A 71,628-nucleotide genomic window follows, 5' to 3' on the forward strand; every position below is an offset into this window, starting at 1 on the left:
TTCCCTGCTGCCTCATGCCTCAGAGACCTGGGTGAGGCCAGACGGGGTGACCCCTCCTTCTGTTTGCTAATGGGGTGCCATACAGCATGGGGAAAGTCAGGACGTTTCAAAGGTCATTGCTCTGACTATGCCCTCAGACAACATAATGGCCACTGTTATTATCATTGAGGGGCACGGTCACACGGAAGCTACTTTGCTACACACGGTATCAGAAGCGAGATGAAATGACTGCTAGAGGCTTGCTGTGAACCATACAACGGAACCCCAAGAGTAAGTCGACCCATGTGTGAGGGATCCAAAGATGAATGAAACGCTATGAGCCACCCTGGAGAGATGAGTGGATGTGTGTATCCCTTGCTCATCTCAATGGGGGGGACTAGAGTGTAACCCGGTGGCGGTTTAGTATTCACTCTGCCTGCCACACCAAACCCCAGAAACATTTAAATTTGAAAACGGCCACAAATATATTGTACATGATGACAATAGGAAACATGGCACGAGGGAGAGAGAGAAGTGGGGGTATAGTATAAAGGATAAACTCACAGCCCCAAACCCCGGGTATCTCATAGGCAGAGCAAAGAGTACCCTGAGACAAGGTCAATTCATCTGATCATTCTGAACATCATGCTAGATTCTATATTCTCAGATTAATATATCACATGATCACTTCGTGCTCAGGCCGTGCGCTGACACCAGAAAACTATCCGCCTGTACTCAAACCACCATCACTATAAAAACGATGCCAGAGTGGCCCCCTGCTGTGCCAGAAGCACAGGGGTCCCAGTGCAGTGATGGCACTCCTCATTAAACCTTCACCATTACCCTCTGTTGTAACACTTAATGCAGCTGACCAAACTGCCATTGTTGTTAATGGAGCGGGAAGGCCTGGCAGGACTGTTCTATTTATCTGCATGCCCTACGCACCAATCACTGACTGCAAGTCTCAGAATAATATTAATGTAGAATGTAATGGGCCGGGGAACGAAAATCTCCATGGCACTATTCTATTGATTTGCTCATAGCGTTGCTGGTAATCATCTCAAGATAAAAAAAGATCACGTGGAATGTAATCAGAGTTGCCCTGTTTCTTCCCCTCTCTCTCTCTCTCTCTCTCTCTCTCTCTCTCTCTCTCTCTCTCTCTCTCTCTCTCTCTCTCTCTCTCTCTATCTATCTCTCTCTCTCTCTCTCATGCCATCACCACTAAGCCCCAACTCAACGCAATGACAAAGTTGTTTGAAGTGGACTAATTCATCTTGGTTCCTGTGCTTGATATTTTTAGTTCATGATAAAATAGGTACCGGTACTCATACAAACTTGTTATGAGACATAACAATGGGCGTGTAGTGTAGTGTAGGGTGATGTATAGTAGTGCAGGAATATTTTGTTCTCTGCACTGAAAACAAACAATCTATTGTACTGATTTTTTGAAATTTATTTGATCTCTTTTATGCAGTGCTGCTGAGCCACTGAATTGGGATGTTTGAAAGGCACGCGGGGTGGATATGTCCGACATCACAGACTTACTGTATGGCAGGGAAATATTCAGAACTCCTGCTTAGACTTTGAAGGCTGGTTGGCATCTTGAGGTTCGGACTCAAATGTCACCCTCACCTTGTTCTTTTCAGGAAAACACGTTTCGAACTGAAACGAAGAGAAGAAAAAGTAAGCAAAATATCAGCAATTTCATTTGGCCTCACAACTGGGATTCAGATCTGAGATTTCCTTTTTTCCCTCCATAACCCTTTATTAGCCTGTAGTTCCATGTGTTTCTCCTTACCATTTTCGTATTTACATTTTCTCAGTCTTTTTATTGTGTCTGATAACTGTGTCTGCTTTCAGGCCACAGCATGAAATATGTTTTTGTCATTCATGTCATTTTTTAATATGTCTCTTTTGATTATCCTCTCCTCTCCCCCAAATCCTATAGGACAAGTCTTGTAAAGTATACTTTACATGTGTATCATGCCATTGCCATTGCCAGTAGTTTCAAGGGGAAAATTAAATTGTGAAAAAATCATTAACAATATTTAATTGCTGTTGCGGTTGAAATACTCCGCAGCACACCTGTGCTGCTCCATCTACACCCCCCCCCCCCCCCCCCTCCCCCCAACACACACACACACACACACACACACCTTCATTTTCTCATGAGGTTCCACGTCGTGACTGTTTCTAATGAAGAAACGTTATGCTATCCATGAGTTGGTTGTGAATATATTTGTTTTCTTAGTTATTATTATGCTAATGATATAATTTCAGAAAAACAAAAGCTATATGCTGCCGGCAACTGGTTCAGTTGTTTGCTTTGTGCCTTTGGAACACTTTCCAACTGAGACAGTTTATTATTGAGTCAGTGGCTTTAACTCTTTTCAATTACATCCATTTCACACTTTGCAAGTCAAATGTATGATTTTATAGCTCCATATTAAATCTCATTCCCATCCACACAAATAAGAAGCATGTTTGTGTCAAACGTTCTTTGGCTTCTGTGTTTTTTTTATGCCTTGAAGGCTCTATATTATCAACACATAGATAATCCTGTGCCTGAGCTTTTCTTAGCAAATCATTACTCGCATGATCAAACTCATGGCGTGCGTGCTTGCAGGATTTCACTTCAGAGAAATAGAGAAATGCCATTTTCATCACATTAATTTCTGCCAGTAACGCAAGAAGCTAACTGGCAGGAAATAGAGAAATATTTCAGGGCACCGAAAGGCGCTACGCCTTCATGTTTATCCCATGAAGCTCTCGTTTGCTTAGGGTTATGAACACCACACATCACAAGAAATCACATATGCATGACACAGACGCTCACTCTGCCAACATATTCCTCTGGCCTAATTCTCTTCTCACTAACTGGCTGTTTTTTTCCCTATTAGTTATAACCTGGAATGACACAGATAGGCCTAGCTCTTTCAGATGTGACTTTGTAGGAACTTCTAGTTAAGGGCATGCCATGTCAAAAGCAAGGTATTACTAAGTATGTACTGTATGTGGTTGTGTTTCTGTTGATGTTACATTAATGGCAGCACTAACTCGGAATATGTCAAGAGGGTAGGCCACACTGTCTGCAAAAAACATCCCGGTGGGCATGTGTGTGCATGACGCGGGTGTGTGTCTCTCTCTCTCTGTGTGTGACACTGAGACCCTTCATTTAAATAAGGAAATTCAAAGTGGAAAGAATGCCAATGCTGAATGCCAGACAGGATCTGCATGTTGTCATGATAAGAGGCAGGAGCCAGTTGTATATGTTCCTTTTACTGTCTTCTAAATTCAGAATATTTACCAGGCAGTGCTGGCCCAGGTTGCTCTTTTGATTTTGACAGCTGACTGGGGCCTGGGCTTCATCACTAGCAGTGCCTGGCCAAGTCCAAGCCCATAAAGCCTGAGTGCACAGCACTGGTCGCTAATACAGACACAATATCTTTATAATTTTTTTAATATCAACTCTTGCCCTATTTTTGCTGTCTTATCATGAATTAACAACTTAGTGCGTGTGTGTATGTCCCTGTGTGTGTGTTTGTGTGAGAGAGAGAGTGTGTGTGTGTGTGTGTGTGTGTGTGTGTGTGTGTGTGTGTGTGTGTGTGTGTTTCTGTGGGAGTGTGTGTGTGTGTGTGTGTGTGTGTGTGTGTGTGTGTGTGTGTGTGTGTGTGTGTGTGTATGTGTGTGTGTGTGTGTGTGTGTGTGTGTGTTTGTGTGGGAGTGTGTGTGCCTGGAAGATAATTAATGGCTAACAGCTGGATCAGGAAAATTGGTGTTTATTGTTAATACTTAATTAATAACAGTTATCAGCTTATCAGCTCATCATAATTCATGGCATAGTGAGAACTAAATGAGGCAATTACATTCTGCCTCAACATTTATCTTGATATTTAAATAACATTTTGAATGCATCGTTAACCCTGAGTAATTTGAAGGGTTATATGCCAAAAAATACCGGTGACTAAGACAATAAAAATGCACAAAGTCTTTGTCACTTTATGGCAAGATTACTAATTAGATTTTGTGACATGCTTGTTAATTCTGTTCCGCCAATTATGAGAGGAAAATGAAAATGGCGTAACCACAGAGTGGACAGAGGAGACTATGGAAAGACCAAATGAGTCTCTGAATAGAGCAGCAAGTTGCTATTATTCACAAACAAGCAAACGAGTCCATAGGTGCGTCATGTCGGAATATAAGGGCCGTGGTGCTGCTGAATATTTCTGTCAGTATTCACTGAGAACAGCATAGTGGAGGGTTCTTCCCATTAGAATGCCTCTGTCAGAGACATGCATGTACTGAGGGGTTTTTCAAAGGAATTGTGCCAGGAATTGATCTATGGGAGCATTTTGCTTTTTGCAAATGTCCATGGGAAAGTGATTCACTGGCAGATTCAAGAGCGCTTTCAGATCTTGTGGGCTGTGTGTGTGTGTGTGTGCGTGTGTGTGTGTGTGTGTGTGTGTCTGTCTGTCTGTCTGTCTGTGTGTCTCTCTATCTGTGTCTGTGACAATGTTTAGTTGAGTCTTAAAAAGGTCTGACAAAATTAACTTTATATAACATCCATCAACCGTATTTATATGGTGTGTAGTGATGTTGAAATCAATCCAGGCAAGGCAAGATCAGAAAATCACCTGCACACTTACAGTAATATAGGACCTACTCACTTTATAAAAATGTGAAAATCCCTATGCACTGGCCGCTTTCAAATCCAATGCAGGAAGAACAGACTTGTTTGAGGTGTGTGTCATCCAAAATTTGAGAGAAAACCTGAGGAGGCCAAGGGCGAAACACTTTGTTCACTCCAAACAATTAATATTTAGGCCTTCATTGTGTTTCACATTTACAGCCAATCTGGATTGGTTTAAGTTTATATAAAATCAGGGTGACTATAGGGTGATGCAGTTCATTCAGTAATTCATGCATGGCTTATGGTCAAAAGTGTAAATTAGCTCAGAAAAGATGTTGAAATACGTCTGAGCGCTGTCCTTGAAACATAATAAATGCTATTATCATCATGTAAACGAGACCGACGTTTATACAAATCCCTCATTTCAAACAGATCATGTCTAATCAATTCTAAATGCTTGAGATTTTGTCAAAATACTCCAATCACTTTCTTCAAGTAGATGTAATGGCTCCGGCCATGACAAGATCACCTAACTGTTGAGTAGACAGGGGGCATCCTTGGTTGATTTTAATTCCAGGGGTCTCAGTCTCAAATGCTGCCCTTTTCCCTCTTGAATTGTGATAATAAGGTATACACCAACTGTCAGAGGGGAAATCTGCTCCCACAGTAGACATCTCTTTAGCAAAGAGGGAGATGAGAGCAGTCCTGGCGGTCAGCAGCACAGTTGGGTTGAAATCAAACCAAACCTTCAGCTAAATGCTCTGAACTCATAGGCTCCATCCCTAGACAAGATCTTTCGACACATAGCAGCATCAGGTGATACTGTAGGTCATCAGATTTAGTTTAGAGTGGAAAACAAACCTCTTTATAATCATACAACAGTCACTTGGGAGGTTGTGCAAAAGCAAAGGTGTTTGGGGCTACTGTGTGTGATACACAGAATATTTCAGATATCATTCCGAAGAGAAGTTTTTTTTAATAGCAGATGTGAATGTGTGGGAGATTATTGTGGATTAAAAGAGAGGGCTGCAGAGTTGAAGAGGGTCCTTGGAAGGATGGCTGAAGAGAGTAGATTACCATGGGGCTGGGTGGTGGTAGTGTAGTGGGCTGGCATGCAGTTGGCAAAAATGAGCAAGGTACTTAATGCCGAGTTGCTCTGGGGAGAATGCCCCCTGTAATAATTGACATATGAAAATTGCTTTGGATAAAAGCACCAGCCGAGTGAATAAGAATGGCTGAAGTGAACGAGGACAGTTATGTGATGCCAAAAAAATAAGTCACTGATTGTTTCAGCAAATGGCCATACTGTAAACGCAGAGGGGTTTTATTGACTACATGTTGATGTCAGTGAACCAGGGTTGGAGGAGTTTGCTTACTTATTTGCAGGCTGGATGCTGTAAAGATGAGGAGAGCATGGAGCATGGAGTGTCTGCAACCAATATGGAGAGTGTGCCATTGTAGGGGTAGAGTGGGGCCTCCCAGACAGAGATGCAAGTAGGTTTGAGAGGTTTTGTGAAGTGGTAGCTGGGAGACTATGGCAGCCGATTCACACAGTATGCATGGCAACTGTATGTCGCCTGCGATACCTGTCCGCTTTCATATCGCTGCCCATGTTAACAGGTTAGAGCGTGAACAGAGCGTGCACAAAGCCTGCGTGACACGCAGGTCTCAGGCGCAGATCGAGTGGCACTGACAAATGCGTGCATGCTAGGAACAGATCTATTTTTCACACGTGTTGGAAGCGTTTCCAGCCAAAAGGACAGTGAAAAGATGTTCAGCAGCAGCGCCACATCAGAAGCATTCCAGATATGAATGCTCACAACAACACCACACAGCAGCCACGGCACACAGACAAAATGCACATCGACATTTGAAGACCTCTGATGATTGAGATGCGATTAAGATCAAGCAGTGAGAGTCAGATGATGAAATCATCATTTGTGCATGAGGTCCATCCAACAGGTTGTTAATTATGCAAGCTGGTACAGTAGGCTACAGACCTGGTGAAAGGCTAAAATAAAGTGGGAAGCATTCAGAAAGACTGACTCATGAATGTTGAACTGGCGATCACAGACACACAAATGACCCTGTGTTCTACGAAATGAGGCCAGGATGATAACCATGATTACAGGGTATTCTAAAAAGATGTAAGGAGTGGACTCCCATTATTTGGAAAAACCTGCTCTGTCTCCATCCCAAGAAAAATTGAAATCGAAATTGAGGGCCCAGTGTGGTTGTATTCTCTGAAGTGACCCGATTGTCAGCAAGTGCTGGTGTCAGGGAAGATGATTGGATGGTGCAATCTGGGCTATAATGGTAGTTCTTGCATCTGTAGATAAGCAGTTCCAAAAGCCAAATGGCAAAGGAGCTTGACTTGAGGCAAGAGATCAGTTGAACAGATGACATGCTTCTTTGAATGGAATGGTTGCCTTGCTAAATTTGAATGGCAGGGATGTGTTGAAACCAAATCTTAAATATGAAAATAATAAGGAGGCAGATGTAAAAAAAAGAAAAGAAAGAAAGAAAGAAAGAAAGAAAAAGAAATAGGGTCATGCATAGAGAACCATGGAGGCAGACTTTAATCCATCTATTAACTATATAGCAACAGACATCTATAGCAATAGATTAGCTCAGACATGAACAACATTTTCATTATGAACAAAAGCCACGCCTCAAGCATGTGCATGAATAAGATATTACTTTTGTAATAGTACAACATGTGTGAGTGTTCATCTTGCTGGTGCCAGAATGGCTTTTGGCTGCTGGACCTTCTGATCTGCCAGTATTTCTTATTTAACTTTCTCTTTGTGGTTACTTAATACAGCTTGACCGCTTCAGATCAATTAACCACTTTCCATCTGTCCAATGGTAAGAACCTTGCTATAACTGCCACAAAGTGAATAAGGATTTTAGAGTACAATTAAATGTTTTTACCCAAATGTCAGACATCACTAGCCTGGGTGTTCCCATCCTGCCTTGCACAGTGATTTCATTCATGCTGCTAAGGCAGTCTGGAAACTACCGTCCTAATTTTTGACTGAGATAGGGGACCAATCACAGAACAAGGAGGAAAGCAAGACCATGATGAGCTATGCACATACGCATCTGATAGACATCCGTGGCGCCCAATGAACGGATCTGGGCTTTTTATCCAAATACGAAAAAATGAACGTCTGGATGTCAGCACGTCTCATTTGAGAAGTGGTAGGCTCTATCCAGGCTAAGACATCACTGCTTATTATAGATGAATGATTTTGATGTTATTGAAATTCACATTACAATATTCAATCCTGTCTAGACTGCTTCTTAATGAACATTATAGCTATAATAGCAACAGCCCCATTCCCCTAAACATGTCAACAAATGTATCTCAAGACTTTGACTCTGTTTAAAACAAATTGTATTATTCATGCAATATTGATACCTGGTAGACTGATGTTTTGATATTATTTTGTGCTACATTGCCATTGTAATATGAGTCTAAGAAAGTAGCCGGGGACATTTGGTCACCCTGTGCTAGCATTAATACCTATGACGGCACCAACATATTAGTGAGGATTTTTTTTATAGCCTACATATTTTTTTACGTTTATTTTATGAAATCAAGAAGGTCAGCACTTAACAGCTGAAGATACTGAGTACTTACATAAATAACATATTTTTTAAACTAAGTAAGGATTTAAAGGAAAACAAAATTGGAGAATTCTAATTCGGAGATGCAGCCTTGTTTTTTAAATAGCCATTGTTTGCATGTGGATATCACATCAATTGATTTGCAATAAATCCGTGCATGCATGCATAGCCCACTCCTGAGCTAATGCCATTGATTTCCCTGTAATGTGAAAGTGGATGAAATGTCCATTACCCTGACGGATAATGAAATGGGAGAGTGCTAATTGAGTGCTGTGGCCCCATCCTTCACACGGCTCTGATTGAACGTGCCCATTCTCTGAGCTCTTTGTCTGGTCTGCAGTGACCTGTACTAGCTCACTTTAATCATGTCTTTGTAATGAAATACCAGCATGAACCACTGGCATCTACCACTTCTGGTGCTGTAATGGTGTGTTCTACGTCTGTTCTTACACTTCCACACAGGTCTTGAATAGCCCACTCTTGAAATAATGTTGTCTGTCTCTCCCCCTTTTCAATTCCAACATGTATGGGGACAATTTTGAGGTCACTTTCAGTGATTTGTATAGTTTGATCATAAAAAATTGACAAACTATAAATCGGGAAGTGACCAAGATTACTGGAGGCTAAATAGATATTTCATGTGGACCAACAGGTATAGTCTGCTTTATAAGAAAGGGTGGGAAATGTTCCTCTTTGATATCCTTTAAGAGAACTGTAGTGCAGTGCATGGTGCCAATAATTATGACCCCTGTATTTTAAGGAAGAACGTTTATTTATTTATGATACATTATTCATTCATAAAGAAAATTGGTGTCCTTAAAGGTTGGATATTTCCTCATTTCTTTACTAGGCATTAAGATCAATTTCCAAAAGATGATTTTATATTCCTCTTTTCAGTCAACTTTAGCATGGGTGCAACACTTTTGACCATCACTATATCACTGTATTTGGATGTAAAGGTAATATTTTGAAACACTGTTCTGACATGTGCTGTCTGCCTCTCCCCTTTTTCAATTCCAACATTTATTCCTGTGACAATTTTGAGGTCACTTTCAGTGATTTGTATGGTTTGATCTTATAAAAATTGACAAATTAAATTGTGAAGGGACCAAGATTTCTGGAGGCTAAATAAAGATCTCCAAATGTAGCCCAAGTGTTAACATTTTATGTGGACCTGCAGATAGTCTGCTTTATACGAAAGGGTGGGAAATACTCCTCTTGACTGTATCTTTTAATGAAGAGTACTATAATGCAGGGGTTATCAAACATCTGAAATCCAGGCCTTGTCTGGCTATCACCAGACCAAGTTCAATCATTTGAGATTGAACATTAGTGTAGTCTGCACTGTATTATACTGCTCAAGAGACGTGATCAATGGGCATAATTCAAATGATTAAACGCTTGGATAGTCCTTCAACCAATCAGACCAACAATCCAGGTACAGTTAGTGAGTTTTGTTAACACCCTGATTTTCACTCTTATTTTGGTGACAAAATATTTTTAGTTACAAATGACCATGGGCCTACTTAGGAATGAAAGGGCACAAACAACCTGGAGACAATGGAAGTTGATGCAAGTGCGGTTCGCCTGTGCGGTAGGATATGGATCCCATTGGGGAGGTACTGTAGCTAACACAATGATAGGCTGCATTCAGTAGTGAGTGAGTGGACTCAAGTAGCCTACTCTGGCTAGTGGCATTGCAGACATATGGCCCCAGCAGATGCCACAAATATAAAATTCCCTCAGATGAAAATTCATCTTTCATAGAAAATCAAAAAGACACGCACGCACACACACACACACACACACACACACACACACACACACACACACACACACACACACACACACACACACACACACACACACACACACACACACACACACACACACACACACACACTAGGCTACTCATTCAATACACACACACGTTCTGAATATGCCATGAAATTAAAAAATAAATAAAAAATAAATAAAATCCGACTCCGCCACCTTAGCCTACATGATCACAGAATTCACAATTTACTCACCTCTTATTTTAGTACACCCCTGCATACACATTATGTAAACATAGGCTATGCATTGCACGACAGGAGGGCAATAGACACCATGCCTGTCCACACTGATAGGCACCTAGACAGTGTAGGAATAAAAACTACAAACATCCGATTCACTTCCGTTTGTTTCTCATGCTTTTCCTGGTCTTCGAGACGTAACGTCCGCTTATAGCAAGGCACATTTGTATTTTTTCAGCGCTGCGCAGATCTGCTTGAACGTGGTGCATGACTCCCTTACCATAGCGCATGTTTTGCATTGTGCTAAAGTTCACCATGCACCACGCTCAGACAGATTTGCGCACCGCTGCATAAAGTCGAATAAGCCTATTTCCCTAGCTATCCAATAGTAAATGCAGAACTTCACGTCCCTCCCTCGATTGCTGTCTAGTGTAGAAAGTGGTTCGTTGAGATAAAGTGGATCAAGTGAGTCGATCGTTCATAGTTTAGCAAGTTATAATGTTTGGGAAAGTTTTTGATCTTTAGTGCCATATGTTTGATAGATAGCCTAGTGGTTTTCCTAGTTTGAATATAGCTTGGGAAATTGGGAAATGTGGTGTGCAAACTAGCAGCGTAGACCTCAAGTTAATTACACTATGCCTTAAAATATACTGAGTTGCATTGTTGCAGCGATTGTTTTACATTGCACACTTTTCAGACGAGTTCTTTTGAAGTGGATTGTGGCATAGATTCTGATCATGTGATTGTTAAAATGTTGCATTTCTTTACCGATATACCTACTGGTCACAGTAGCCAACAGATAATGAAACTGGAATAAACGTTAACATTTTCTTCTCCCCTTCTCTGAAAATCGTTAAAATGAAGGGTGAAAAGGATGGGACGTTTGGATGGGAAAGTGATCGTGCTGTCTGCTGCCGCGCAAGGAATTGGCAGGGCCTCAGCCATAGTAAGCTTCTTCATTTAATGCCAAACAGTGCAGGTTTGAGACCAGTCATTTCCCAAATCAAAGGTCAGTCATGCTGTGAGAGAAAAAAAACCTGGAACCTCTGAACCTGTTATCTTGGAGTAGCGTTTTATTGCAATGTCAGGCACTGTCATGCTCTTACAAATCTCAGTTTTGGCATAATTTGTACATTTCAGACCATTACAATGGTAAGGTCAGAGTGCCAAAAAAACCCAAAAGACCCAAGACAAAAACACAATTGATTGATGAAGAAAAGCAACAACTGCGAGTGACGAAACAACTATCATATAATAGCTAATAATTAAAGTGCTTTGGGCAAACTAATTTGTAATCAAAACGGAAATGTTGTTACAGGCCTTTGCTAAGGAGGGAGCACAAGTAGTGGCTACCGACATCAATGGAGACAAACTGAAAGAACTTGATGGTGTTTCAGGTATGGTCCCTTTCTGTGTGGTTTGTTGCTGCCATCTAATGGACAGTATCTTTATGGGCCTGCTGTCTAGTTTGTAGTCACAGCTTCTTCTTCTTCTTCTTCTTCTTCTTCTTCTTCTTCTTCTTCTTCTTCTTCTTCTTCTTCTTCTTCTTCTTCTTCTTCTTCTTCTTCTTCTTCTTCTTCTTCTTCTTCTTCTTCTTCTTCTTCTTCTTCTTCTTCTTCAACTTGTACATAATGCTCAACAGTAACGTGCCTAAACTTGTCACACAGGTCTAGAAGAAGAGACTGGAGTATGTTCTTAGTGAACACTTTTGTGTAAAACAACATGCAATGATAACATTACATTTACACGGAAATGAACAGTTTGAAGTCAAGCCATAATAAAAAAATTCAGGCATTAGCGATAGACAAAGCTACCTGATATGCTGGCGATTTGGATTTTGCCCTACCGCTCAGGCTGGAATGCTGCTTCCTGTCCACATCTTCTGGGTCCAATCACAAACTAGCTTATCCAAAAGATGCACCCGGATCGTTAATCTGATGAAAAAAAAAAAAAAGTGTTCAGAGTTCATTTGAGCTGTGCCCATTGATCATGCCTCTTGTGCAATAGAAATAAAGCACAGACTCCCCAGACTAATGTTCAATCTTAAAAGACTGAGCTTAGTGTGGTGATAGCCAGACTAAGACAACTTACTAATACATTAAAAATAAACACATTCATTAAAAATAAACATTAATAAAATAACATCCATAAGTATATTAACCACAACTCTATGAATCAATCAATTAGATAGAGGTGAACTATAGTATAAAGTAAACTTTCTTTCTCTGACTTTTCTCTCTCTTCAATTGCTGTCTTTTTCTCGTATCCATATCTTCTTTTTGTCATTTCTACTTCAACCATCTCCATCGCCATGTACATAGCTTCCTCCTCTCTATCCCCCTCTCTTCTCTTGTCAGAACACTCGGGAGCACCCTTTGCCTCATCTCTCCTCACTCTTAAATTCAGCAGTATGGTCTTTTACCTTCTTCTTGATCTCTCCAGTATATGAAGCCATACATTTCTACTGTTGTTTTAAGGTTTTTTTTTTTACATATATGTATATTATCCCGATTTATTTTGATATATTTGATATTTATTTAGTGTTACTGCCTGAACATTTGGGCATTCAGTTTGAAAACTATTATTCATAGCCAGCCTGAACTTTGTAGGATGGAAGATAATATGTTCTCAGCACCACAAGGAGTTGTGTATGGCATGCTCATTGATTTTCTCTGTAGGTCCTAGATTTAAATAGATGTATATAAGGCCCCAATTCATTAGTCTTCAATCAACTCTTCAGTCTGAATAACACTTAATGGATGAATATGTTTATTATGTTATAATTGAAATAACTTTTTAAACTTTACCTTTAAGATATACAAATCTTGTTGAAGTTGTTCTGGTAGGACTTTCACAGGAATTAAAAAATAGCAGAACACAAATAATAGTTCTGTATCAATTTCACTTATCAGATCAGTTTGTTTATGGTCAGTGTATGAGTCGACTCGAGAGCCATACTTTTAATTAAAACAAAGTACCCTAAGTGGCTTACTCTGCATGCCTTGTTGTTCTTAATATCAAGGAAGTGTAGTGGAACTATTAAATTTAGGTATGTAAATTACAGTTCTTTACACAAAATGTGTTTTGTAATTGATAGGCCTTGTACACTTGTCCTGATCAGGAGTTTTGTTAGAAGGCAGCATAGTTACAGATAAGGGTGTGCATATGTGTGTGTGCATGGGTGAGTGTATGCACATATGTACACACACACAAACACACACACACACACACACACACACACACACACACACACACACACACACACACACACACACACACACAAGCACAACACATTTTACTGCAAGTGCTAATCTCACTTATCAAGACAGATGTCTTTGTATGACCCACAATGTACTCAAAACTGATCACCTTTTCAGCGTTCTCTACAAATTCAAAATTGGAAATTGAATTACTGCTTTTTCATGCATTATGTTCATGTTTTTAAGGAATCAAGACCAAGGTTGTTGATGTCACAAAGAGGGACCAAGTTGAGGCTCTAGCTAAGGAGCTTGATCGCGTGGATGTGCTGTTTAATGTTGCTGGGTAACTGTGTCTTGGCTACCATGAGTCACATACTGTACAATTAGATGTTCCTTCCCAGGGGAACATTGTTGTTCATACAAATGACCAACCAAGGAGGAAAAATATTAGGCTGCCAAAGTAAACATTGAACAACATTGATACTATCATGGATTTGTTTACAGTAGTACACTTTTTATTTTTTTATCACAATTTTACAAGTACACTACTTTATTTTAACATGTGTATGTCCAAGTTTAATCTTTATCCTCTGTTGAATGGCTCTCTGTGTGCCCACATTGTCTCTTAGATAACTTTTACAGTGTTTCAAACTAATCTCTCAGCCATCTCTCATTCTAGCTATGTCCACCATGGCTCCATTCTGGACACTGAGGAGAAAGACTGGGACTTTACAATGAATGTGAACGTCCGCAGCATGTTTCTGATGATTAAGGCCTTCCTGCCCAAGGTGACCTTGACCTGCGAGTATCCCTCCTTCAGAGGATTATCAGAGAACACATGCTGCCCTATTTCTCTGCACTGTTATGTTCAATGGTTTTATAAATAAGAGCAGCGTTGGCCTAGTGATTAACAGACATGCCCCCATCCGGATTCCTGGATTAAATACTGCGATGAGCCTTGACATATAGGGGTTAAAACCTAATCCCTCCTTAGACCTAAACACTGACCAAATAGCCCCAAGACTGTTATTGTTTCAATCCCGCCTTTCAACAGGTGAAAATGTCTTCTGTAAGAGTTCTTTCATAAAAATTATAGGAGCAGTCTCTGGTAAATTATCAAGTTGCTCGCTGATGGGGATTTTGGAATTTAATTCAGAGATGTATCACACAATATTTTTTATTGTTTATTGGTGTCCTTGATTGTGATTATTTTCTACTTGAATTCAGATGCTTGCCCAAAAATCAGGAAATATTATTAACATGGCATCAGTAGCCTCCAGTATCAAAGGTATTTTTCTCTGACATATACGTCATTTGTCATGTTTTATACTTTTGTGCAGATATAAACTTAGATACACAACGTATTCCTCTGGTCACACGTATCGCTAACATATTACTACAAATATCCACATTTCAGGTGTGGTGGATAGATGTGTCTACAGCACCTCCAAAGCGTCAGTCATTGGACTTACCAAATCCGTGGCTGCAGACTTCATTGACAAAGGCATCCGCTGTAACTGTGTTTGCCCTGGTAGGTGCCTTGCCAATATTCAGTTTAGCTAAGTGCGATGAAAACAAACTAGTGACATATACAGTATGACTTTAAAAATACAGTAGATAGCAATTTTGTATCTTTTGTGGCCATAGGTACTGTGGACACACCATCGTTGAGGGACCGAATCCAAGCGAGACCCAATCCTGAGCAGGTATTTATTTATGTCTATTCAGTATCATTAATATTTTCTTTCACAACTGTACACAGCTCACAACCTTACAGCCAAATAATCAGACATTGTCATACCATAGTAACAGTATGTGTAGAGTTCCTCTACAGATAGTACAGATGAATGTTGTTTTTTTCTTGCTGCAGTCAAATGATGAGCGTACTGTACGCCCCTAGCAGATAGCATTTCTCATTGTTTGGCCCCTTGGTCACCTTGACAGGTCACTTTGTGTATATATTTCAAATGAGTGATTGTCCAACAGGCCCTAAAGGACTTCCTTGCCAGACAAAAGACGGGTAGAATGTGCACTGCGGAGGAAGTAGCCCACCTCTGTGTATACTTGGCTTCTGATGAGGTATGTTTACTTTTATTCTTTCACACAAACATGCCGGCATTTTTGGGTGGCAACCAGGTATGCCATCTTGTTGGAGTTGCAAACAAATGCTGCATCACCATTGATATCACATAGAATGGAGCTGGCTCAAGGTTCTAAAAGTACTTTATGTTACTTTGTTCTTTTGTATAACAAAAGCACTGTTTTATAGCCATCCATGTGTATTCACTTCTGGCTCCTTGGCTCAACTATAACGAGTTATTTGATGTCTTTGGAACACTGAACATATTGAAGGGGCCAAATGTTGAGTTACTCCAGTCAACATTTTTTGACGTTAATCACTGTGATACATAGCTATTGTCTATTCAAAGTAAGGTGCCTGTTTCGAAGTTAACTGATAGTCAAATCAACCAAAACTTGATATTGTTTGCACCTCCAAGTGGTCTATGACTTTGAGAAGGATCACTATCACTGGTTTGCTAAATTAGACTCTGGCAAAGTCTATCTGTTAAAAACAGACCTGTCTTCTAGTTATTCCACCTTAAGTCTTTTATGTTAATTATTCTTTATAGCTTTCTTTTTATTTTTTATTTTATTTTATTATTATTACTACTATTATTATTATTACTCTTTGCTCATCTATGCTTTTATCTGCTATTACTGTTTGGTTTTTGTTTATGTAAAGCACATTGAATGACCTCTGTGTATGAAATGCGCTATATAAATAAACTTGACTTGACTTGACTTGACTTGACTTGACTATGACGTAAGCTTGTGTGAAAGAATACAACTGGCCATGATTCCAAGAAGGTAGTTTAGTGGCTAGGTAAGGTAACCCAGAGTAGGTTGTAAACCTAATAAAAAGAACAGCCCAGGGGCTTGAATCTCCAAACTAATCAAAGGGCTCTTTTATTAGAAGGTTTACCGCCATAGCTTATACCCAGATCACTTAACCACCTACTTGGAATGCACCCCAGTTTCAAACACTGTGTTGTTATAGCCTACATGGAATCAATACAACGTGATTAAAAATATACTTATTTAATTTCACAGTCAGCCTATGTGACTGGAACTGAACAGATCATTGACGGCGGATGGAGACTTTGAAGACTGCTGGCATTATCACACTTTCATTTTTTTGAGGAATTATAATCAAGATATTGATGAACATTTTTTGGCATTTGGCAGAGGATTAGAATTAATGAATCAGGGGCGGACTTTGTTATTTATGACAATCTAGAGCCCATTTGCCCTCGTGCTTTTTCCAGTCATATGTATGAATGTACATTTATACTGAGCAATAAAGAATATACCACTCCAATATAGCCACCATAAATAGAACAAAGTTCACTCAAGGTGAGCCTACACTAACACGTGACCACTCCCTTTTAGCTGTCATCACTGTGATTTATCAAAAACAAAAACTGTGATTTCTCTGAAAAATTGTGTCGCCTTACGTAAAATAAAACTGAATAGATGGAAACTGAATGGATATGTATTACTTTGTATTATTCCGTACAGCAGTATAAGGCTATACCTCCCAAAAAGATGCTCTCAAACTCCGTGTTAATATTTAGTCGGACAGCGGTAATCCTCTCTTTGAGTGGGATCTCCAGTGTCATTTCATTGAACAATCCCTGTGCGCATCTGCTATCCGCACACGGACGAGGTTTCGCTATTGTGGCGTGGTGTGAGGTGAGTAAATTAAATTTATTGCGGTCTCGTAAGACCATACCTTGACTGCTTTTATCATAGGCAATCAGACGTTTTCAACTAACCACGTGAGGTAGTCGCTAACAACTTGACGCACGGCGGGGTTTTGGAAAGGATGAGTAAGTTATCTTAAACGTTACATTGTGCCATTATCATTGTAACGTTAGGTATTTGTAAACCCATTTCTGGTTATTTAAGTGTGAAAATGTATATCTGCTATGTTTGTCTCATGACCACATGATACAGTCCTATAAGCCTATACCTTGACTCAGATAATGGCTAGCAAGCGGTAGTAACATTGACGTTACATGCTAACTTGTAAGCTGTGTACACTGAGTCTTACCAAGACCATATGCCACTCTGCTGTGCTTATGTGCCATATGTTGCATCAAGACGAGCGTTGATTAGTGTGTGGTCTCGTCAAAATGGGATTAACCAGTACTGGTTGCCTGCTTAACTGTCTTAATTAGCTTCCTTTTTGTGTATTATGGCTGCCGATTCATAAGAGATGGTCACTTTTGGAATGTCACTTGACTTGGATTACAACTTGAAACGATACAAGTAATCTCCTTTGGTAGGTTTGTAACCAAATGTTAACGTTAGTGTTTTTATTGGACAGCAAATGGTGATGCTGTTAGCTCACATGAACCAATCGCGATATATAACCTACAATTCACCTTTCGAGGAACAATCAGACAGAGGAAACGGGTCATTCAACCTGGCCCAATACGTGCTATGACTCACCGGTATCTTGAACTTAATTTACAAATGCTGCTATTTTTAAAGCTGTCAAGTCTGCGGACTATATCGCTTTATAGCCAATTCTTTATTATTATTATTATTGTTATTGTTTATAGCTTATGTTTTATCATAATTATTGACGATTCTGGGCATACATTTCATTCTATACAATTTTGCAAGTTAAAGCCACGCTGTCAGTGAATACGCTCAAACGTTGCCTACCGTAAGTTACAACCTGATGAAGCAGCAGTTCTTCATCGTCATTATGTCTAAATTCACAAACTCTGTCCTAGTCAGGTGACGCCTTTATGGAAGTAAGCCAAGTCCAGATATCTCGGGTGGAGCGCACTGATGGTCAGTCACATTGAGAGTATAGTTAAATCTGCGATGCCATGGAAGGTACCTATTCAAGACCACACTCTGCCATATCCCTGGGGACCGAAGAAGGAGCTAGCCCCACATGCAACCATGCCGAGGTACGGAATTGTGTGTAAAAGTGCGATGTCCGTCTCTTTTTTTTTAAAGAAAGAAAACCCCCCGAATATTTTTCTTTAATTAAAATTGATTGTTACATTGCATGTCTTGAAAGCAATGTCTTTATTGATGTTCAGCAACAAGTGCAATTATTTCTTTCTCTCACTAAAATGCCCAGGGTTTAATGGCACAATATGTGTTTCACCATGTGGTTATTGAAATGTCGGAAGCTGTAGTATGACTAATCCCAGAGTCAACAGTAGAATGTGGGCCCTTGTAATAGACTAAGTTAACAAAGCAATACAGCCCATTTCATTTACTAATGTTCTGATAAGCATAGACCTCTTACAATTTCTAGGTTGGTTTTTCCCTACCAGAGTACTACCCACTCTTCAGTGCTGCTTACTGACGTCACATCTACTGTATCTGAGATATTGTTAAAACTCCTAGTTGTGCCCTTCCTTCGCCAGTCACACCTCAACGTTGACCAAATGCTCCAGGTGGTACCAAAGCGCTCAGAGAGCCCCAGCGTAACGGAGGAGACCGTCTTCATCCCGCCGTCTGTGTCTTCGGTGGACGCGTGCACCAACACCGACCCACCAGACAAATGCTGCGAAAGGCTGCAGATGCTATGGCCCCCAAGGGGCATCATCGCTGCCCTCATAACCAAAGGTCAGTTGGGAGGCTGTGTTGGTGATTGATGTAGCCTTAAGATTTGTTCAATGCTCAGCTCTGTATTCTGGATTTAATGGACAATTCTGAAGAACCTCATGTAGGTCATGTTGTCTATTGTCGTCTTGGAATTGAATCTGCCTTAACTTCAACTTAAGTGAAATGTCTGGCTCTTTCATTGCGTAGTTAACAGACTTCAAACACTTTAAGCTAATAGCACTTGTTCTGTTGCCCACAGTGACCATGGCAGCCGTTCTTTTTGGGGTGGTGTGGTCCATCACGGTGAAGGAGTGCGAACCAGGCGGCAACCTGTTTGGCATCGTCGTGCTCTTCATCTGTGCGGTCATTGCCGGCCGAGTGATGGGACTCATCCGCCTCCCTAAGCTACCTCCTTTCCCTCCTCTGCTGGGTAGGTTCCTTATCACTCCTTATCCTAGCTCCGGAATATTTCCTATCTGCCAGCCGTGCTTAATTCAGAAATCAAAGATTACGCTGATTCTTATCAGAGAATAATTGTCAGACTTCAACAGATGTTGTATAACAAATCATTTCCCAGAAGTGAGCTCATTTTAGCCGTGTGTGTGTGTGTATGTATGTGTGAGTGTGCGCACCACTGATGTCTTTATTTACTGTACACACACTGTATCTGTTTGTACCAGCATGTACAGACAAGTGTGTGTGTGTGTGTGTGTTCTGCCTGTATAAGTGTAGAGGGTGTGACTTAACGTTTCGGTCTATTTGCTCTTCAAACGATATCGTTAATATTCACTTTCACTTGACATGCTGTTAGCTTGTGTTAATACAAATGGCTACTCTGTTTTACTTGACCAGATTGGACTTTTTGCCTTTAGCCACACTAAATGTCCTTGGTACATGTGTTATCAGACTTTTTTTTTGCTAAGTCATGGCCTTAGTGCTTGGCCTAGGGCTCAACAGTATTACTGTATGTATAATAAGTTAATCAGTTATGATATTCTGTGACGTTCAGGGGGGAAAAATAAAATAAAAATCAGGGATTGTTCAGTGATATGAGATAGTGAGGCTCCTTGAGCTCTCGGAAGTCTGTCTGATGTGTCCTTACCTGACATTTGAAAAGTGTTCTCATTTAACATTCCATGGGCCGCCCCTGATTTGACCAGCTTTGGGGCTTTGTTGCCCAGGGTTACAGCAGTAAAGAAAGGCAAAGCTGGCAAGAATCTTTCATTGGATTTTAGTTCTCAACTAAGAGTTATTACTTTTGATTAAGTTCACAGTTGTTCCCACAGACAATCTGCGTGGTTAACCCATGCTTGTCCTCTCTTTGTAGCTTTGTAGTCTTTGTAGCTTTGTAGTCTGATATTTCTGTGGATAATACAGTATTGTTATACTATGTCCTTAAAAAAAAAAAGTTCTTAGTCATAGAATTGTGCTTTCCCTACAAACACCTCGCAGAATCGGTGTGCTTTCTTTGGCAGCCTGTCGCTGTGGGGGAGATATCCGAGCAGGGCTTCTCCGTGTCATGGGAATGTTTTGATACACTATACACTGCGCCTGATTTGTTTTCTCACCGGCCGGTCACTCTCTTCCTGCTCTCCAGGCATGCTGCTAGCAGGTATCCTCCTCAGGAACATCCCAGTGGTCACTGACGCCGTCAAAATCGACAAAGACTGGTCGGCATCGCTAAGGACAATCGCTCTCGCGGTCATCCTGGCCAGAGCTGGTCTAGGCCTGGATGGATCAGTATGTCCATTTTCATCCGCTCCTATAGTATCACTTACTTTTTCATTCCTCCTGTATGTCATCTTTAATTCAGGACTGCACAACTGAATGACACTGGGGTCTTTTGTTGTTGTCGTTGCTCTTTCCATACAATTTGATCCGTAGGGTTTCTTGCCACAGATTTATTTTATAAATCACTTGTGTGTTCCTCATGTGTGATATTTATTTCAGGACTGCACACGACTACACAAGACAAGAATCTTATTTGGTTTCTCTTTTTATACAATTTGATCTGTAGGGTTTCTTGACAGATTTATTTTATAAATCACTTGTGTGTTCCTCATGTATATAGTAGTCTTTATATCAGGACTGCACACAACTACCTGAGGCTAGAATATTATTTGGTTACTCTTCTCATATAATTTGATCTATAGTGTTTCCCGACACAGCCTTGCGTTTATGATCCCGTGGGATCCATACCTTTGTGCTGGTGAACAGTCTAATGGTCAGCTTGTTCTGTTCTGATGTCCTCAGGCTCTGAAGAAGTTGAAGGGAGTGTGTGTGCGGGTGGCCATGGGACCCTGCCTGATCGAGGCCAGCGCTATAGCTGTTGCCTCGCACTTCATCATGGGCCTGCCCTGGGTCTGGGGCTTCATACTGGGGTACTTCAATTCAATTCAATTCAATTCAATTCAAAAAAATCCCCGAGGGGCAATTTGGAAATTAAAGTGAAATAAATGTTTTTAGTCTAAGAGAATGTTATTGAATTCTATGTTAAAACATTATGCTGTTTACATGTCTGTAGGAGTGCAAAGCAATTTTTTTTAAAGCTCGCAACGCATAGACTGATGGATCTCTGCGTGCTTTTATGCCTTCAGGCTGTTTTATGTGAAGGCTACTGCTGCTGACCCAGCGATGGTGTGTTGTTGTGTTGCAGGTTTGTGTTGGGCGCGGTTTCCCCCGCGGTGGTGGTGCCCTCCATGCTGTTGCTGTCGAAAGACGGCTATGGCGTGGAGCAAGGCGTGCCCACCCTCCTCATGGCTGCGGGCAGCTTCGATGACATCCTGGCCATCACCGGCTTCACCACCTGCCTGGGCATGGTGTCAGCTACAGGTACAATAATACCCACTACCACACCCGCCACCACCACCACCGGGGCAAACTCGGCCACCCTTTCAGTGAGGCAGGCAGAAGTGATCTCATATTAGCTACCAGTCTTTAATATGTCAGCAAATATGTTCACTGGTCAGCAATGTGTGTTTTTCCAGTGTTTTTCCTACGGGTGAATGAGCGCCATCAGATCAAAAGGAGAGTCATATAGAAGTCTGCTCATAGCTCATTAATGTTTAAACTTCTAGCAATTAGTGCTTCAACCTTCTTTGGAAACAGCTGTGTTCCTTTAACACGCCAAAGGGTTCTTTGGAATGAAAGTAGTAAACCAAAAAATATCAAAAACTTAAATAATGTCCCTGAACACAAACAAACAAAGACCCCCAAACTGTTCAATTAAATGGCGAGCTTGGCGTGGTATATTGTACATGCAGCAAATATCCCACATTCATACCTAAAACACAGTGGACAATACATAATTACACAGCTATACATATGAATGTTATTCATCATATATAAACATTACATGTACTCAATATAATACAGTATGTGCTGTGTACTACTCCGTCAAAGTTTTGATGGGACGCTTAGATTAATAGGACAGTGTCACAAGCTCATATTTTGTGCACATGTTATTCTAGGTAGGATTTCAGAAGGTATTTGTCATTATAGTAACTGTGATCTTGTTTGTTCTGCTGAAGGGGCTGCCTGGTTTAACCTGGTGCGGGGCCTGTTGGAGGTGCTGGGTGGTATGGTGGCGGGAATTCTCCTCGGCTTCTTCCTGCAGTACTTTCCCAGCAAAGACCAGGTGAGGAAGTTAGCGGAGCCGATGACAACCTAGAGCCTTTTAAAGCAACACTAATGTTTCCACAGTGGGCATGCACCGCTGGCAAAATACACTATCAAACTTCGAAGGAATGAGACATGAGAGAAATGATGTCGCAATGCATCATATGTACTTTCATAAAATCATGCCATATATTCTACTTTGTCTGTGGACATCGTTGTTGGCTGGATAAACAAATAGCATGTGTGCGGCAGAGGAAAAGTGCTTAATGTGTTGCCTTAATGGTTCACATTAAGATGCATGAAATGTGTGGATTTAGCGAGCTGCCATTCCCATTGTCTCATAGATGTGGGTGTCTTGCGTGCCTTGATCAAGATCCATTTGCAGTCACTCTCCCATGGAAAATATTAAATTGGCATGCGTATGTCCTGATCATTTCCAATCTCAGAGTTGCGTCGTTGATTCTCATCTATAACACATTTACAGAAGCCTTCATTGTGACAACACAGTGAGCCACATTTCTGCTGCAGTGGTGGAAAAGCTAGTGTAGTTGTAGTACAAGTGAATGCTGTTTCCCAATTTCAATGGACATCCAAGGAATGTCTTAACTTCACTAGTTCATCGGCAAACATTTGATGATGTGCATGATGAAATGAACCTAGCTCTCCAAAACATGTAGGCTGTGCCCATAACAGTGTTTGCTATTATGTTGTTTCGCTTTTGTTAAAATCTGTCACTGATCACTTCCAGACAGTACAGAATGTGTTTGCTCCAAACAATACAGAATGTGTTTGCTCCAGTCTTTAATGCAGCATAGCGCTGGGATGTCTTGATTGTCAAGGTGTAAAAGAGGCCTAGCATATGTTCAGATACCAGGAGCTGGACATGGGTAAAAAAAACTAAACAAAACACACATCTGAATTGATGTGTGCCTCTTTGCTGTTTGTCATTGCTTCTGTGTAGTGTGAAATGTATGACAGATGTATGAATATTCAGCCATAGGTGTAAAAGAGGCCTAGCATATGTTCAGATACCAGGAGCTGGACATGGGTAAAAAAAACAAACGAACACACATCTGAATAGATGTGTGCCTCTTTGCGGTTTGTCATTGCTTCTGTGTGTAGTGTGAAATGTATGACCGATGTATGAATATTCAGCCATAGGTATAATAACTGTGTGTTGTGTCTGACCCTCTTTCCTCTGATCTAGAAACAAGTGGTGATGAAGCGCTCCTTCTTTGTGCTGGGCCTGTCTGTGTTTGCTGTGTTTGGCAGTAACGTGGCCGGCTTCCCAGGCTCGGGGGGCCTGTGCACACTGGTGCTGGCCTTTGTGGCCGGAGTGGGCTGGAAGGAATCCAAGGTCAGCTTTCCCCCACTGTGTGTGTGCGAGTTTATTAACCTCACTGATGGCACCCAGCGGTGAAACATAACAATAGACGGCTTCATGCAGAGGCTTCCTGTCTCTCTCTCTCTCTCTCTCTCTCTCTCTCTCTCTCTCTCTCTCTCTTTCTCTCTTTCTCTCTCTCTCTCTCTCTCTCTCTCTCTCTCAATCTCTCAATCTGTTTTAAAGCAACCTCACTTCACCACAATCCAGTGGCCTTTTAGTGTAATCTGCCAGCAAGGGTCACTGTTGTCACATCTGTTAAAAGTTAGCACCCATCTGTTTGTCTGCTGCTGTTCGACATGTCCCGTTATTAGGAGGCGTTTTAAGCTCAGGTAATATTTCCTGCTTAAATGAAACATATCTGGATGACTTGTATGTTTTTGTTTTGTAGTGATTCATTTTTAATTCTGCTCCATTAGATTTGTATTTATGTGTATTATCACTTATCAAATCAGTTACCCTGATATTGGTGGTGATAGTGTCTATGATGTCAATGTAGTTGCTGTTCAAGTTTATGTGGTCTCTGTTTTGAGTAATCTAAAGTCAAGGTCAGTGTTACCTTATTTTGGATTCCTTGAGAGAATATTGATTTTGATAAATAAAGGGAATGGCTCTAACAAACAGACATTACAAGACATCATAATGACAGAGAGCACAATACATATTGTAATATATTGTAATTAAACACACATTTGCGCACCACAATGAAAACACCTTAAATATCACACAACAGGTAAACATGAATTACGTTCACATGTCGCTCTCTTACAGTACATAGTTCCTCAAACTCAACGCAGCTATACTCAGTACATCCACTCCAACATAGCCCACACACCTCCCTCATGCTTGATTCTACTCAATCAAACACCTGTAGGTATTAGGACCTCCGCACCATTCTGCAGGAGTGGCCCATTGGTCATCTTGAGGGAACAAAGGGAAACTCATATATTCAGGGTTCAGGTGGGAGTGGTCAGATGAAACCCTACTGAAGAGTGGACTGCTCTAAAAAAAAAAAGTCTTGTTGAGTGAGGGGCACAGGAAGTTCCATAATGCCCTGCTGATTCACACTGCTCTGCTCGTCTCTTTCTAGGTTCCTGTGGAGGAGATAGTGGGAAGGGCCTGGGACGTCTTCCAGCCGCTGCTCTTTGGTCTCATAGGCGCCGAGATCACCTTCTCTGAACTAGACGGCCGCACCGTGGGTAAGCATCTGGGCCTCTGTGTGGCTTTAGAGGGTACTTGAAGCTACAAGTCTTCTCCTCTCGCAATGCTCATGATGGTTCTCTCTCTCTCTCTCTTTCTCTCTCTCTCTCTCTCTCTCTCTCTCCTCTCCACAGGTTTGGGTATTGCTGCTCTTCTTATTGCACTGGCTATTCGTCTTCTCTTCACATTTGTCATGGTGATGTGTGCCGGCTTCAATTTCAAAGAGAAGATATTTATTGCAATAGCTTGGATGCCCAAAGCGACAGTGCAGGTAATTATGAGATGTTATACATTAGACTACATAACCATGGTTTACATTTATGTTAAAGGGCCCGAGTTCGGATAAAGGTAGCAGAAAGCTACTGTACATCAAGGCGGGGGCTCGGAAATGGATGAGACCTCTGGTAAAGGGAAATTAGATAACCAATAATGTACAACTAGTGTTACATTTTGATCTATCTGTCTTTTATTAATTAACTTTGGCCTGACTCTGCCCACTTTGTGCGTCTGACTCCGCTCTGGCCACAGTGGGCAATGTACCGCTGGCAAAATACACTATCAAACTCGCACCCAAAGAGCAAGATCTTCGTAGGTGTGATGACATGGTCATCATAACATACCAGGACTTTGATTTATTATTTGTCCTGTAGGACAGTACTATGTATTGTATACGTGTATATATAATTATTTTCATCTTCACATCATATTTAAAGCAACACTAAAGAGTTGTTTGTACCTTAAAATAATGTTTCCAAATAATTTCAGTGGTTCATCAACTCGTAACAGAGTGAACGGCACCTCTGCATTCGCTTTGTTGCCCTCTTTCGGCTATAACCGCATTATGTAAGTTAAGATCAGATAGCGGATCTGTAGTTCGATGTAATGAGACACAAGAAACCGCAAATTTGACTTGCTTCGATGTCAAAATACATCATACTTTCAGAAACTCATGCAACATACCTTGTCTGTGGACATCGTTATTTGCTGGATAAACAAATAGCGTTCGTGCGATAGAAGAAAAGTCAGCCAATGACCATGTAAAGACAGATCTATTGCCAGTGATGGTTGATAAAACGAGACTATTCTTAAGAGGGTAATTTCCTGTATCTGTTAGGAGTCTGGAAGTAGCTAGGTCCTAATGCCAAAGTTTAATTATTTATCCCATGTCTTTGGCACCACACACAATGACAATAAAATAGTACACATTGTATTTGAAAATTATGTTTATCTTCTCTTATTCAAAGAAAAGTTTGTGTTTGATGTATTGGACACGCCTATTTAGGAGTCTGGAACTATGTGCCATTTCGTTCCACTGGCAAATCCCTTCAGGATTCATCTTAACTTGACGGTCTTTGCTGTTGCTGTGCCTGCAGGCTGCTATCGGGTCCACGGCTCTGGACATGGCTCGCAAAAAGCAGGACCCAGACCTGGAGAGGTACGGCATGGACGTGCTGACCGTTGCAGTACTCTCCATCCTCCTCACAGCGCCCATCGGAGCCATCCTGATCGGCCTCTTGGGACCATACCTCCTTCAGAAGCCCAAGAACCCCTCAGCTTGGGGTAAACTCTCCTACTCCCGTGCTTCTCTATGTGTGGAGCTTACATAGGGTTTTACGCAAGTCTTTTGTATTTCACACATTATTCTGTTTCTTTATTTCTTTTTTTCTTTTGTCCCACCTAGCATCTGAACATAATTTTATGTCAGACTAAACTGCACTATACTCTGGCTTTGCCCACTATCCACTATGCAACACTACACAGTGTGTGTGGTGTGCATCTCTATACCGTAGCTAGGTCCTGTGGTTTGCTATTTTAAGATGAATATAGTCCATAAAATATAACCTATAACTTTACACTCTTTAACCTGCTTAATAACATGACAATAATCGCATACAATAATATATACCATAATACGTTCACCACCTCTTAAAATGGCAGAGCAAACATCCCAAAATGTATTGTGCGGACATGTCAAGGAACGCCATCACATACATATTTTGCAGTCTTGGTGTTTTGTCTGGTCTGTTTTGTGCTTCAGGTCTGGGGGGTAGACAATCAACAGACACCCCAGTCACCTATGAGAGCGCCATCTGATGTGCGCAACACTGCCACTGCACTGGACAACCAGGGAAGGGGAGGTGTTTGGTAACTGAAGAGGTGACCTATAACATCAGAGGAAGAAGCAAGTGCGCGTCTTGGCAAGCAAGTCCTCTTCAGGGGTTTACCCGCCTGCTTTAAACGGGTGTCTTTTGCTGACCTGGTGCTGGAGCGGGTGAATCATGTTTGTATTTATAGCTCTGTAAATTCCTGCTTACACTTTTCATAAAGGGCTTAGGCACTGTCCCTCATCCTGTCAATCCACTGTACACTCATGTCTGCACCTGGCTACTAACACACACACACATACACACACACAAGACCAAATCAAAATTCTGGCAGCATTTGTCTGACTTTTGAAAATCAAATGGATAGCTTTCGATATACACAGAGTGCAATATCAACACTAACACAGAGTGTATAAGCATGGTACTTCATACCAAAAATGTGTGTTGTATTCATTTATTTTATTTAAAGATTAGGTTGTAGTGTCGAGTTCAAGTGATTTCTAATGAAATTAAGATTATATGAAAATATCTGAAGAGATTGGTGAAGTGAATAGGAGACATATTACATTGTAGAAGCCAGTATTTATGAATATAAAAGATTAGGGAAAATAGCCATTTTGTCCAATTATGCTTTGTTGGCAACATTTTTGTTGAATGGAAAGCAGAATCTTGGTCACGACAGAGTTTAATTGCGGCCTTTATGCATTATTGTGGTTCAGGTATTCATTCTTTTATGCATTTTAAAATGCATATTTCATGTGTCCATTGAGATGTTTTTTTTATATATACATATATGCTCTTTTATTGTCTTGCCATTGAATGTTAATGGTTTTATTTTACTCCCGTGGTGATGATAGATTTTAATATATTTTGTATTGTGAGGCTTTTCCTTGTCATAGTGCTTTCAGTGTTTACAAAAACACTACAATAGTGTTAAGAGTGAATTTGTATAGTATAAAATAAAGTTATACGCGAACCTAACATTTGAGAGAATTCTATTTTGTATATATTATTTATGTGTTGCAGGGGAATGTCAAGAAAGGTAGTCAGGGAAAAGCGTTAACCCCCCTCCCCCAGATTGGATACGATCGTGCCGCATATTAGTGCAACATTAAAAACAGAACTCGTATAGAGCTTTCAGCCTTGTCTCAATGGGCAAATTCCTCTTACAAGCAGAAAACTGATCGATATAAAACAGATCATGGAGAAATTGTCCCTACCCTGTTGTCTAATTCAGTTTCCTGACCAACTGGTACACATGATGGTTCATGAGCAACTTTGGTAAGTAATGCACATTGTATTTAGTAGCTTGGCAAAAAATATGAATTTGCATGCACACAAGGAAGAAGTCTATATCCACAGGTTACAAAGGTAATGCCCCTCCTGTCTTCCTCATTTGAAAGCACATTTGCAATGTCAAATATTTTGAAAAGGCAAATGATATGTAAAGATAACCTTGCTTAGAAGGTTACATTGTAGGTGGCTTGGTCATCATTGAAGATGTAGAGAAAATATTTGCCTCCATCCCTCAGAAAGAATAGACAATTACGTAGGAGTATTTGATGAGTTCAGATGCAAAACCCTCTAAATCCATGACCACTTTTCTTTTAAATTAGCTTTTTTTAAAAAAAAAAAATATATATATATATATATATATATATATATATCATTAGGCTCCTACGGTCATTTCCCGTGTATCAGCCATTGTGTATAGAAGCTGCAGGACAGTGTTTTATGCAAGTTCAGAGAAACAAAACCATATTAACTGCCCCTGTGTACTTTTTTGCCTACAAACTGATATCAGACCAGGAGGAAGGGTGGTATTTAGTGGGTTTTGAAGGGAAATTATTCATTATTACTGTATAATGATTAATGTACAGTATGTGTGGAGAGTATTCACTCACCATCGTTACCTCATTTTTGATGGACATGGTGTTTAGAGGGTTTTGCATCTAAACTCTTAATTTGTGAATGGCGTTTGTGTTCCAGAAATGAGCATTGTCGGAAACCTTAATTTAAAAAAAGCAAATATTTATACAATCTTTGATTTTTACAAAAGTATTGAGCACATCTGATCTACATAGTATCATAACCATAGGAAATGCATTCACCTAGCTAGACTGACAAAATATTTAAGTTATGTAAGGTATTCTAGAAACTTACAGCTGTTACTGAAGAGATAGATGCTTGCAATATGCGTCAAATCCTCACTCCCAACACAAAAACAGCAATAGAAGAAAATAGGAACAAACTGTGTAATGGTATTTGACGTTTGTCAGTGGTACTTTCCTTGGTTGTAGTTGAACAATACTTGGAATGCACAAAATTGGTAAATGACTGATCATTTAAAAAAAACAAAAAAAAAACAACTCACATTAAGGCTTTAGATGTAAGATGACTTAGTCTCTTATGAGAGAACATTCTGAGAAAATCATACACAGTTCACAATAACTTAACATGATGTGGATTGAAAAGACACACTGTATGTAAATTGCAGAGGCCACATTTGCAAGAACGGTCCCACACATGCAGGAAGTAACTGGGTTTGTGTCAGTAGCCTCCATAATCTTGGAGACCTCCATTAAAAACAAAAGAGCAAGAAAAAAGAAAGGGAAAACAACTACTGATGGGTACAATCATGATGGAGCTTAGGACCCAAGAACTGAAATGATCAGTCATTTAAACTTTCAAGTAGGACTGACTGTTACAGTATCTTTGCACCAAAACATGGATTTGGAGTATTCAGTAGTTGCTCCTTTAAATATCATGTACAAATGATTGATTGTATCACTGAATTGACTAATTTACTATAAATTTATGATCTTCAATTATTGTTTTCTTTTCCCATCAAGTAATATTGCACATTGTAACTAAGGCATAACAGAATGACATACTTTCACAGAAATGTGTAAAAATGTTAAAAGGCACATGGGAATCACACATCATGAGGACAGACCTATTTAGCCCACATGTCTATTCTTAAACTGTTTAGAATAAGAAATTGTCCCTTAACATTTAAACCCAACACAATTGGCACTGTATTAAAAAGGACAATATATTTTCACTAAATAACTATAAACCTTTGAAAAAAAAACAAAAAACAAAATAGATGTAGAGTCTTCAGGAGAGAGATGAACCTTTTCTCCCATGCAGCAAAAGCCAGGGATTATAGGATCTTTTTCTTCAGTACCAGTGGTCCCACGTTGTCACCCGTCAGCTCATTGTGCTTAATGTGTGATCTGTCGCAAACAGGAAACTGAAACAGGAACAACAAGGCCAGGCTATTAAATGCTGATAAGGCTTTCATACACAAAACTTGCAGAATTACCATACGCCCTCAAGGCCATGCCTAACGGCTGTCTTTGTTCCCTAATTACCAGGGAACATCACTTTTGACATAAGTCAGTCTATGTTCATTCCTAACAAATAATGCTCACTCACTGTCTTGGACCGCCAACACCTGCAGTAACAAACATTTGTACTCCTCAGGTCCTCAATATCAATCTCGTTGACCACTCGTGGGTTCTCCTTTTGGATTTTTAGGTTGATGATGCTGTCTTTCTGCTTCTTCTTCTTGGGAAGGAAGGGGCGGATGGTCAGGTAGCCCAGAAGGGCCAAAATGCCCAGGAGTGGCAACAGTCGCAACCACTCAGAGACTGCAGGGAGGGAGAGGCAGGAGTCAGTCTTGTGTAAAGGGCACAGATGAAATCCTGAAACGTTCATGCTTTCCTGCACTCTTAAAATTAATGTGTTGAAAACGACACAACTTAAGTTGTTTTTAACACATCTCTATGTCCAGATACGTGCCAACACATTGCTTTTGTTATTTGTTTCAAGAGTGTACACAGTAGGTGTTGAAAAAAAAAAAAAACGCATTTGTGGCAAGAGTGTGATTCAGACCAACGCAAGCTACCCCGAGAGGGATACAGTATACGTGCAGTTTCAGTGTCAGACAGAGAGCGCTTTTTCTCACAGCATCCACCCAAGATCAATAACTGATTAGAATGTTTGGTTGACTTGAAAGCTATTCCACTCGCCTCTGAATATGTATAAATGTACCCTACATTTCGAAATGATGTGATGGTCTAAAATGTAATATAAAGATGTGACATTTTTACTCCTAAGAAAGAGTAAATTGATATGAGAGCTCTCACTCTTTCAAGATATGCAAAAGGGTCTTTTTAGATATTCATCTATTCATATTGCTACATTTTCTCCTAAAGCCGGGTTCACACTGTATGCGGCATGCACTGCATTCGCCACTAGGTTGCTCTTGGTTGAGGAAACGTCCCAAAGATTTCGGTTGTGCTTACCGCCGGGCTCAGCGCAAAATACCTATAATTTAGAGAGTGCCTCGGTCAAAGTTCATCATGGCTGAACTTTGACCATAGCACGAGCGCTTTACTCAGTTATGCACGAGCATGAGCACTTTGCTCAGCGCAGCAGCAGGCCAATTCTTGTATGCACAAGCCACTGGAAATAATGGGCTTCTATGCGGCATCACGCATTGCGCTCATCGCTAGGTTGCTCTTGGTTGAGGTAATGTCCCAAAGATATTTGTTGTAGTTGCCACCGGGCTCAACACAAAAGACCTATGATTTGGACTGCGGCAAGAGCAAGAGTGGCAAAGCACTGCTTGCACGGCGCATTGCTCAGCACAGCAGCAGCAGGCCAGCCATTGAAAATAATGGGTTTCATAGCGCTGCACTTCCGCTTGCGCGTATAATGTGAACCCGGCTTCAAAGGTGTCTTCACATTGCACACGGCATGTGCTGAGCTCGCCAGGTTGCTCGCCAGGTTGCTGCCGGGCTAAGCGTAAAATACCCATGATTAACAGCGCACCGCCATCAAAGTGCTCGGCTCAGTGGCAGACCAATCCTTGCGCGCGCAAGCCATTGAAAACAATGTTTCATAGCACAGCGCTGCCGTTTGCGCATGCAATGTGAACCCTGCTTAAGGAGATTTAGGGGGGAAAGGTTTTACCTCAGAAAGAGCTCAGATTTGTTTCTTATGAGATAAAATACATTTTCAAGACAATAATTGTTACTCTAGGTAATTACTGGCAGGGCAAATCTAACTCAAACATACAAAAAATAGACAGCTGGAAATGCAAATGCCTAGACACTAAAAGCATTGAAAAGTACAGACATTTAACCTGGCTAGTGTTCCTCTCAGGCAACAGTTTGAATCTTACCCATGCAAAACACTGAGGTGAAAAAATCCAGTTTCAGAAAGTAAAAGTCTTACCACCTATGCCAACCATTAAACCAGCTGATTCTAATTAGCACAACTCTTCAGCTAGGTAGAGCAGCTAATTGATCACCTTTGCTACTGTAAGTGCACAGGTAGAACCAATACATGATCAGACTTTTACTCTGAAGCTGGAGTTTTCCAACACCCCCACAGCTCTTACAGGCATTGCACTAATTAATAGAGGCACGCTATGGTATAGTCTGTGTTATAGACCACCTCAGGGAGGGGTGTTAGGATTTTAAAACCACAATTTGGTAAATTATCCACAAAGGTATGTTTGTAATGTAATCCCTGCTCCAACCTGTGTTTTGACTTATGGTGGCCATTCCTACAATTTAAGTGACTATAGGTTCTTGCCCAAGTCTAGTTGGCCTAGTACAAGGTGTCACCAGTAACAAAACAAAATAAAAAATAAAACAAATCAGTGAGTATGCGTTTTTGACAAACCTGTGAAATGATTACACTAGGCCTGACAACACATTGTATTTCGCTTCCACACACAGGCTACTGGCCCAATAGATCTGGACAGCAACAGTGATGCCTTCTGACGCGCGTTTAAGCTACTGTAACCTTGCAAAAAGTCACAGGACTGTCCTTGTCCTCGAGACAGTTGGAGCCTGCAGGCATCGGACCTGGATTACCTTACTTGAGACGGTTTTGGAAGTTTGAGCAACTTTCTTTTACTCCCCTTAACTTTAAACGTATAGATTTTGAACGACTAAACTCATTGCTACTAAATACAATATGTTCAAGTGACAATGGGGGGGAAGAAGACACCGTGTCCAAGATGACTTGAATGCACATAAAAGAATATAAAAGCCAATACAATACCAAAACGTAGGCTATCTGTGAAGTATCAGAGCAAGCAGATATCTGAGATGTTTCTCCCCAATGGCATGTTGAATTTAGCAAAGTGTTTGCTTACCTGTTAATCTAGCAAAACCTCCTATTGTCTCAGGTAGGGGCAATTTTTTGAGGTAGGCTGGAAGTTGGATTTTGATTATCTTAGAAATAGTTTCTAACACCATCTTGAATGAAGAGGTTGAAGTAACACGAAGTTGGCTATTTCCTGAGGTACTACGTCATTACGTTTTCTTCCGACAAAAAACACTAGCCTTTGAGAAATATCCCATCAGTGAAAGTGTAGACCGGCGTACTTGTCTCAGTGAATGTGAAAAGTTTTACGTACCGGTACGTAGGAAAATAGGACCAATGAAAGAGCACAGAGCTGGGGAAATATGATTGGCTATTGTAAGGAGAAGTTGAGAACGATTTGGAGAAGTTGAAAACGAGTTGGGGTAAAAGGGACATGCTACGAAAAGTTATGAATTTCGCAGTGAGTTTTCCCAAAATAACCCTTAACAGCAGGAAGTTTTAAACTAACTCTTACACAAAGACACCCCAATTTAATTCATGCTACTTTTCCCACGACAGTTTTTTTTTTTTTCTGAGCAGGCTGCGCCCATTGCAAGAACGAAACAGCTCAGAGTAGCTCATGTCTAGTTTGATTATTTGATGTGTAGCCTAACACAACCCATTGGCAGCAACATGCATGAATGTACATTGCGGAAATCTAGTAGAACAGACTACTTTTGGAAATCTAGTAGAACAGACTACTGCCACGGGTAGTGTAGCCTCCTACTATATCATAGAATGTTATGAATATAACGCCATCTACTGGTGGAAAAAGAAACCTCACCAAACAGAATGATTTATGAAATGTTTAATAATAATAACAAACATTATTAATGAAAATGCATTTGGTTAAAGGAAATTATACAAGAGTAACCCCCTGACAGAACATCTCAATTGATCCATTTAAGATCTATCCATCCAGTGAAAAGAACTACACCCAAACAGGGATATGGCAGGAAGTGTATAATGCTCTATGAAAAGTGCAGGTAAGGAAAATTGATGAGCTGGGGTTGGATGGGGAACCTTTTATGTGTTTGTGAACGTGTCTGTGTGTCTGTGTGTCTGTGTGTGTTGTGTGTGTGGGTGTGCGTGAGGGCTGGGGATGCATGAGGGTAGGAGGGTGGGGAGTATGGGGGGGACATGGATGGGGATACGGGTGTAAATGTATGTTGTGTAATGTATATGGGTGTAAGCCTATATTGTGTAACGTGTGTGAATGGAGATTATGCTGGTTAAGATCTGATCATTTGTTTTGATATACTGGGAATCCAATGTAATCTCTGAAAAGCAAATAAAAATAATTCTAAAAAAAAAAAAACAGGGATTTCCATAATAATAAGCTGGGATGGATATTGAATGAGCTGTGGGGGGCTATTTCAGATTTGGGTCTCTAAGGACTGCACACTCAGGGGATCTGTGGTATCTCAAGGGACCACATGCCTACTTATGAACTTCATTCTGAAGTGCAATGCCTCCAGTTCTGCAGTTCTGGGAAGATGGAACAAATCAAGGCTAATAGCTTTCAGAAAATCCTCAACGGTCATTTATGGTCATGATGCCACTGCTGACAGTGCTTGCCGACCACCTTGGCCTCCCACATAAGAGGGAATAGCCACCCAACTCAAACACTTGAGTTGTTAAGGACTGGACAAGGGTTTTTGTTGTTAAGTCTCAAGAATTTGGTACATTGCATGCCTCAAAGTGGAGCTATGATGAGGATGCAGATTTTGGATTGAGTCTACTGTGGAGTCATGGGCTACTATCTGTTCTTTTTTTTTACAGTGACATAGTGTATGTATATTCATCTCAGTTTACCAGCTGCTTAATATTGCATAAATCCAGACCTTCCCATAGAGTATGGAACTGACCACCATGACACCAGCACTAAAATGAGTAGTAAGACTACATCAGAGTGAGAATACATTCTCTCTATGGCTCTGAACTACATGTACCAGCATTCCTTGGTTATGGCCAGTTGAAGGCTGGTGCTTAAGCCAGTAATGTGTCACGTTTTAATATTTCATAGTATCACTGACTGAACACGATCATAGGCAAATCAACACAATTCGTATTAGAAATATTATATGTGACACATTTGTTTTAAATAATAATAATACAGAAATATAAAACAGGCATGTGTGTAGTCAGCTATTTCGCCTGACGTTAAGGTCCATCTCTGTCCTGTGTCATTGGTGAATGACCGAAGATGTCTCACTGCAGGTTGTTTTCTCGGTTGCTCGGTAAGTTGATGAAGTTTGTTTAACAGTTCATTCGAGTTATACAGTTTGAACTAGTGAGCTGGTGTTGATAATAGTTTGTACGTTTTCTATTGCCTGTCTTCACTAAAAGATTGGTTGCAACAGCTCTACCTAGCTAGCTAACTAGCTTGACAGCAAGCAAGCTGCATTGCTTTTAGCCAGTGAGCTAGCAAGCTACCTCGAGCTCACCTATCTGATTCGATGCCACAGAAAATCATTGAACTTTGACATATTCGCTTCAACTTGCTGTTATTTGGCGTGTGTTTTGAAGTATTAATTTCAGTAGCTAACTGGGGTTTTAGTGGTGTTTGACCGAATTTGGGGGGCGCTTGCTACATATGGTCAGCTAACGTCCACTTAGTAGCTGTAGAAACACTAACGTCGCAACATTCTAACAATGTTGATAATCAGTGATCGATAACTTGGTCAGCCAATTTGTATCATGGTATCACCTATCGAACATTGTGTTAGTCAGTGACATTTTCTTCTGTCTTCATATAAGAAGAATCCTTTGGTAAAATGGTTGAAATGATGACTAGCTCCAACATACTGTAGCCTACGTTCATTTTAGGCAGGATTAACGTTAAGTTGATGCACATATCTTACAATAATTAAGTGAACGTCTAACTTAGCATAACATTAACGTTACTGTCAACGTTAAAATGTGACAATACATTTAATTTCACGCTGAGGAAACCTTCAGTCACGAGAGACTCAAATCCTCGATAGTTCTTCCAGAAGTTAGTGCTTTATTACAAACTCCTATCATTTTCCCGTTTCCTACCTGGAGAATAAAGAACAATATTACGCCCGACGTCTATGATTTGTTTGGGTAGTTTGTTAGATATACAAGTATGTTGCATGTAGCACTTTAATTAAACAGTGCCCTAAATAATATAGTAAGTAAGAATATACCCCCTATCTCAATCCCAAGGTCGCTTCCTTTGGGAAGGAAAATACAACAACAAACAAAAATAATACAAACAAAAAGGGTTGGGGAAAAGATAGAGCTATGTGTTGGGTGTTGAGGAGAAGTGATCATTAAACAAAAAGGAACAGAAAGGAAAAGAAGTATAGTTGCAAGAAAAAAGACTTAAGACTTCTGCACACTCCATTGTAGAGTATCAACTCTGACATTATCTGAGGTTGTCCCATAAGTAGTTGGCTAAAAGAGAATAAACTAAGCCTTCAGTAGTGAGAGACCCGTCTTTGGTGGTCAGAGTCCGTGCAAATGCAACATTGACCTGTATTTTGAACCGTTGACTCGTAAATATAGATCTCCATTCTGGGAGATGTCGTTTTCTAAGATATGCATGCACCACAAATTTATGAGGACACATGAATGAAATCCTAAGGTGTTCCTAATGAATGTTTACTAAGTCTTTAGCAAATTGCATGCTACTAGCATATAGACGTCACGTTTTTTTTTTTTTTTTTGTACCAGCTGTCCTTAGGTGTTAAAACATACTGGTAGGCCAGTGTCAGTGGGAGATTATTCTGTAGAGCTTAGCATAGACATGCTATATTGAATCCTTGTTGATACACACTTGACTATGACCAGAGACATCTCTGAAGTTTATGACCCTGGGACGGTCTCATTTTTTTGCACTCTTCATGCATAGGGCAGTCCCACAAGGTTTAACTTTATTCTGCCTCTGTTTACAGTGCAGCAGGCAGGAGTCAGACACTGTTATACTGCTTCCAGGAAGCATCTGTACATTGACCAAAACACCAAGGTCATTTGCCAAGGCTTCACTGGGAAGCAGGTAGGTATTTTGTTTTTGCTGTTCACTAATCACTGTCCATTCATGGACTTTTTAAAGCAGGTCCTGACTGCTGCTAACTGCACTGTTTTAATGCTGTAGTGCATGTTCATCATTGGCTAATGCAAAATGTGTGCCTTGCCTCACTTGTCGCACATTTTCTGTGAAACTGGGTTTCCATTCATTCACAATGCACATTTTGACCATTTGATTTGCGGGTTGGCGGAAGGCACAGTGTAGCTAAGATGTATAATACCATTGTCATCCCACCTTGGAATAGTTTTGCAGTTGAGCATGGAAAGAAGACAGAAGTTAGCAGCTTTTATGTTGTGTAAATCCTTTGCAGAAACATGGATGAAGATGCCAATTATTTCTCCTCATCCTGGGGGAAGTGGCAACAAGCTTGGCTCTCTGACTTTTCTAAAATACGTTTTAATGAACTATTACAATGATTGAAGGGAGCTGAGAAACAATAAACAATGCAATTGTCTTTTGCACTAATTGATTTTCTGCACTGGCTCATGAATCACATCATCCTTAGTCTTATACTGTAAGTCTGTGGTGCAAGGAGAAATCGCTATGTTAGTAGAGTACTTTGTAAATGTATTGTGTGGAGAGGATTTGGGTTTTCATAAGGAAGTTGGCCAGAGAGAATTTAATAAAAAGTACTGAAGCATGATGGCCTTTTCCTCTCCTGCCAGCAGGTTGTAGTTGTAACATGGTGTTCACTGTTCATTGATCAAGGCACTTAACTCTTGACCCCATCTGGTTATCAGCAGTGTTTCCGAACCCTGCTTTAGTCATTTAAAAAAACAAACTGAGAGATGGGTTAAACGTTAACTTCTAGACTTTATCAGGCTTGTAAGAACATAATCTGCCCTTTGCGTGGATGCAGAGTTCACCATGTGTAATTGCGATATTTTGTGAATTCATAACCCTGCATGTAATGTTGAAGTCCTAGTTAGTAAACTGTCCTGACGCCAATGTCACACATGGATAGCAGTATTCTGTTAGGCTGAAGACAAGGTTTTTCCCATAATGATTTGAAGATGACCTACGCTACACATACTCATTCATGTCAGGCTTTCATCATTGCTTGTTTAGACTACAGCTGTGTTGTCATAGACTACAGTTACGCCCACTGCCACTGCTCTTTTGATTGGCATTTCCATCAGATGATCTAGTTGATGGATTGGTAGCTGGTTATGTAACTAACTCTCAGTGTAAAATAATGTCTCGACCATCAGTTTATTGTACACCTACTGTATGTTTTTTTTCCAAAGAGGCAAAATAAGTGTGTGTGTTTATATGCGCATCTTGTGAATCATATCAAATGGCAATTGTGTATCATTTGTCAAATGAAAATGGCGCCCTTTTTTTCTCTAGCGACTGCATGCTCATTGTGTTCCTTTTGTAATCTTACTCTTTCATTCACCCTTCTTCTGCCATGGGCTCTGCTCTTCTTCCCCGGTTTCTCACTGCCTTATGCTTGCCTCTCTTTTTCTAGGGGACCTTCCACAGCCAGCAATCCATAGACTATGGCTCACAGTTAGTGGGAGGTGTATCTCCAGGCAAAGGTGGCAAGACCCACCTCGGCGTGCCTGTCTTCAACAGTGTGAAGGAGGTAAGGCCTTGTTCTGCCATTTTGCTTCTCTCATCGTGTCGGCTACTTCCGAGACTGCGTTATGTGGCAGCTGTCCTGCCTGTCTCATCGTAAAGGTCAAGGGAGGTCACAGGAAAGTCTCTCAAAGACAGCTGAGGCCCAGTCTTCACACTAACAACAGTTTACACAAGTGTTGGCCTGTCATTTGCCTGAGCTCTTTGGTGTGGCCACAAAACCTCTGGTTTATTATTTGGTTATGAATAAGCTCAAGGGTTTTGGAATTTGCACCCCTTGGCCTTATTGAACTTATTGATTTCTAATCAAATCATTAATGCAGAGGAAAGAAAGAAGCAAAAAGCATGCAGGGCTGTCTCATGGAAATTCATTTTAAATGACTGTGGACATTTGCAGTGTCATTACATGAAATGTGTTCATATACAGTTTGGAAGTGGATACCTTCTAATTCACCAGATGCATTATTTCAGGTATGCTAAATGTAGTGTTTGCTCATATACCAGCTGCTTGATGCCCTTGCCTTGTGTCTCTCGTCTGTCAGGCAAAGGCTGCCACCGGCTGCCATGCGTCAGTGATCTACGTCCCCCCGCCCTTTGCGGCGGCCGCCATCATCGAGGCCATTGATGCGGAGGTGCCCCTGGTGGTGTGCATCACAGAGGGGATCCCCCAGCAGGACATGGTGAAGGTGAAGCACAGGCTGCTCCGCCAGGGCGTCACCCGACTCATCGGCCCCAACTGCCCCGGGGTCATCAACGTAAGACCCCCCACCACACACACATCGATCCCACTCACGGCCCCCTGTTTAAATATCTGCACTCACGGTGACCTCGGCATTTCCACTTGGGTCAAGTCAAGTGAATTTATTAATTTGCTCTAGGGGTCTTAAAGTCGGGTGGGTTTTTGGTTCAAGCAGTTGAACAGTGAACTGAGTCTTTGTTATGCGGCTGTGTAGGTAGACGTCTAAGTGTACAGTGAAGTTGAAGATACTAGTGCATTGCTAATAAAACATTTGAATGAAATACTCATTTATGTACTCATTTATGACATAGTAGATAGACTATGTTATTATTTCCATGTCCCGACCTTCACATGTCCCTCCTGTTTTTGTCCGTTTACCTTAACAGCCTGGAGAATGCAAGATTGGAATCATGCCAGGCCACATTCACAAGAAAGGGAGGATTGGTAAGTATTGTTGATGATGTGTTTTGTCTTTTCTTGTCTTGTTTTTGTTTTTGGAGGAAGGTTCAAGGTTATATCATGCACTCGTCGTCTTCTTCAAGAGAAGAGCGCTAGAGTCTTAGAGAGTTTGGCTCATATTACTGCAGCAGGGGTTCACTGTAAACAGTAACAGTGACCTCTGGAGATGAATGTAGGTAATAGGGTGGAGATTGCATGTGGTTCCTGACTGTGGCTTGATCCATTCAAACCTGCCTAAGAAGCAACAAGCTAATCATTTGATACAGACAGTTGCTGCCTTTCCAGTTTGCAACAAATTACAGGAGTCAGAATAACCACAACAGTCCTGGATAATAGTAAATGTTGTCCTGCATCTGAGTAGGCGTCAGATTCCAGGATTTTTCATTTTATTATGTGTACTTGAGTAGTCTGGCTGCTGTTTGATAAGATATCCCTATGGGGAGGAGAGAACCATGTGCAAAAAAATAAAAATGCTTTGATGTCTTTGAGGAAAGACAAGGCAACGTTTACGTAAGCGTGCGTTTATAGCAGCACTGCATTCATTTCTGATAAGCAAAATCAGCCGATGGAAGCAGGTACATTACAGAAATGTACTCGTACTCAAGATCAGTTTTCTCCCTTGCACCTAGCAACAGTAACCTCAGGTCTAACAGTAGCATTCTATTTAATGTGCCTACTATGAGATCTGAATTTGGAAAAAAATAATTTACTGTAGTTCTAATGCCCCTGCAACCTGGAATGCGCTTGAGAAACACTTGAAACTTCATCTTTTATCTATCTTCACTTTAAATTATCAATGTGAATGTGTTTAGATTGTCTTTTTAACCCATATGTTTCAGCTTGTAGGGTGTTTATGTGTTGTACATTAGTTTTCTTATGTAACTTTGTATGTTATGTTTTATGTTTTTTGTGATGTTGTTTTTTAGTTAAGTGTTGCCTTTCTTGGCCAGGGCTCACTTGGACAAGAAGCTTTTGTCTCAATGTGTCTACCCTCATTAAATAAAGGATAAAGAAAAGAATAAACAAAAGATTTTTGTATCAGGGAAATGCATTACTGTCTAATTTATTCACATTGTCTGAGTGATATTTGTCAGTGAGTTAATGTGTTTGTCTTTTTGTCTGTCCTCTGCAGGTATCGTCTCCAGGTCTGGCACCCTCACATATGAAGCTGTGCATCAGACCACGCAGGTCGGCCTGGGACAGTCTCTGTGTATTGGTACGAGAACATGTTTTTAAAGTCATTCTGGTGTAGCCTCCTTTGTTTATGCCTTACACAAGGAGTGGGGGATAATGTGGCACTATCTAACCAAGAGCTTTCCAGACTTACCAACAGACTGACTCTCTCTCTCTCTCTCTCTCTCTCTCTCTCTCTCTCTCTCTGTCTCTCTGTCTCTCTGTCTCTCTCTCTCTCTCTCTCTCTCTCTCTCTCTCTCTCTCTCTCTCTCTCTCTGTCTCTGTCTCTCTTTTCTCTCTCTCTCTCTCTCTCTCTGGTGTCAGGTATCGGAGGTGACCCTTTCAATGGCACTAACTTCATTGACTGCTTGGAGGTGTTCCTGAGCGACCCAAAGACAGAGGGGATCATCTTGATCGGAGAGATCGGAGGAAACGCAGAGGAGAATGCTGCCGAGTACCTGAAACAACATAACTCTGTAAGCGTCACACTCAGCCTAGTCTCATAACACAAGCGCCTTTATGAAATTATGATATTTGTTTATCTTTTAAACAAATTATTTTTTTACTATTACTATTGTATAATAATGTTTTTATATGTTTATGTATGTTTTTTTAATTTGTTTATTTCTGCCCACTTGATGTGAACAGCCCTTTCTAGTAGGAACAATCTAGCGTGGCTGAAGTGCCAAATTGCAAATCAGCTATGTGAACGGCTACGGTTGAGCTGAATGGCGGCTCTCATTTGGTCCACTCCAGCGCTCTGTGATGACCTCCGTGATTTACAATCTCAACCTAGTCCGTCTCGTCAGGCTGCCCCTGCCTCATCCATAATCAAAACTAATATGGAGATTGGGCTTCAGGCTGCCTCCTCTGTAGTTTAGTTCACCCGACTCGACTACGATTCCCCGAGGTCTCACTCTTTCATCGGAGCTCTTTTTCCTCTTTCCCTGACCTCTCAACAGAGGCGGGCGGACGGTCACAGCTCACCGCGCTGGCTAGCACAGGGCCCAGGTGGCCTCGGGAGCGGTGAGGTCAAGTTTCGCTCGGCAGGCTTAGCAGCCTGCGCGGAGGGAGAGCCATATTTGGCTGGAGGGAGTTCTGGACTGCTGCAGGGTTCAAAGTGCAGACTCCTCCCGTGGCTTTGGGTTACTGACTACTGCAGAGATCCAGATGAGGGGCGCCAATGGAAACCACAGGAATTATTGACATATCTAGACAGTAGAGAAAAGACCTGCTTTTTCCATGTTTCTGTTTTATTTTTTTATTATTTTTTATTGTTTTTTAAACTTAGATCTCCGATTCTTTACGGTCATGGAGTACTGCCAATTAAAAAAACCCTAAAAACTATCCGTTTTGCCTAGCTGGAGTTGCTGTAGCCAACAGTTAGAGCTTCCAGGCAGCTACAGAGCAACACTCTGGGGACATGTTCATGAGCCCCCAATGCTCATTCCCCCAGAGTATAGTGCTGTGGCTGCTTGGCTGATTTAGCTGTTCAGCATGAGCTAAAAAAAAAAAACCTGTTTGTTTTCGGGGTTTTTTTTTTTTTGTACCGACAGTACTTGGGTGACCTCTTGGAAAATCAAATGATCTCCTCAGGGAAACTACCAAAGTACCAGCAACCTCTTTCAGTATGTTGCCGCTTTGAATTTTCAGCTATACTTGAATTGTATGAGTCATATGCATAATAAGACATCAGTTTTAGAGGATTTCTAGTTTCTTACTCATGGGTTTTGTCATCTTCAAAGATTCTGCTCTGTATAGCAGATGTTTTCAACCGTATTATCTTGGACTTTCAGGTGTTATCGTTATTGAGAGAGGCAAATGCTTGGCTGGCCTGAAAATTCTTTCCAGTATCTGTCTGCTGAACCATCTGGCTGCATCTTAGAGCCAAGATGCATAAATTCGCCCACCTCAATCTCCTCCCCATTGAGACTGATTCTCGGTTACCTCCTGACGTTGGCTCTCCACTGTTTTGTCCTCGTTGGCACTGATTTTCAGGCCAGTATGAGCAGCGGTGAGCAGATTTACAGAGCTGTGGCGCCATTCCCTTCTCAGTTTTTTGGAGGGTGGGGCTCAGGGATGCTGAGAATGTGTCTAATCTCTAGGCCATTTGCTGAATGGCTGATTTCACCTCTTGCCGTTAGTTACACACACACACACACACACACACACACACACACACACACACACACACACACACACACACATACACACAGAGACAGACATACACACTCACTCACTCACTCATTAACAAGGATGCGGCTGATTTCACACACTCACACACACACACTCATTAACAAGGACATGGTGAGGAGAAACTGATAACGGTGTCTGACTTTTCAGTGCGATATGCGAAAGTCATCAGAGAACCTGTTTGAGGGTGCACCATTAGCCACAGTCTGGCTAGATGAGATTGACTTCTTGGGGTCCGACTGGTGACATTTTTAAATCCTGGCCTGTTATCCCAATTGCTGATGACTGTGTTCTGTCAGCACATTACGGCAGACACGTCTCGTTAAAGATAATGGAACGGTTCCCCAAGGAGGATTTTTAGACTGTTTTCTCTTAGCAATATGAGGCGAGACTGGATCAATGGATGGTCATGCTACATTACATGTATTGAATTTTGCTTAGAAAGATTTATCTCTTGCCAGCTACATTTTCGTGTTCACAACAGTATTGATGTACAGAGGCAAAGGGGTCGGTCGGGGGAATCTCTAGTGACTGCGGGGTTAAATGCGCTTTGCTAAGGGCAGGGCGTCAGGCACTTTGGAGCGGACCATATGAATGAGCAATGTAAACTTGCTAATTGCTGACAAGGTCAACAAACACCCTGGTTATCAAGGGCCTCTGCGAATAGCTCAGGTGATGTTCAGCAAGTTCAGAGGATCTGGGATGTTTCGCAGCAGTCAGCTTTCTTCCTTGGCCTTCCCACACCACCACCTCACCTCACCTCTCTCTCTCTCCCTCTGTGAGTGAGTCAAGCCACCATGTGAACCATTTGCTGTGACCTGCTCACCACCCCACTCTAATCCCCTCAGATCTCGGTGTGCCCAGGTTCACCTGCTCTCTCCCTCCCACAGACGCAGTTCATCGCGCTCCACACTTACAGTAGCATTGTGATGTGCACTCACACCTAAGAGCCTCCACAGCTTGTTGGCAGCATAATGAGCAAGGTTGAAGGGCTCGAGGCCTAAACCAGCATGAAAACGCTGTGGGTCCCCGTTTAATCCTCTGGGTTTAAAGTGCCTGCTGCCACCCCTCCACCCCCCCCCACCCCCCCCCCCCTCCTCTCCTCCTCCGCTCATCTCCTCACTCCCTTTCAGGTGCTCCTGGGTCATTGCATTAAACCCTTTTAATTCATTTAGCTTCAATCCCGTACTGTGCTGTCGAGCACAGTGATTTTCTTTTCTTTTCTTTTTCAGGAGGAGGAGGAGGAGGAGGAGGAGGAGGCTGTGTAATACATGCAGAGGTGGCAGCACAGGGATATAATTAAATAAATCGATAAATAAATAAAAAATGACGAGTCAGAACAAACTTAGGAGAAAAGCAGTGAAGCTGCGATGTTACACAGGTCTGCAGCCAGGGGCCTGTAATTGTCTCACTGGTTGGTCTCTTAATCGTACAAGATTAACACTCCGCCTGCAGCCTCCTCCTTACTCTGCCTCCCACCCCCCTCCGGCCCTGCACTCCGCTGGGTAAAGGTGTGGGCACAGCCGCCTGCCTCGCGCTGGTAATTAAAGTCACACAGCCCCGCCATTGACAATAAGAACAAAGAAAGGAATTATAAAGCTAATTTAACTCCTTTTATGTAGGGGGGGTAAGCCTCAGTGGGGAATGAAAATTAATTGCCTAATTATGCTCCAACCTGTTTAGGTAGATTTAAGCATTGGCTTCGCAGTGGGGCGGTTCATTTATCAAAGCGCAAGTGCGCTGGAATCCGGCACAGAAGCTGTGCTGGTTACCACGGCGTTGTCTCCCCTTAGAGGAAAGGGTTTAAGTGGTAGAGTGATCCAGGTGCAGGGGTCTCCTCTTCCAAGCGTGCCGCTTTCCCTTCTGGTTCCGTTGAGTAGTTGCTTTGTTTTGTTTTGTTTTTGGCTTGGCTTTAGCTTGGAGATGATGGAAACATCTGTGCCTGAAATTTAAATCACAGATTCCTTTAAGGATGTTTACAGGATTTATTTATTGTTGCTTGAAAAGAGTTACAGGCAGAACGTTTTTTTTATAGTCGTTCATGCTTCCTCTCTCCCATCGTCAGGAGCCAATAATATTTGCTCTTTTTAGATCAGTGGCTCCAATGGACTGAAATGAAGACATGCAGGCCCCTCCCATCTCTTGCTCTTGTCTCAAAGCCTGGGCCAAACTGTACCTCATCGCTGTGTCTCATGTTGATGATGATGATGATGATGATGTAGCCTGGGCCAAACTGTACCTCATCCCTGTGTCTCATGTTGATGTTGATGATGATGATGATGATCTTCCTAGAGATGAATTATTAGCTTTCACGTGAAACAGGATCCGCTCGCTGTAGCACTTTCATCCATCAACGTGCGGCAGAAACGGCCAGGCAGCTAATCACCCTAGACATGACTAATTACCTCCACTCCAGTGGGATTGTATTAAAACACTATCCTGCGCTGTTATCAGCTCCCACCCACACACACGCTATTAAACGCTCCAGCCCTGCCTTCCCCATTCACGCTCGTGTGTGTATAAAAACAAAATAATATATAAAGTCAATTAATGACAAGCATGCTGAATGCTGTTATCTTTTCGTTGTGTCAATATGTAATGGAGCACCCTCCTGTAATTGGGAGTCGCTTGTTTCTTCGAAGTTCACTTCCTGCCTTTTTACATGGAGATGTTAAGAGCTACAGCTTTGTGGGCTGTGCTGTGCACTACAATTTAAGGGCTGGCCTCGGATGAACTCCCTTGGCTCAGCCCTTTCTGTGTCTGTCACTACTCCTCTCTCATTCTCCTCTACTCTTTTCAACAGGGTGCCAAGGCCAAGCCCGTGGTGTCCTTCATCGCTGGGCTCACTGCGCCGCCCGGCAGGAGAATGGGTCACGCCGGAGCCATCATCGCCGGGGGCAAGGGCGGGGCCAAGGAGAAGATCTCGGCGCTGCAGTCCGCTGGAGTGGTGGTCAGCATGTCACCCGCTCAGCTGGGAAGCACTATATTCAAGGTATGACCACTGCATCATCTTGGAATTGGAGTCATTTCATCCTCGACTGTGTGTCTGTCTCTGTCTCTGTCTCTGTCTGTCTCTCTCTCTCTCTCTCTCTCTCATAAGAAACCTGATAATGTATCAGATGAAGCAACACATGTATCAAAGCAAAACATGCCATAGATAGCACATGTAAAACGTGTCTCATCTCCGTTAACCAGGTTATCATAACTATCTGGCTCTTGCTTCAGAAGCCATCCCAGAATCCTCGGTTCTTTCCCATCAGTGCTTCGTCTTTAAGCTTTCCTCACTCACCCTGCCCGCGTGTTAACTCTGAAGATCATATCTGCAAGCACTGCTACTACCAGCATAACCCTGAGACCTGTGCGTATGAAATGACCGTGATTAGGCTTCTCAGCCCTTCTGACGGGCTTTTCAACAACAGCACAAAACTGTAGCTCTTTACCTGTAAGAGAGGACGCACTGGTCATGGTAGTGTTGCCTTAAGGCGCTGCCACGCTGCCAGTGTCCCAGGGGTAATGGCGGCAGGTACAGTATGAATGAAGACGCCACCTAGACAAAGGTGCCTTGTAGCAGTGTTCTATTATGCGTTGTCATGGCCCGAGGGGGGTTTTAACAAGATGTATAAAAAGTGAAAGCGCATTAGGCCCATTCATCAGTGCATTCATTATAGGCAGGAGAGCGAGCGCAGCACAGCACAGCACAGCGCTCCTCTTCCTCCCTTCCCTTCCCTTCCCGTCCACACAGCTTTTTCCTCCGCCCCGCAATCATTGCCAGTAATGATGAAAAACGCTCTTCCTGCTGGTTAATTTTGCAGCCCATTGTGTTCATATATCTCTGTTAATCTCAGTGGCCGATTTAATCAGCCTGCCGTAATGTGTCTGTGTGCGCGTGTGTGTGGGTGTGTGTGTTAGTAAAAAAAAAAGCATGCCAGAGTACAGCTGTCTAGAAAGGGCAATGGGAGGCCACACTGTGTGGATCAGCTCTAAGTAGCTTCTGCCGTTTCTCACTGGCATTTTATTCCCACATTTGGGTCACCAGTGGTCAGTTGTGTGTTTCTGACCGCTATACACAGATGCCCATGTGTCAGGGATCCCAAGGGTCGTTGAATTTCTGGAATATCATGGTATTTTAAAAAGTCTAAAATAAGTAAAATACCACGACTTTTCAAACACATGGACAGTCAGAGGATGGAATGTCAGTCAGATGGAAATATTTCCAGTTAGCCTACCTGGCTTTTATTAGTTCCCATTTATCACCCTCTTGCTCATCAAGCGCTATTCGGGCGAGCTATACATTATCCATGTTATCTTTGAGCAGTGCAAACTTTGTTAAGGACTGTAAGCGTGAGCTAGTTACTCAAGCTTACAAATTGATGGTTTTATGATACTGTGGCTGCTTTTTTGTCTGCTCTGAACAGAAAAAGGCAGCCTGTTTTTTTTTTTTTCTTCTTCCTGTGCAAGTCATGGAAAATCAGGTTTAAGGCAGTGAAAGGCAGGGTAAAATAAAGGAATTTAACATGTGACTTACAGTGGGAATGCTTCATACTGCCCACCTCTGATCCTGAGGTTTGAGAATCTAGAGCTTCAGATAAATGCAGGCGTACATCTCAATGCCTCACCCGAATGCGCAAACAAAGACCGTAAACACAGACAGAGGGAAGCTGAGAAGAAAGTGGGCACACTGTGAGCTTTAGCCGTGTGACGTCAATGTGTGCAACTGAAGGGCATCTCGAGCACTTTGGAACATTGATCCAGACACCAGACATCTGAAGAATTGCAGCTGAGTCCTACCTGCGTCGGAGGGTAGTAGTTCTCATCATGCCCACCAGATGGCACCCCAGAATCAGCAATGGAGCTGCAGAGCCGGCTGCTCTTGAGCTTGTGCCCGTTCCCCAGACCTTGATGCATAGCATTAGCCGTGATTAATTCTTTCCCTAAAATTACACAATTACGCTCTATTCAGATTTATTTCATTTTCTTCTCAACAATACATCTGATTGCGGCTCTTGCGTAAATTAATTGTGCAAATGGCTGGCTGTCGTTTCTGTTCCCTTTTGTTCTGCCATTCTGATGAACTGTTGGCTAGATCTTTAAATGTCATTTTCGTCCCAAGCAATTTGATGTGGACATGCAGAGACGTTATGAAATCGTCTTTTTTTTTTTTTACACACACACATACATTTTACTGTATATAATTTTCCGTTTGTGTTTTATTGGTGGTGCTGCAGGTCGAGAGGGAGAGATTTTATTTGACCAAAGCTATTTGAATAGTTGATGTAGATAGATAATCACTACACTTCTTACTGCAGCAGAATTTTACAGCCCTGTCCGTCTCGGCTGAGCCCATTATCCACTCACTCTGTGAGTAGCTGTGGCCGTCGCTACTATAATGACATGCTACTTCAGTAATATTTTCACCTCTCGACCGAATGTTGTATGATGGGGCTTGTAAATTAGCTCACATTATGTTTTCAGTTGTCCAAACAGCTCAGAACAATTTAGCTTTATTAACGATTAGGACATTTCAACGACAGGGAAAAGCGATAAAGAGCCAGTAGCATGTTCACACTGTCAGTTTATGTAACCTGTCTGTGATGGCTGTGGTGTCTGTGGTGGCTGTACCTGGGAAAGTTCCTGATCACTTTCTCTGCTCTATTTTGTACAGGAGTTTGAGAAGAGGAAGATGCTTTAAGAAGTCTAGCAACGTCGGACAAAGAGGCCCTCTGAAGATAACGACATTAACTGCCATCTGTCATCCCAGAGATGTGCCCTTACGAAATATGTAATGCTCCCAGCCTCCAATACAATCCACATTTCACAGTGTCTCAAATATCTTTCTGAGATCAGTCGTCAGTCTTGTATCTAACCCCAGAGGAAATAAATATAAAGTCACAATACGTTGATTGTGTTCATTAAACTATGACCAGCACCTATTTAGCACAGTAAATATATGTAGAGCATTTTTATCCACAACATTAATGTGAACTATACAGTGCTTTATAAAATATGGAGTCACACTGTTGACCAAGCTGCACTGCACTGCATTGTTTCCATCCACTGTCACAGGTCCTTCGTTATGAACTACAATTGTCCTGAAATACAGATTCTTTTGTTCCAAGCTCTTGTTGTAGCATTTTTCATCTTGTACACACACTCACCCTATCCACCTTGGCAGAGCTCTGCTCACGAACAGCCCTGAGGCAGCCCACACACTCCAGCTCCGACTGAAACCAGCCAGCGCACACTCGGTTAGAGTCGAGAGAAATTGATCAAACGGCATAGAAGACCAAGATTGCTATGATTTCCCCACCACCAAAATGGTCAAGTGGAAGTATTTTAAAGCTGCATTAAGGGGCTGGGGGTTTAAAACCCACCCAGCTATTTTAAGATGACTTGACCCTCACATGGAGCATTGAGGGATTTTCTTACATACTGCAGTTCAGAACACAGAACTACACAGAACCACAGGCCATGTCCTGAATAGCTCATAAGAATAGATAGATTGTATCTGTCCTTCACATACAGTACGTATGGTGGCTAAATTTTACACTCTGGCCATGTCAAGGTGGCTGTTTTACCAGTAGTCTTCATGTAGTAGGTCTGATGTATGATCTTGCTCTATATATATTAATTTATAATAACTAACCCTGGGAGGCTGCCTTTTCTCTTTTCTTTTTTTTCTTTTGAGATGTCAAGATGACCTTTACGATCCAGGATCTGGGGATGTGCGAAAAGTGTGTTTGAAACAGTTCCGTAGGAGTGATTGCAAAGAATACATCCTCGTTGCATCCCTCCCCAGGGGTGTGTTAGTGTGCCACCAGCTCCGTTCCTCAGCAACAGTAGAATGTCAGCTACTGTTGCTTCACGTGACTGCAGTTGAAGCTGATGGAGCGAGCCAGAGCTCTCTCTCTCTCTCTCTCTCTCTCTCTCTCTCTCTCTCTCTATATACAGCTGCTGTGGTCTAAAGGTGCCTGATCCAGTTCATTGTTGGTGCTGTAAATTATGAGTGGGGGCAAAAGCCTTAAGGATATATGCACCTCAGTTCTGCGAGAAATCAAACTATGAAAGAATTTACCACCACAGGGAATCGAGGGAAACTGGCAACAGCTGATGCAAATAAACTGCAGCAAGATGGGAGGGGAAATCTTAAATGCTGGAGAAAAATGAAACCCTAGAGGAGTGAGAAGCATAAAGAATTCAAAGTCCCTGAAAATGGCAGCGTTCCTGACAAACATAAGCTCAGGTGCAGAAAAGAAGCTATATGATCGAAGCTAATGGTGTCTTCCGGTCAAAGTTGGTTTACTGTGTCTGTCATATTGTGTGGCGTTTGCACCCACTGTGGGCTTTTAGAGTCATTTGCATTTTCAGCTGTACACATTTTATTAATAACTGCCCTTATTTAGACATAGGATGTGAGAAATTTTTTTCCCCTCTTCTCAGTGTAATTGCTGAGCACCAACCCCCTCAACCCTCCCTCCTGTAGTGTTCCAACAATGAATATCAATGCTAATATGTCCTTATTATAGAGCTAATAATGGGCACTCCCTGCTCCAATGTCTAATGATATGGTAGGCCTTTCTGTTGAGGGCCCTGCAAAGTCTAAATAGGCATTGTGTCTATGCAAAAAGCTTTTGAGTTCGCTTGGTAGAGGTACTGTACAGGCATAGATTTGCACAAAATCCATCTTTCCGACAACACTGTTATGAATGCCCACAATAAATGACCTCTCTTTATGTGGCCCAACCACTCTGGAAACATGAGGATTTTTGACATTTTCTTTTGTGAAAAATGATTGATAGTGGATGGTATGAATGGAAGAAATATTTAATGTATTATTATTTCATGAAAACTTGCTTCTCCATAAGCCTATGGATACAGTCCTTTGAACATATGCAATAGGCCTACGCTATGAACCTAAGGATTTAAATGGGTAATGAAGCTTAAAAATGCTCTCCTCTGCTGGACATCTCTGTACCCTTATCACTTAGCGGCAGTCGGCCAAGACAGATTGTTCTGTGTACACTGTGAGCAATTACTTTCTAATCTGCATTAGGGCATTACCATAATAAAGATTGCCAGTGGAATTTGAGGCTTTATTTGTTTGGGGGTTCTGGGTCCCCGCGCTCACGTCACGTTACAGTGGCCAGGCAGGCCCAGGCGAGAGAGTCTCCCTTATCTCTCTCCTCTGGCTAATGAGGTGCTGTTGTGGCGCGTGCTGCCTGCTCGTTCATCTGCAACTGACAGTTTCGATCCAGCAGTTAGAAGGTGAGAGAATCTTGCTGCTCGAGTAACGACAGACAGCCTAAACACACTTCCCAACCAATACCCCCCCCCCCCCCCCACACACACACACACACACACATATTATTAGCCTAGTGTCTGCTTCACTGACTGCATAAGAATCAAGTCAAAGTCAGTCCAACCTGGTCTTACCCTGGCTTGAAGTATAGGCCTAGCCAACACAGTGGCTGTCAAAAGGTTATGATGAGTCCTAGATGTATACAGTAGATGTAGGCCTAAATGCTATACAAGCAACATTTCCTTTCACCATGTGTTGCGTGTTCCAAATGTAAAGCACTTTCAGCTGCATTCTGTGTGTGAAAGGGGCTATACAAATAAACGTTATTAATATTGTTTTAATTATCATTTATTTATTAAATTATATCATGAGGAGTTAATGTCTCAATTATTCTATTTTTCCTTTTAATGAATTGTCCTAGTATTGTGATTCATTATGCAACTTCATGGTCTAAACGCTGAAATGTGTTTGAAGGATTTGTTCAAGTTTTTTTTTTTTTTTTTTACTTCCTTCCTTAACAGAAAGAAACCATTCAGAAATGACCAGGGACAGACTCAATAACGGTACGATGTTAACCCTGCGGCTGTATGCAGCTGAAGAATTTAACAATTATACCAATTTATTTTGAAATAATGTTTACAGGCTATAATTCTTCCTGATTTTCAATCGGAATATCCAGATGAATTTCACAAAAACACATTTGCATGCCATAATGAATCTGAGAAATATGTCACTGATTATGGAGCAATAATAATTGCAGCATTATTGCTACATAATTAGATTTTCCACAAACAATGTTTTCATCATTTTATTCCTGTATGGTTTATGCCTATTCTGTAGCATTAGAGCATTAGGCCCGGGCAATAGGGCACTGCTTGGCACAGGCCCAGTAGCCCCCTGCTGGAGCAGAATAGTATACAAACACAGTATTATAACTTATAAAAGCTACTGTAGCTTACTGATCAATTCATTTTGGTGCCATTGCACTCTGTTCTGTGCAGTTTACCCACAGAACAATAACTACTGAATAGCCTGCATGCTTAAAAGAAACTGATGTCTCTAAATTTAAAGAATGGCTGTAAACGATCACAGCCAGTTTTATATTAATTGACAGTAGGGATCAAATGAATAAACACTGTCCTCCAATATAACGACCACATCAAGTGGGTTCATACAACATATTGCCATTTCTCAATCTTAGAACCTTTCACAGTATGACAAGACATAATGATGTTGTCATATTGAGGAAAACACACATCAGTAGATTTTTTGGGGCTTATTGCCATTTTTAAAGCTTTATGAGGTCCTGAGTCTGCCAAGTTGGGTTTGGTGCATTAAAAACTTGCTGAGATATGACGAGTTATTTATGATGAGTGAACACTATCGAAAATCAAAAATCCATATGATAACTTTTGTGAGACTTTGTTTGATGATCATTTGTAGAAAAAAATGGTAATCTGTGAAGATATTGTAGACTTCAACATAAAATCATGGCAAAAAATCCAGTAGCCTAGTGGAAACTGACATCATTTGGATGTGTTATATTAGGCTTTATCCAATGAATCAAGCAGTACCTTATATTATATCTGAAGTCTGAAGATCAAGTGGACTTTTCAAAATGTTTCACTGTGTAGCACAAAGGGGCTGTCACTGACTCCTCTGGCAGAACAACAAGAACAAGAAAAGTTAGACACACAATGGGTCTCTATGCAGCTTCACTGGCTGGTCCCAATTAATGGTAAAAACTTGCATAATGCTTTTATAAACAGTGCACCCTCTCTCATGTGGCATACTGTCAATCATTCTGGAATGATTCTCTTTAACAAACCATGCGAGGGCAGAACAATATCATTAATGATAATAATTCAAAGCAACAGGTAATGGTAATTACATAGAACACTATGGCTGCATCCTAAATCTCTATTTGCATACGGCCTCTCTCCTCGGTTCTCCAGTTTGTGCCCCGGAACTCATTCAAAGTGCTACGTCATTGAAGATATCTCATTTATCTAACGGCAACCAGAGGATGTGAGAACGAGGAAAGAGGAGAGAGGCTAAAGGGCTGATACACGAGCTGTCAAGGTGAAAAGATCCCTCCCACGTCTATCAATTATCATGAACTACCATGCAATTGAAAAAAAAATGCCTATTTTGTTCACACGTTGTAGGCCTATTAAGTATTCATGTCTCGAGAACTATCAAACATTACCGCATTATCAGGGTCAATAAGTGAGAAGAGTCCATGTTCCCATTTTTAAGTATTTTTTGGCATCAGTTCATTTTCTCTGCAATTATGTCAGTTTATTCTAGCCTAAGAGGTAATGCGCCACATCATCAGTAGTTGATGTCTCTTAAAAGTGATGCAGAAGTGAGCAGGACAAATGGTGCAAATCCCAGTGAAAACATCATCATTCACGTCACTTCACGTCACTTCATGGTAGTAGATTTTGAGGGCTCATCGTAACTTTTGTCGTCATTTGTAGTTTGTCTGTTGTCCATGTTTTTTTAAACATGAGAAACATAATTAGCTTCCGCATGTTAGCATATACCATTTTCAAGTATGGCGCCGCATGGCACTATTCAGGCGTAATAATCCAGTCACGGCTGCTGCAGCTCCACCTTGTTGCTGGAAGTTAGCATACAGGGACTATTTTCAGGTGCTGCATGATATCATTGTTATCATGGCGCCTCCACGTTCGGACGTCTTTCTGGTTACTCCTTTTTACCCAGTGAATGATACAAGGATACAAGGATGTGCCCATGGTGTTCCTTGATTATTATTACCAGAGGTGTTTCCCCATTGAAATGAATGGGGGACTGTTCAGGCGTTTACATCACTGGCCCCTGGTGAGCAAGCCCACTCTTGCAGCTCCTCCACGGAGATGCACATTTCTAGTTTATTTTATAGCCTCCCGGGGATGAAATTCCACAAAACCTGGCATACTCCCAGAGGATGTCAGGTTTACCATACACATGCAATTTGGTGCAGTTCATAACTTTTCACCTGAAGATAGGGACGATTAAAGCAATTTAACATTGCATTTTCATTTTTTACCATGGGGCTGCAAATCATAAATAGCTGGTCATAAGCTATGTTGATGTGGGTCTTGAGACCTACATACCATAACCATTTTTGATGTTTTGGGGGGGCCAACATGGGGGTGGAGTGGCCACCGGGAAACATTTTTTTTCTGTAAAAGTCTACTGGGGCTACACTACATGCCCACCAAGTTTCATGTGCCCCGGTGTTACCGTGTCCCGGGAACCGTTTACCAACATTTCAGGAAGTAGATGACGGAGAAAAAGGAAGAAGAAGAAGAAGAAAGCGCAAAACGTTGACAATCACTATATGACCGCTACGCTAGCTATGCTAGTGGCGATCATAATGAGCGCACAGTTTACTAAAATGAGTGCACATTCTCTCGATACATAAACAAATATTGCAATAACACCTCCTGGGCTCCGTCATACACATGTATTATGTCCCCAACATATGTCTGCTTTCTTCTTAAAAGCCATTCATAACTCTCATATGCACTTTGCAAAGAGGAAAGAACAATGGCTTTCTAAGTGCCTGTGTACTCAGTCTGCATTCACATCATCTGGTCCTCCTAGCACCGTGTGAAAGCAATGATTCACAGCTTGTTGTGTGAAGATTGTAGAACAGCACAGTTGTTGTGACAGATCCGTTTTACCACCTAATGCTGAGGTCGTCTCTTGAAGACCCTTTCCCAGGGTGCCTCTGCGCTAATCATGGAATCGCAACAGTCCTTTGTGTCTGATTTTAAGGACTATGTGTTGTTTGAATAATGTGTATCTGGAATACAGGTAAAGCATCCCCTATCAAATGTCTGTGTGAAAATAGTAACACGGTAGGCTTATGTTATGAGTCTGTCAAATTAGCCTATTACATGCACTGCTCTGTGCACCAGCTATGTCTCAAGACCCTGAGTGAACTGTCTATTCCCTGATTGGAGTGTTGGCTAAGATGGCATACTGTCTCTAGCCTCTAACCTCCTGAGCCGTTAAACATCGAGTTTTTCTCTCATATGCTCCTGTTTTTTTGGGGGGTTGTCAGGAGGAGCTGTCAGGCATTTCAGTGGAAGGAGAACCACACTGTGTTTGCCTCACTTGATACCTTGCAATTACTCCCACAGTTGCAGACCCCTGTTCCTCCCAACTGACCTGGCTGTGGGGAGCCTTCAGATCGCTACTTCAGCAAAGAGAGGCCAAAGCCACGCCAGCCGATAAGGGCCCCCGAGCCCCTCTGCCCCAGATTGATCCAGCCGGCTCGCACTGTGCCTGTGAGCAGTGTTCACCTTCACTCGGCTGGAGAGACGGAGTAAGAGAGAGAGAGAGAGAGAGAGAGAGAGAGTGAGAAAGAAAGAGAGAGAGTGAGGGAGAGAGAACAGAAGACATATGGTTTTGCTCCCTCTGGCCAACACGGGATTGTGACAGCTCATTCAAAGTTGCCTGCCACTCCAGACAAGGGCAGCTAGACTAGCCTAATGGTGGCGTTTCTACAGCTACCAGCTTGTTCCCCACCAGTGCTATATCACCACAATGGGTTTGGATGAATAGTGACGTAAAGACATGTTCTCTTTCCTCTGTGGGTGTTTCAGCCATGTGATTTGATGGCAACGGATGTGATGGTGAGGAACCGTGGTTTCCCACCAAAACCCTCCAGAGTGGGTTACAGGGTTTGTGTATGGATTTTCTTTTTTAAAAAGCCACTCTGTCCAATACAATCACATCCGAATGCAGTTCACCCCCATTGCAGATTCGCTTGATTTCATCCAACAGCAAACTGCCCGGGTAGCAACTTAATATGGCGTACAGGGAAATCATGCAGATATTTCATAAGCGATACCGCTCAGGAGAGAACAGCAGCAACCCTCAGCTCGCCTCAAGGATACAATTCATCTTTATTCCACGGCTCCACGCTCCCCACCCCCTTGTCTGATGCGCTAATATAATCCAGAGTTTGGAGCACAGTTGTTGATTAAGGCAACTCCATTCATCATGGCCACAGTGACGGCTTGTGAGTGCTTTCTCCGTGTGGAGGGGTGGGGATGGGAGAGGACCGTCTCGCCACCTCCCCGCTTTTTCATTATAAAATGTTTACTCATCATCAGTAATCCATCCACATTACGAGGCCATCAGTCACACTCGGCTCAGGAATCTCCACATCGTGGCAGACATGAATTTGGGATGAATCCTGATTGCCCCCCTTATAAGAAAAAAAAACCTCTTTGAAAGGGATGGGGGAGAAACAATCAAGAGTTGCTGTCAAAGGAAATCTGCCTTTCCAGAGCAAGCCAGTGAGGGAGAGAAAGATCTCATCCATCCTCCCTTTGAGGACTGCACTATAAAGATGTTGAATGGCCTATGTCAATATACTGGGTTCTCAAGAATTTTATGGTCTCCATTTCGTTCAGTTTCACTATTTTACTTACATTTCTTCTGAGATTAAAGTCTTTTCATACTTTCAGATCCGGCAGATGTATCACTGTGGTGCCCTTTTACTCACCCAAAAGCATTTACTTTTTTGGGTATCAGCGGCTGCTGTATCATTTCAGATGTAAATTTAAAAGCAGTTAAAATAATTATGGATCCCTCGGTAATGGCCTAGTTAACTGCTTACTTACGCGTCTCCTCCTTCATAAGTGTCTGTCTTAAAAAAAAAGACAGTCATTTTTTTGTGTGAACCTGAATCTTGTGCTCATGCTCCAGACTGATTAAAATGTGTTTTCCTTCTTTGTGCCCTGCTGGGATTTGTTTGTACTAACTTTTTAGAGCACAGGTTTTAAAGAATGAGGCACACAGTATGCAGTTTAAATGCCCAGCGGCCAAATCATTTTGAAATGAATGAGACACGGGTAGAGCAACCTCTACAGCTACACACAGGGATGACATGGGATGCCTCTCAGGTAATATTTTGTTCACAGCCTGACAAAGAGAAAGGTTTTTTTTTTCTGTAGATGTATTTTATTTGTGATCCATATCTTGGATTTCTCATGTTTACTGTGAAATGGTAGATGCTTACTCTTGACCTTTTTTCCCCTCTGGCTGTGCTCTATAGCATCTGCCAGAGATCTGTGTTGACATGATGGAACTCCTTCCACCAGGGCCGAGAGAGAGAGCGAGAGAACGAGAGAGAGAGAGAGAGAGTGAGAGAGCAAGAGAGAGAGAGAGCTATAAGCTATAGTCGGCATGATGGTCCTCATATAAATGAAGTGAAACGTGGCAGCTGCTATATGGTGAATGCACAGCGGTGTGGACTGACTCCTGCAGACGGGGAGGGCAGAGGTCGGAGGAGGATGGTGGAGTTGACCCTCGGCTTCGAGAAGCTGGCACATTCATTGTAACAAGACTTGTTTTGAATTTCAATCCATCTGCCTCTTTCTTCCCCCGAAGAACTTGTTTTCTGCTTCAGTTGCTTTGTGCATATTATCTCCACAATGCATTATGATGCATGAAGAAATACCCCTCTCATTGGTTTATTTGTTGAGTAATTAATTACTTTTGAAGCTGCATTAATCCCCATCTTTCGGGTTTCAAATTAATTTCCTCATTTTCCTCTCTCTGTGTACTTTCCACATGCATATGAACTGGAAAGACTTTCCTCTAATTATGCCAAACTCTTGAAACGTGCAGGTTTTTAAAATACAGAGCAACACATTGACTTTTTATGGTGACCTGTTTTAAGAGGCTGGTTTATCTACTTCGTAGAATCTTTATTCTTTATGTCCAAGAAAAGGCAGCGATGGGTGGCTTGAATGTTCCCCCAAAGCTCTGAAGGATAAAAGGGGAATTCTGCCATTTTTGGCAACCTGCGGCCCTATTGTTTGATATACTTTCATCAGACAAAAGCAATGAAAATCCTTACAGTGTATAGCTACTTTCTAATAACTATGCACACATGAAGGAGCCTCTGGGTATAATGAAAGCTTTTTTTCACCACTGGTTCTGCATGCCATTGTAGGCTATCAGGGGTAGGATCCCTATGGAGATTCACTTGTGCCTGTTTGACCAAGTAAAGGGAAAGAAATTGCATGACCGTATTCCTCCTCGCTTAGCTAGCTCAACACTGAATGGATTTTCATTCTTTTTGTCTCTAAATACCAGTAGCCAAAGGCTTCTAAATATAAGGCTCAGGTTGAACCACTTGGTCTTTGAAAATGGATCCATAAAAGGTCAGTTGTTGGAATCCAAGGAATAAGGGGTGAAGATGCAAGGGGTGAAGACAGTGACAGTTACTATCATCCTTACGGTGCGTTCAGACCAAGACCGCCAAAAGCGTCAAGAACGCCGGAAATCATTCATTTTCTATGGAAAGACGGTGTTACCGGCGTCAAAAGCAAAAAATGTCTTTCCAATTGCCATGCTGGTCTCTCTCTCTCCATAATGACAGTTACACATTAACAGTATAGAATTATGTTGCAGTCTGCTGTACTCTACTGGCTTTGGATGGGCAGTGTATTGGTACAAATATCAGAGGAATGTACAAACTGAATGAACGCAGACCCTAAGGGAGGGATCACATAGACCAGAGGTAAGTGGTAAGATTTCCTATTTAGAACAGTTGGAGCAGTAGTGTTAGGCTAGTGGCTAACAATTTGAGTACTGCTCTTTCGAAACATAACGTCAGCGCAGACCGTTTGTGTTACCTCAGAATGATGTAGGACCTCTTTTGAATGATTATGGTTTGAGCATTGTGCTACGCTTTACCCCTGCTGCTCCATCATTTTCACTGTGTGGCCCCCGCATAACAGCAACCTGTGACGATTCTTGACAGGTAACAGGAAATGCTTCAACTGGCTTATCCGTAAACAGGAAGGAACATATACGGAGCATATACGGGATTGTCACAGGTTGCTATTGGTCCTCCGAGCACTCATTTGTGCACTCCTGTGATATCTGCAACAATACACTGGCCACGTGCAACAGCGGAGGGTGTCATAATTCCATTAGTCCTGCATGGCTGTCTTTCCCCACACTACGTATATGTCATCTGGATTTGCCTAATGAGCAGATGGAGTGTATTATAGTGGACACTTGGAGCAGGACCCTGGACCATACTGATGCAGTTGGAGGCCCGGCTTTGAGTGGGTGCATAAATATTGTGACAAATGGCTTTGGTGGCACTTTGAGCTGTTAAACGGAGAATGCTGAATTTATATCAGATAATGGCTCTTGTACCTGCTCCTGTGCAATCAGAGAGGCAAATGCAGTTCAAGGCACAGCAGCACAGAGTTACTGGATGTCTCGGGAAAAAAAGAAGAAGAAAAAAGAAAAAGAAAGAAAAGTACTCTTCCCACAAGCCCCTGCCCCTGGACTTGCTAAGTGTTGCTGGAGAAGTGCCTAGACTTAAATCATTAAACTGTGTTTTGCAGACCAATGCTTCATAACTTGGGGCCTGTGAATGTTTCCTCTCAGACAAATGGCTCCCCGGGTGAGGCTCCTAGTACATACAAGCACATAGATCTCCTGTTTAAACGTGGCCCTCTGACAGAGCTGCCCTGGCTGATTTGTGATCCAGACACGATGTATGGATATATTTTGTACATAGATGTCTAAACAGAGGCACGCATGCCTTAATCATGCTCATATTGGGGTGGGGTAGCGTGTGTGTGTGTGTGTGTGTGTGTGTGTGTGGGGTGGGGGTTGTGTGGGCGGGGGTGTTCAGCATTAATGAGGGATTAATGGGCTTGCCTTTCCAGTTTGTTTTCCCTCCCTCCCTTAGTTTTGTAAACACAGACTGTTCATGCTTGAGAGAGAGAGAGAGGGAGAGAGAGAGAGAGAGAGAGAAATAATGGTGTGTGTTTGTGTGTGGGTGATGTGTGTGTGTGTGTGTGCGTGCGTGCGTGCGTGCGTGCGTGCGAGTGAGAGAGAGAGAGAGAGAGGGAGGATAATGATTCTAGTGCATTGGGCATTTTTGGGGCTCTTTCAAGGCAGATGGCATCATGTCCTCGGTCGGCTCTCTTGGCTGCTGCGTCTCTCTGGCATCCAGATTGTCCGTGCTTTGTTGTCACTTGGAAGACAATTAATCAGTGTGACTCACAGAAGACATAAACAGACTTTATGGATAAATGAGCAATAAGACGTTCATATTCGCACTTGTTTTATGGCTCCCCTGGCTGTGTCTGGGTCACCGCCTGCCAAAAAAGGTTACACAGTCCGCCTTAAATGACACTGGCAACGCTTTCAGAGGAATATTAAAAAGCGTCTTTTAATCAATCGGACGGAAAAGTGTGGGGTTAGTGATATGTGTGTGTGTGTGTGTGTGTGTGGCTATAACTCACTTAGGAGGTTGCATGTTTTTGGCTTGGTTTCGTCCCTGTCAAACTAATGGTCATCCATTAGTCTGTACACTCTGTCTGACAAGGACGCATCACCCTGATCTGGCCAGACTAAAATCAGTCGGGCTATGAATCTCACAGACAGCCGTCAGAGCATTCGCTTTCTTCCTATTAGAAGGTCCAGGTCTAAGCCACATGATTTTAATTGTGTGGAGATTACAATGAATCAATCTTCTTAGCAATTATGGTATGATATCATTTACAATGTGACATTATGTGCTCTTGAAATGCCATTAAATTCCAACAAAACAATAATACGCATAAGTGTTGTCATTGATCATATACTGAAAACTGTTTGTCCTATTGACCTGAATTGTTTCAGCATAGCCACTTTTAAAAACGTTTCTTCACATTCTTCACATTGGAGGTCACTGTAAATGTTTTAAACAAGAAAAACTCCACATAGCATCTTTAACACAAACAACTGTGGATTTGAGTTTTTAAACTTTTGTCATACAATGAAACACTTCAAGTTTTTTTCTTTCTTTCTTTTTTTTTATTGTTGCAGAAGTTGTTTCGACATCAGAACATATTTTCTGATATGATATAAATTCTGACAGCCATGTATCCGTACAAAAACAAACATTCATTTTCTGCATAAGCTGCTTTGCATTAGGTATCCAGTGTTCCCACCGATCCCTCCACCCCTCTCTATTCTGATCCACTCCATAGTGTATATGCCCTGTATTGATCTCCGCCAAACTAATGAGAGCCCTCCTGGACTCCTAAATGAGAGCGCCAGCCGCTGCTCTCCGCCGGCCCCAGACTCATTTGTATTAAAACTGAAGCAGATGTTTGTGTATAAAATGCACGCTCCGGGCTTCTCCTGCATGCGCACAGGGCCCTCTCACAAGCCCCCTTCTGTAAATGGCTGCCAAATTAGGGAGCTCGTTGTTTATGCTTGTGAAGCCGCAGCACTGTGGCCCATGGGTGCGGGTTTGGTGGGCTGGGAAGGCTGGGCTAACCCGCGCTGAGAAGACAATGCTCTCTATACCGTTTCCTTTACAGTGTCTCAGACGCGTGGAGGTATACGCTGACCAGGCCTTGAGTTTCGTAAGGGTTCCGCAGATGTCCAGCATGCGTAAGTGCAAATGTGACACGGAAACCTTTCCAAATGGGATTTCTTTTTTTTTTTTCAAATAATTGGAGAAATATATATATATATATTTGAAGACCATCTTTTATTTCGTAACATTTCTCTCTCTATCTTTTCTTACGTGTCTTACCATGCAACCTTGAGGGTGCCCTTGCCTGCTGGGAACATTGAAAATAGCAGCTCTCTCCGGAGAAGATTGCAGTGAGTTTTATTCAGTGGCGAGATTGATCCACGTGAACTTTTGGCTGACATTAATGATGGCTGCGCTCCCTCTCGGTGGCCTGCTCCATCTCAGGCCCTATCTGAAATCGATAGAGGCCTCCTCCACTGCGTTAGGACAGCCTGCACAGGAGGCTTGCTGCGCTGTGGGCAATCTCTCTCTTTCTCTCTCTCTCTTTCTTTCTTCCCCCCCTCTCTCTCTTTCTCTCTCCCCCTCTCTCTGGCTACATCTCTGAGGTAGCCCTGCAGCGATGCTGAAAGCATTCACCCCACCTTCCCACTATCCTCTAACTAGACAAAAGCCCCACAGTTATTTTTTTTCTTCATGTATCACTTCTTTTCTTTCTATTACTCTCACTTTCCTTTCTTTCTCTTTCTTTTCCCATATTCCTGCGTCTCACTGTCCTAGACCTCTATCGGAGTCTCTCGCTACATGCATCATATTTTCTAGCCTTCAGCAACTCTTGTTCCATTTGCCAAACTGGTGTCAGACTAGCTTGGGTAAACCCAGATGGATCTGTGAGTGTCTGGTGTTACTCCAGTTTAAGCCCATTTCCAAATCACCAAAACCCCAGCAACCTATCACAACCCCTTCTCCTGCATGAGGCAGGCTTTATATGATGACAGACAGAGGGGCACATGGGCAGTGCGGTGGAACACTACCGGTAGCTGATGGTGTCAGCGTAAAGGCAGTGCAAGCGACAAGTGTCTCTCAGCAAAATATGATATATGATAATGCGACAATTTTCGTCCACTGCTCATCATGTACATCAAAACATTTGAACCCTTGTTGCATACTGAATTATTAATTAGCCTTTAAAACGTCACAGATCTGTATTTTCTTTAGAAAGGAGTAAACCAGTAGCCTGACAAGCCAGACCCACATCAAGGTGTAGGGTCTGGGCACTCAATCGGAGGGGTGGGATAAATGGTTGTCTTTTAAACTCCCTCTCCACGCGATAGGATAGCGGTACAACCGATCATCTTCTTATTTTCAAGTAGCAGCAGTAACAGGATGGGGAAAATAATGCTTTACGGTCACAACTTATGGTTGCACGTCAGTCATCATTATGTTAAGCCCGCCCACAGAGTCCATGATATAATTGGCCCGATCATCGTTTCAAATTTCCAGCTCCTAAGTCAATGGAGAGTTGCTAGAGTAGCCTACCCTATTAGCAAATTAGATTTGCAAGGGGTGTCTAGATTTCTAGTAAACCAGAGGTTCTCAACCTTTTTGCAGCTAAGGCACCCCAAAGATCACACCGACATATGGATACTGTTTAAAACCTACTGTTATGTCACACAGGTTATTATAGGCCATAAGAGGGGTGCTCATTCATATGCCCATATTTAGCAATAGGCATATGCTCACATGATGCTAATACGGTATACTTAATTAAGAAGCTGTGTAATTTCTGCATTTAAAAATATCCCTATAGCCTATTTCACGATCCTATACAAATACATTGGGTTCCTCAAAATTCCACAGTACACCTCGCTATGCCTCAGTAAACCGGTTGAAAATCACTGGAGAAAATCACCTTCCTTCACAACTAAAATGTGTTTGCTATACTTTAAATTAAACAGTTACAGTGAGTGGAAGAGAGAGAGAGAGAGAGAGAGAGAGAGAGAGAGAGAGAGAGAGAGATGGGGTGGAATCCCTGCAGGCTCTTGGACCCACCCATACATGGTATTAGCCATAGACTGTATGCCATGGTATGAGTGCCACAGCACCCTGACCCAGTTAAAGTTTAATATTACGGCAAGTTATATCCCGTGGATGTTAGACATAAACAGAGTGTCCTTAGACCGGGTCTCAATCTCAATTGAGAATCAGTTTTATAACCCCACCCCCCCTCCTTTGTTTGGCAGATACATATGCTGTTTTCATTACTCATGTTTACAGGTCTTTTTCCCCCAAGGACCTTGTTTATTGTGGTGAGGTTTTGAGTAGGCTACTTAAAATGGGCATCTCGCTCCTTCTGCTTTAAGGTTGGCTTTTTAATAAATAAATGTTCAGAATTTTTCTCTTCCTGCAATTACATTGTCAATAGACTTGGGTTGAATGGGGAGAGGTGACATTGGTCGACATGGTACATTTAAAAAAAAGAAAGAAAAAACAGAAAAAAAAGACTTAAAATCCTATTACGAATTACAATATTTAGATTCACAGTTTACTTCTTATTTGGCATGCTATTATGTTACTTCCATTCTTCTGATGCAGGGACTTTTTTTCATCTGTAGCCAAATCCTATTAAGATGTATGGCTGGATGCACAAGTATCTTTTGATAGGAGTGCATTGCATTCCCTCTTGCCTGCAAATTATTCTATTCTTTTCAGGGAGAAGCCTTTGCCATTCTTTAAAAAAAAAAAAAAAAAAAAAAAAACAGCGCATGTGTGTTAGATGGTGAAGGTTTTCTCCTAATTACCCAGAAATATGCGGGGGAAGTATAGTGGGCCACAACAATTGCAGTCCATGCTTAGCGCTGCTATAGGAAGCATTCCTTATACCCACATGTGCGCACACGCACACACACACACACACACACACACACACACACACACACACACACACACAGAGACACACACACACACGGACACACAGAGAAAAGAAGACTTGCATGTGCATGTATATATGATGCACTGATAATTGTTTCACTTAGACTCTTCAGTTAGATGCTTTAGTTATTCTGGGATTGGACATATTTGACATATCTGTGCACCAAGACATACATGTTTAATAATAACTTGTGCTATCGAGGTGGCTTATGAACAATGTGTATGACTCAATGGATATGTGTATGTGAGCTATTACTCTTGTAGGATATAGAAGCAGAATGTGAACACATTTTTGCATGGCAAAAGTTATAGCATTTGTTATACTGAACAAGAAGTAAATAAGCACACTTAGACTGAAGCACTGAATTCAAAATATACCCTGTGAGTAAGTTAAGGTGTGTTACTAACCATTTCTGAGGTATTACTACTGTAAATGGTTAGTTAAACCTTTACTATTATTAGATAACATTAGTAAAATACTTACAAGTACTTTATAAGCCATATAAAAACTACCTCAACAGCTTCAAACTCATTTCGATACTACAATGGCTTACAATATTGAGAATGGAGTCTCTGACATTGCTCATGCTTGATAGCCCAGTAATATTATTTTTGTTTCATTTAGTTGAGAATGAATTGGGGAAACTCCTAAATTGGTACCCAATAACCTACATTGAAGGGGAAAAGAAGAACTCCTACATGAGACCGTAGTTTTAACTGCACCATAGGCAAGACTTTAACTGCACCATGGGCAAGACCTTAACTGCACCATGGGCAAGACTGCAAACATTGATGAGTCATCTCAATGCTCCACTACAGTTCATGCATGAGAATGTTGTTTGTTTGTACTTTGCCCACCATTTAAGTCCACTGTACTACTTAAAGCATAACATGTAGGCCTACAGCTTCTGTAGTGGCAAAAACAGACTGTTTAAAGCTGTTGGTAAACAACACATATATCAGGAGGTTTTAAACATGCATACAGCACACTGGCTCCACATCTCAATTGAGAATGCAGCTAACAGCAACTGTATATATGCATATACAACACTCATAATATACATTATATCTTTTGTTAAACTAAAATTATTATCTTCAATATGTTTGGAATATATGCAACATATTTATACATCCCAGAGTTGCCATTCTAATGTTGTGCATGTTTTGTCTTTGTGCTTTATCTCAGCTGATTATTGGTTATACATTACTGTCAATATTCCACTTCTGCTAATTCTTCTAGGCCTACAGTATATGTGATTTGCATGAATGCACCTGCTCTATCATACACAAGTACCAGCAGAACATGTTGATGCCCTTGTGGCAAGAGATGGCAGAATGCATAGGTCATTGCACACAGCATGATGAACTCGCAGGTCGTACAGTACACCATTCTATACTTGAGTAGTTTTAATGGAACACTTGCTATTGTTCTCACACTTACCTTCAAACTGACATATGGGAGAAATAATTGTATAGCCATTCACACATTATATGGAAACACACACACACACACACACACACACACACACACACACACACACACACACACACACACACACACACACACACGCATGCACGCACGCACACAAACACAAGCTTGTATACAAACATGTGCAGAAGCAGTTATACGCCTCCATGTATTCACTCATGGAAAAGTCAGTTACTGCCCCTCGCTCTAGGGAAATTACATTTCCAAAGGCAAATTACATTAAATAACCTGACAAATTTATGTCTATTAGAAAACCCTGCCACTGTGAATAAAAGAAGGAGAAAAATGAATATTAATGATAGCTATTTCCTGCATGCCCCCCCTCTCTGTAGCTATTCATTTGATTGTATTTGTTTAGAGTGCTGGAGCAAGGGACTGGAGCCGTGGCACTTTTGAAGAGACAACTCCTTCCGACGTGAAGACCTTTGATGCTGCGCGCTCCTTTAAAATAATTATGAACTGAGGAAGGGAGGAATAACAAAGCTACATATCAAAGACAATTCAAGTGAGCACAATCGCTCAGTAGATGCTTCAAAATGGGGTGAATGAAACGAGTGTACACACAGAGAGCAAATTCAGGAAAAACACAGATTCTGCTATAGGACCGGCAGAAGTACTGTATTTTTTTAATTCATTTTTTCAAATCAGTAATTTGTGATGATAATCAAGATTATGCATCTAAGACCGCATAGACAAATAGATACCACTGGATCATACAGTGTTTGATTTGTTGACATCAAATTAAAGTACAAACAACAATGCAACCAGAAACTGTCTGGCAGTTTAAAGAGGACACGAGAAGTGGATAATTGTTGGTTTTGGTGTCGGTGTCGTTCTACTAATTCATGACAGCACAAATTGCAGAAGTATGCAGATGCATTACATTGTAATTACATACTGTGGTGTGTGGCATTGTATATTTAGAAATCCTGGATTAAATCCAGTTTGAGTCCACTTGTGTTGTTCACTGATGACTTGATGAAAATGCCTGTGAGCTAGCCTACAGCTCTAGTTGGAAGTTCGTGACTCTAAATGTTACTGAGGTTTTCTCTTCTGAGTATTGGAAAATGCTTTTCAAAAATCCATTAAGACTGACACAGCAAACAGTGTTAATGATCAAATGGTAACATATGCCTGAGTTACCAAGCTAGTTAGTTACCCATCATTACCATTGTCAGGACCAAAGAAAGTAGAACAACAAACTGACTTTTGGCTTCCTTTTACGCTGAACTACTTCTTTCCTTTACATGCTATAGCCTAAGGGTATGACTATTGCTTATACATAGTGACAACTGGGAAACAGCGGGATAACAGCCTTCGAGGTGTCCCCATATACAGAAGTAATGGACTTGGTGGAGGAAACTCTAGTCCGCTGTGTGTCGTAGAGTTATTTTCCTCCGCCTCGTCCATTAATTCTGTATATCAGGACACCTCGGTGACCATTATTCCTTAGATATCCAAGGAATATTCAACAGTCCAGTGTCAAATTGTCCCATCTGAAGTGAGAGTTCAACATCAATGCCATTCTTGGCTACTTCCTATGGCAGCTGCGGAGGCATGGCCTGCCACAAGAGCTGCTGCTCATCTTCTACAAAGCTGCGACTGAATCCATCCTCTGCACATCCATCACCGTTTGGTTTGGGGCCACCGCAAAACAGGACAAGCGCAGACTACAACACATAATTAAGACATTGGATAGCATCACTAGTGCCCCCTACCCTCCCCCCAGGACCTGTACACTGGTAGGACCAAGAAGTGGGCAGAGAACTTCCTCAAAGACCCCTCACCCTGCATACACCCTCTTTAACCCCCCCCCCCCCCCCCCTGGCAGGTACTGTACACTTGGCCAATAACAACTGATTCTGATTCTGAACCTGTTGGCATATAGTCACATGGTCAATATGACCAAATAAAATCGCTAGCAGAAGACGTGGCGCCAAAAACGGATATCAAGTCCTGACCCACTTAAGGAGAACAATGGACGTGCCACTTCTGTCACGTTAATAATTGGATTTGAAGCAAAGCAAAGCAAATGCTGTCCTTTGAAATTAGTTCACATTTTTTTCTTATTATTACATACAGTGCGTAATTATCCTTCAGAAATGTGCCTCAAACTATTTCCAACAATGCATGCACAGAGAGCTTTGGTATATTTGTTTGCCTGGAAGGCTCCATGTTGAATCACATCTTGGCTGTTGACTCAGTGGGAGTATGCTGGTCATAGCTCTGACCTAAAACTTTTTAACAGTGCTGGGCAAGAGAACCTCTCCATTAGTGAAGAAAATATGCATGTATTCCATATTTAACAGTTCTGAAATTAATTTAGTATCTGCTCTACAGTCCAGAGGTCAAATGACCTGAAGCTGAAGAAACACTACAATTATGCAGAAGTTATCCTTTTGGATGTCCCCTGGTTTACAGGAGTGGGCTGAGCTTACAAAATTAATTCATTTTTCATTCCTATATGTATGCGTTTAAAGCTCCAGGCTTTATAATTTGCTAAAAGCCAGAGGTTATGAACTGTGTTCTTGGAGGACCTCTCCGCAGTTCATTTGCAAGTCAAAACAAGTGTGCACCCTAGAATTTGTTGCCATCACAAATCAACCCAGTCAATTTTAGGACTTCTGTCTGAAGTGGAAATGTTTAGCCAAGGACGGACTTGGAATAAAAAATGACTTTCATCCAAATAGACAATACGCATGCACACACATTAGCTGTCTATCTTGATGCACTCTCGCAATACTATACCAGTGAAAGTATTACATGCAAAATGATAAACCAACAGGGACGTCTTTGAGCATTATGATAAATCGGGATCTATCAATAAATGTGCATTTGTTCTACTTTTTCAGACCAACAGACATTGCACATATACAAAGCCTACAACTTGATCAAGTTGGCACACAGTACATCTCTTGTAGATAAAGATGGGCACGGATGTGCTGGGCTGCCAAGTTATGAGTTCAGCTTGGAGTGAGACAGAGAATGAAGAAACACCAAATATTATTCAACACCCCAACAACATTCAACTGCATTAATACAGCATGGCCATGTCAAGGCACGGCCTACCGCGCACTCTTTTATTGGATGCACATACCAAATCATATAGCCTGCCAGAGGTGGAGGAAGTCAAGAGGTTCAAACTCAGAGGTACAGCTGCAGCTGTGCTCTAGTACATATGACTGACCAATGATAAAAAAAAACACATGGATGCTGCTGGTAAACTAGTTGGTTGAAACACGGCCCATGACCATATCCAGATGGTGTGTTTACGAGACTCGAATTCAGATAAAAATCTGAGTCTGGCTACGCCAGGCTATAGGCTTCTTAAAGGTTAGATGACTTGAATGGTTGTATTGATAGTTTTTATGTTTGCATTATTGTGCAGTCTGCTGTTTAGTTTTCAGTGTACCTAATATTTTACCTAGAACCTTTCCCTAAAATAAATATCAGTACAATGGATGGAGTAGCATTATTGCCTGAAAAGAAGGTAGACTGTGACCTTTACAAAAGTATGTGTAAACATTCCCCCCCCCATTCATTACACAACCTTTGATCAAAAATATGTTCCCTGATGGAGGGAAGAACCTGTGTCTCCGCCGATTCATTATTTGCAGAGCAATCCTAAAGTTGCAGAGATGCCCCTTCAAAGCCAGTGCAGCCCAAATGAAAGACAGGCGCACGCAGGAAAGCAAGAGGACCACATAATTGAGAAAAGCAATTTATTTAACAGATTCAAAGTTTCACGGCATATTTAATTGCACTTCTATGAATAATACCCCAGAGTTGAACTCCATATAGGCTTCCATGGAATTTTCCTACACCTGCAAAGAACACATTTCCAGCAGGTCTCTCACCTACTCCATCACGTTTCTCTGCTCACTTTAGAGCTTATTTTGCTCAGATAGGCCAATTTGACAGTCCTAATCCTGTGTATGAATACTGGTTCCTCTCATCTGTGTGGCTGATTGACGTCTAGGGGAGATGGAATTGAATGCGGCAGGTTAGCGTGATTGGCACCTCTCAGCTGGGCTCTTCAGCTGATGAGGCCAACTCAGCGGCTATATTGGGGCTGTTCCATGAGGAGATTATGAAGGGTGTCAGCCAAGAATGTTTAGAGAATAGATCTCATGATCACGATTTCTTTTATTTCGGTTTGCAAATCATTGATTTAGTCCGCTCTTCCTTTTTCTTCAAGAAGTTTTTTTTTTTTTTTTTTTTATCTGTTTCCTTCTCTTTTTTTTAGCCCATTCCCTCTTCTCCTCTCCTAACTCATCAGAATCAACACGCGTGATGCTGGGTCTGAAGGGAGAGGTGTGAAGGAGAGAAAGGAAATAGGCAGACTAAAAGCAGGTTGCTTTCCCCTGCAGTCGATAAAGCGTTGATAATGTGTTTACCCCGTCCCAGTGTCTGACGCTCCACAGCCTACAGTTGTCCAAGACACAGGCGCAGATGAGCGTAGCATGGCACGGATGGCAGAAAGATATCTCTCGCTTCACTGACATCGTCCAAGGTTTACATTGCCAACTGCTTTGTTATTGATGGGACAAAAGCTCTCAACATAATCTGTTGCCATTCTGCATGCTAGAAATGGATGCTGCCTTTTGATTTAGGGAGCTTCTCAAGCTTTATCTACTGTGGTGATGACCTTAATAATTGATGCTAACAGGTCAGTTTCATCCTTGTATCTTACTTCTGTGGGTTTAACAAGGAAGAAGCCGTTGGAGTGCATCACCATGCCATTTTGGTTTTGATGACATGGTCGATTACAATGACTTATAGTAAATAAAGGAATCACTTGACCTTTTCCTGTCACGAGTGAGGGCATTCATTACAAG

At 41.7% G+C, this 71,628-nt stretch overlaps 4 protein-coding genes across 6 annotated transcripts; 3 read left to right on the top strand and 1 right to left on the bottom strand.

The window, feature by feature from the left end:
* The first annotated feature begins 10,598 nt into the window (after positions 1-10,598).
* On the top strand, positions 10,599-17,003 carry bdh2 (3-hydroxybutyrate dehydrogenase, type 2). Its single transcript, XM_062520872.1, has 10 exons — positions 10,599-10,722; positions 11,122-11,203; positions 11,576-11,654; positions 13,704-13,800; positions 14,137-14,245; positions 14,685-14,745; positions 14,875-14,988; positions 15,105-15,163; positions 15,444-15,536; positions 16,569-17,003. The coding sequence occupies exons 2-10, from the start codon at positions 11,132-11,134 to the stop codon at positions 16,620-16,622; spliced, it is 738 nt and encodes a 245-aa protein (XP_062376856.1). The 5' UTR covers positions 10,599-10,722; positions 11,122-11,131; the 3' UTR covers positions 16,623-17,003.
* An 83-nt stretch (positions 17,004-17,086) lies between these two features.
* si:dkey-162b23.4 (sodium/hydrogen exchanger 9B2) lies at positions 17,087-28,379 on the top strand. Of its 3 annotated transcripts, none has more exons than XM_062520884.1 (13): positions 17,087-17,210; positions 18,263-18,445; positions 18,914-19,115; positions 19,354-19,524; positions 20,692-20,834; positions 21,348-21,475; positions 21,751-21,926; positions 22,625-22,731; positions 23,920-24,069; positions 25,184-25,292; positions 25,428-25,564; positions 26,667-26,853; positions 27,332-28,379. In XM_062520884.1, the coding sequence occupies exons 2-13, from the start codon at positions 18,362-18,364 to the stop codon at positions 27,385-27,387; spliced, it is 1,650 nt and encodes a 549-aa protein (XP_062376868.1). In that variant the 5' UTR covers positions 17,087-17,210; positions 18,263-18,361; the 3' UTR covers positions 27,388-28,379. The 3 variants fall into 3 exon arrangements, with proteins under 3 accessions (XP_062376868.1, XP_062376876.1, XP_062376883.1); XM_062520892.1 differs by lacking the exon at positions 17,087-17,210 and adding an exon at positions 17,214-17,347; XM_062520899.1 differs by lacking the exon at positions 17,087-17,210 and having other exon boundaries at positions 18,944-19,115.
* Positions 28,380-29,412: 1,033 nt separating this feature from the next.
* On the bottom strand, positions 29,413-33,739 carry cisd2 (CDGSH iron sulfur domain 2). The gene is made up of 3 exons (XM_062520916.1): positions 33,577-33,739; positions 30,840-31,054; positions 29,413-30,654 (listed from the first exon to the last, which is right to left on the bottom strand). The coding sequence occupies exons 1-3, from the start codon at positions 33,677-33,679 to the stop codon at positions 30,565-30,567; spliced, it is 408 nt and encodes a 135-aa protein (XP_062376900.1). The 5' UTR covers positions 33,680-33,739; the 3' UTR covers positions 29,413-30,564.
* Positions 33,740-35,675: 1,936 nt separating this feature from the next.
* Positions 35,676-49,883, top strand: suclg1 (succinate-CoA ligase GDP/ADP-forming subunit alph). Its single transcript, XM_062520906.1, has 9 exons — positions 35,676-35,806; positions 37,490-37,590; positions 39,095-39,211; positions 39,747-39,959; positions 40,330-40,387; positions 41,535-41,618; positions 41,900-42,051; positions 46,572-46,760; positions 49,431-49,883. Exons 1-9 carry the CDS (start codon positions 35,773-35,775, stop codon positions 49,455-49,457), a joined length of 975 nt encoding a protein of 324 aa, XP_062376890.1. The 5' UTR covers positions 35,676-35,772; the 3' UTR covers positions 49,458-49,883.
* The last annotated feature ends 21,745 nt before the right edge of the window (positions 49,884-71,628 follow it).

Source organism: Sardina pilchardus, chromosome 2, assembly GCF_963854185.1.
Source record: "Sardina pilchardus chromosome 2, fSarPil1.1, whole genome shotgun sequence".
Classification (NCBI taxonomy): Eukaryota; Metazoa; Chordata; class Actinopteri; order Clupeiformes; family Clupeidae; genus Sardina; species Sardina pilchardus.

Excerpts from the sequence above, each read along its gene's own strand:
- si:dkey-162b23.4 (XM_062520884.1), top strand. The coding sequence starts at position 18,362 with ATGGAAGGTACCTATTCAAGACCACACTCTGCCATATCCCTGGGGACC. Across the intron at positions 20,835-21,347 it reads GTCTAGGCCTGGATGGATCA|GCTCTGAAGAAGTTGAAGGG; the intron begins GTATGTCCATTT and ends TGATGTCCTCAG. Across the intron at positions 24,070-25,183 it reads TGGGCTGGAAGGAATCCAAG|GTTCCTGTGGAGGAGATAGT; the intron begins GTCAGCTTTCCC and ends GTCTCTTTCTAG.
- bdh2 (XM_062520872.1), top strand. The coding sequence starts at position 11,132 with ATGGGACGTTTGGATGGGAAAGTGATCGTGCTGTCTGCTGCCGCGCAA. Across the intron at positions 13,801-14,136 it reads GTGCTGTTTAATGTTGCTGG|CTATGTCCACCATGGCTCCA; the intron begins GTAACTGTGTCT and ends CTCTCATTCTAG. Across the intron at positions 14,246-14,684 it reads TTAAGGCCTTCCTGCCCAAG|ATGCTTGCCCAAAAATCAGG; the intron begins GTGACCTTGACC and ends ACTTGAATTCAG.
- cisd2 (XM_062520916.1), bottom strand. The coding sequence starts at position 33,679 with ATGGTGTTAGAAACTATTTCTAAGATAATCAAAATCCAACTTCCAGCC. Across the intron at positions 31,055-33,576 it reads AGGTTTTGCTAGATTAACAG|TCTCTGAGTGGTTGCGACTG; the intron begins GTAAGCAAACAC and ends CCCTCCCTGCAG. Across the intron at positions 30,655-30,839 it reads GGTGTTGGCGGTCCAAGACA|TTTCCTGTTTGCGACAGATC; the intron begins GTGAGTGAGCAT and ends TTCCTGTTTCAG.
- suclg1 (XM_062520906.1), top strand. The coding sequence starts at position 35,773 with ATGTCTCACTGCAGGTTGTTTTCTCGGTTGCTCG. Across the intron at positions 39,960-40,329 it reads ACTGCCCCGGGGTCATCAAC|CCTGGAGAATGCAAGATTGG; the intron begins GTAAGACCCCCC and ends TTACCTTAACAG. Across the intron at positions 42,052-46,571 it reads ACCTGAAACAACATAACTCT|GGTGCCAAGGCCAAGCCCGT; the intron begins GTAAGCGTCACA and ends TCTTTTCAACAG.